We start from the raw sequence: 70571 nt of genomic DNA on the forward strand, positions 1-70571 counted from the left end.
CATGGCACAAGTGTTTTGGGAAAACCGGTACAGCCTTGGAAGAAGGAAAGCTGAAGTAGAGTTGTGTTGTGAAATAAAGCTGATGTGTTTTTTTGGAGGGGCTTCTTACACAATCCTTCACACACTTCCATCCTACCTCAATTTCCTTGGTTTGGATACCACCATGGGCACCTTAGCACGCGTTTTAAAAAGACGCTCACCAGGAGAGTGCCTCCATCTTCCTCTCTGTGCTCCACTTGTGCAGCCACAAACAAACGAAATGTCAAAGAGGCAAGACGAGGGGGGGGTGGAGGGGGGGTAGGCGGGGCGCGGCGGTGGCTCTGTAACCCGATGCCTGCGTCTGGGGCAGTTGCAGACATGGGGCTGGAGCAGGGAGACGGCATGGAGGCGGTGTGCCCCTCCTCGCTGGAGGACGAGCCCAGCTGCGGCGCGTGCGGGGAGGTCTTCGCCGAGCCCGTGGTGCTCTCCTGCGTGTGCTGCGGCCGCAGCTTCTGCGGCGCCTGCCTGCTGCGGCGCTGGGAGCGCAGCGGCTCGCAGGACTGCCCGCTCTGCGACGGGGAGCCCGGCAGCACCGCCTGCGCCGAGCACGGCCGCCGCCTGGCGCTCTTCTGCCTGGAGGACCTGCGGCCCGTCTGCGCCGCCTGCCCCGGCGCCGCCCGCCACAGCGGGCACAGGGTGTACCCGCTGAAGGAGGCCGCGCACGACTGCAAGGTAAGCGGAGGTTTGCGGTCGGTCAGTCGGTCGGGGCGCTCGCTCACCGCTGCGTTTCTAGCAGTGGCCCTTTTTGGGAACGTCGCCAACACGAGAGTCCCTCCGTTCGACAGGCCAGGGACGCAGTGGAAGTCAATAAATCTGTGACGACATCATCTAGCTCCTCCCAGGTCTGTCGTTAGGGGCAACCGGCTGTGCTGCATTTTTAGCACTCTGGCTCCCCCTTGTGGGACAACACCCCTCTCGTCCACACTGGAATGGCAGCCAACTAAATGCGGTGGGGGGGGGGTGGGGGGCTTACGCTCAACGACTTTGTAAATAAACCGTCAATGTAAATGGCACACATGAAGAAAAAAAGAAAAGCAAAGTAAAGAAGATCAGTAAATCAACAATACATTCATTGTAGTATTTCTTAACATTACTTCAAACCTGCCCCCACACCCCACCCCCCCCCAAGTCGGTGTTAAATATTGTTATTTTTGCAGTGCAGATGTGGCTGTAAGCTCTGTAAGCGGACTGCATTATTGTCTCAGTCTAAAGGTAAAAACCCGTGGCTCAGTCTAAAGGTAAAAACCTGTGCCGTGCTCCTTGAGTCACCCTCTGGTGGAGTTCTGGGTGAGTTGAAACCTTTCGCTGTTTTCCATGGAGGCGCTCCCTCTGTTGACCCTGGCAATCCTGCATTCTTGATACCTTTTTTTTTTTCTCCAAAATATCCATTCCGGGCGGCGGTCTGTTAACGGGCGAAATACGCAGCAGGATACATAACGATGCCCCCCCCCCCTCCAAGAATCGGCTTCTTCGCGAGAATCGGTTTTCAACGCCGTTCCGCGGAATCTTCAGGAAACGTCTCTGGGAATTCGGACCATTCCGATTTTTTTTTTTTCCCAGGAACACGGAGCCAGGTCTCCCGGCCAGGGCGCAGCTGTGAGGGTCTCAAGTTCCCCGTGTGGACTGGTGTCACTCACTCCCCCCCCCCTGCTCCCCCCAGAGGACCTGGCACCGTTATGAGCCACTGGGTGGGGGGGGGGGTCCAGCTTCTCCCTCTGAGAATGCTGACGTCAAACAGCTGGGGGGGTGGGGGCTGGGGACCTGGCACACCACCTTGAGGGAGGGGGGGGGGAGATATATTGCACACACATACCATACATATATAAAAATATATGCATGTTTATATGTGTGTGTGTGTATATGTGTATATATATATATATATTTATATACGTATATACACATTTATATCAGCAATATAAGTTTATTACTTATTGAATCACTTCCCATGTGCTGAAGTGTTTTGACGTGGGTTCGTGGAACGGGGTGGAGACTGGGTAACCCTATCTGACCCTGCGAGGAGCAAAACCCAGAGAAGCGGCATTCGCTCGGAGAGATAGAGAGGTTACAACGAAAAAAGAAGAAGAAGGGAGGAATGGCGTCCAGACTACGCGCCCTGGAGGACGAGCTGAGCTGCCCCGTGTGCGGCCACATCCTGCGGGAGCCCGTGCTGCTCTCCTGCAGGCACCGCTTCTGCAAGGTCTGCCTGGAGGGCAGCTGGGGTCCCAACGGCGAGCCCCGGGACTGCCCCCTGTGCTGCCGGCGCTCCTCCCTGGAGCAGCTCCTGGTCAGCCCCGTCCTGGAGAGGGCGTGCGAGTCGCTCCGCTCGGAGAAGAGGCGGCGGGACCCCCTGGCCTGCGGGGAGCACGGCGAACGCCTCGCCCTGTTCTGCCTGGAGGACCTGCTCCCCGTCTGCGACCTGTGCCGCACCTCCCCGAACCACAGCACCCACAACCTCTACTCCCTGGAGGACGCTGCGCAGGACTGTAAGGTAAGTTGGAGGCGTTGGAGGCAAAGGAGGACCCCCCCCCCCCCCATCGCGCTCTCTCGCAAGCGTGAAATCGTCACCCTCCGCTTACGGGCCGTCCTTTCCACCGACATCCCTTTTGATCTTGCCCAGGGACGATCCCAATCGTTTCACCCAACCTGACCCCCCTGCGTGGCGCAGTGTCCGTTTTCCAACGGGAGCGAAGGTAAGTGGTGTGTTGGGTGTCAGGCTCTCTCTCTCTCTCTCCTCCGCATCAAGTTCAAATTCAGCTGTTGTCACGGAGCACCCGTCCAACCCCTGCGGGGGGGAAAACGCGAAACGCGAGTGCCGAATCACAGCGGCCCTGTTCTCTGGCTCCTGGGCCGTGGCAGTTATTTATGGGTTTCTTGGCTGGGTTTATCACGGCTCTAATAATAGGTTTATACGCATGGGAGGATGGGGCGGTGGATCGGCTGAAACCTGAGCCCCCGGGATTTTGTTCTCGCTTAACCCCCCCCCCCCACCCCGAGCCCGTCCCCCCAGTGACCTGCAGGTCAGGGCAGGACCGCGCCCTACATCCATCGACGCACACACATCTACCACTCGTCGGTAAAAACAAAAAACCGTTTCCTTATTTCCAGAGCAGTGAGCGGGTGGGGGGGGGGGGGTAAGCCCGTTGGCTTTGGGACAGGATAGGAGGAACCCTCTCCTCCACGTGAAATGTGTCGAATGGGGAGTACTAACAGATGGCTCTGCAATAAGACTCGTGTGCTTTTTTTTTTTTCCACGGTGCTGCAATAAGACTTTTCTGCTTTTTTTTTCCCCCCAGGAGGAACTCAAGAACGCTCTGATACCCCTGCAGGAGAACCTGAACCTGTTTGAGAAAGCCAAGCTCAACTGCGATCAGATGGCAGAGCACATTAAGGTATCACCATGCGGCGCGTGGTTTTAAATTGAGTCCGACGGTCAAGCAGAAAGGTTCGTTTCTCCCATAAAGTCCCTCTGTGTCTCTCCCCCCCCTGGGTAGAGCCAGGCCGTGCACACGGAGAGACAGATACAGGAAGAGTTCGAGAAGCTCCACCAGTTCCTTCGAGAGGAAGAGGAGGCCCGGATCGCCAGCCTGAAGGACGAAGAGGAGCAGAAGAGCGAGCTGATCAAGGACAAGATCGAGGGAATGGACGGAGAGATCTCTTACATAGCCGACTCAATCAGAGCCATAAAGCAGGAGATGAGATCTGAAGACATTGCATTCCTGCAGGTAATTCAGTGATCCCATGCTTCCCATGAAGTTGGCAAGAGCGGAGAGGAGTGTGGTGGGGGGAGTGCACTACAGGCCTGGTCATGATCCCCAACAATGACCGCAATTATATACAAAATAAATTACACTTAAGTGATACAAGGCCACACCAGAGAACACAGCATTGTTCAACACACCTGTCAATCACCTTTTTTTTTTTTAAGCATAGACAGACGTACAAAGATGTACTCGTACTCTACCTGCTAGATCTCATCGTTAGCTAGGTAGCGGCCACTCCAGGCTATAGTCGGCAGTCTAGCCAACCTGGTCCAATAGGAGCCGATGAAACCATTTTCACCTAACCTTTATACCAATACACACAGGTTGTGTCTGTTTTGGTTAGGGTTACACTTATACGATTCATTAGCGATGTTTATACATGACATCATTTGAACCTCTTTTAAACATCCTTATGAAAGCTAGACGGCTTTTATGGTTCAGAGTTGCGGCTCAACTCCACGGGGGGGGGGGGGGCTCCGACCCCAGGTTTTCGCTCCACCCCTAACAAAACACACCTGATTCTGCTAATTAGCAGCTCAACAAGATCTCCAGCGGTTGAATGAGGTGTGCTTTGATATGGCTGGAGTGAAAACCTGCAGGACAGTCGATTGTGTGCTTTGATATGGCTGGAGTGAAAACCTGCAGGACAGTCGATTTCCACGAAGGGGTCAGACAGCACACTGCCATAGGGCAGTAATAAATTAAGGCAGGAGGCTGAAATGTTTGCGCTCATTCACATAAGGTGTCTTTCCTTTGCCTTCCAGAACTACAGGGCCACTATAAAGAGGTATGTCACTTCCTCCTGCTCTTCTCTGAAAGAACTCCTTTATATAAAGATGGGCTCCTGAATCAAATCCCATATGGCAGTCCATTCCTGACTCTAACCTGTACATCGCCACTGACTCCTGAATGTTCATGCAGAACCTGGAGCACAATGAAGGATCCAGAGATGGTTTCAGGAGCGCTGATCGATGTGGCCAAACACCTGGGCAACCTGAGGTTCAACATCTGGGAGAAGATGCGAGAAGTTGTCTATTACAGTGAGTGCAGTGTGGCAGAGACGACAAAGTCATGAGATTCAGCAGGCTTACAACCCAACAACCATGTGTTGAACGTGTATGTACAAGTAAGGCTTGCAGTGGTCGCTTCCCTTTGGGGACCAGTTTCTGTAAACCAACCCAAAATTATTTTTGGATGCACCATCCACAGCTTGGGGTGCATTTGGGGCGCATTCAAGCCCTAGTCTTGGGGCTTGAATATCCACCAGGACGGCATTTCTATTTCCAGCTTGAGCAGTTCCTGCTCATGTGACCTACTGGCGGTATTCTACGGACAACACCCAACTGGAAGCTGCAGAAATACAACAGATTAAGAATTCACATTCCACATTCACTGAAAATGTATGTTATTATACATTGGCTGTTGCTATAGTCCTGAAAGGTGGTAAGGCAGCAAAGAGATCTGGTAGGTCGACAAAGTCTGTAGTAATGCTATTCAGATTTTTGGATGTTGCCTATAGCAATACTGCTATAATGTTTTTTTTTTTTAATGAACCCCTCTTAACCAGCTAACAGTTAGCTGGCCATGGTAGGGCTATATAGCGGCTTATCCAGCTGGCCAAGCAGTCTGGCTAGCTAACTAACAGTTGTCCAGGCTAGCAAGAAATCTCAGGTTAACAGGGAGATCCACAATCCTATTCGTAAGCAATCTTATGCAAGTAAACTGGTTCACATAAACAAACGAATGGTTAATAGACAATAGTTCTACAATATCATCAAAGGTAAACAGGATAGCTGTAAACTTGTAATCGTACTATATTCTGAACATGAGAAAAGGCAGCAGATATGGTCTATGGCAGGGGTGTCCAATCTTATCCAAAAAGGGCCAGTGTGAATGCAGGTTTTTATTTTAGCCCAGCACTACCACACCCAATTCAACAAATTAATCAGGGTCTTCAACCAAAACCCTGATAAGCAGAATCAGGCATCTTGGTGCTTAAACAAACAACCTACACCCAACACCACCCTGTTTTTGGTCAGATTGGACACAACTGCTCTGGGGGGTGCTGCTATGGCTACCCTGATCCATCTTCCTCCTCTTCCTCCTCTCCCCCCCCCCCCCCCCCCCCCCCCCCCCGCCGCCCTCCGTAGCTCCAGTGACTGTGGACCCCAACACTGCCGCAAGCTGCTTCCTGGTGTCGGAGGACCTGACGACGGTGCAGTGCTACAAGGAGAGGTTCGATCTGCCCGACAACCCGGAGCGCTTCGACATCAGCGCGGAGATGCTGGGCGCCGAGGGCTTCTGCTCCGGGCGGCACAGCTGGGAGGTGGACGTGCGGGACAACACCTACTGGGTGATCGGCGTGGCCCGGGACTCCATCGACAGGAAGGGGAAGCACATCCTGACGCCGGCCGAGGGCTTCTGGACCATCCGGCTGCGCAACGGCGAGTACAAGGCCTGCTCGGCGCCCTGGACCCCGCTGAACATGAGCCGCGAGCCGGACGCGATCCGGGTCACGCTGGACATGGACAGGGGGAAGGTGACCTTCCACGACCCCCGGGTGAGGACGGCCCTCTACACCTTCACGGACATCCTGAGCCCCCGGGTGCTCCCGTACTTCTGCACCGCCTGCAAGCTCTACCCGCTCAGGATCCTGCCCAGGCGGCTGTCCGTCACGCCCGAATACTACCACGGGTGAAACGGGCCTTTGCCCCCTAACACGAACAGTGCAGGAACTCTCCCCCACCGCCGCACGCCGCCCCCCCCCCCCCTCCCCACCCCACCGTGTGACCAGCCAATCCCGCAGCCATGCGTTTTCAGTCCAGCCGTGAGCAGGACGGTAGACAAAACCAAAGTCTAATGCTGCTTCTGTGTCAACAAGACTGTGTAAATCTAGCATGGACTTCTAGCATTGAAACAGACCTCTGTAAACAGGTCGGATTGCTTACTGAGCCCAGCCTGTAGGCCCAACGCTTTGATTTTAATGTCTCTCAAAATACAGAGAGGCTCGCAAAAAACCCTAGTAGTATGTAGGAACCTTTTTAAAATAAAACCGTAAAAAACTGGCAAATCCACATAATGTAAATTGTATTTTTGAAAGCAGGAAAAACCAAGCAATGGTGCCGATTACGAAACACACCAGAAGAGAATCAAACCTCAGAATCTAGAAACAGAATCCAGTCTTCAGCAAGGGTTACCAGGAGCTGTCCCTCAGGAATTGTTTCACTCGTTTTTCGTTCAGGTCCACAGAAAAGCGCCACAGCAGACATAGTAGTACACTCCAGCCTGTTGGCTTGATTTAACATAAACCATTTCAAAGAAACTCCCATGCCTTCCACCCCCCCACACCCCACCATTTTCTCGCCAATTGTGCTTCTCAGCTGTACATTGTACATAACATATTAAACGCAATATATCCTCCACTGCCTATGTACAATTCACTATGTACAATGTACAAGCACCAAACCCTAAGTGGACAAATATACTCTATTTGGGAGGGCGAGACAGTACTCCACTCACAACATTAATAACAAATAAAAAAAAAAAAGCTTTATTTTTTCAATTGCATATTTTATCTGCCTCTCAATCAGCAGAAATATTATCTTAAATATTGCACCACTTTAAAACTTTACCTTGACATTGTGGTTGGCAGTTCATCCTAACACTGATGTAACATTTACAGATCTGACAACAGTGGGGCTCTATTGACCTTGGCAGTCAAGGCTGTACATACACACTACAGAAATAGTTGTTCTGTTGGATGAACCAAATATATGATTTTATGTGCTATAAAAAAAACCCAAAATCTCTACTCTGGAGCTGCTGCTCACAGGAAGTTTTATAATGCCGTTTCATAACTGCAGCCCACTAAGGTTAGCCCTGAAAATGCACCCACAGAGTTTACACTAACAGGGCTACAAGGCACATTGTGTGTGACACTTTGTCTGCTTGTCTGTGTGTGTGTGTGAGTGAGTGTGTGTGTGTGTGTGTGTGCGTGAGTGTGAGTGTGCGTGTGTGTCTGTGTGTGTGCGTGTCTGTGTGTGTGAGTGTGTGCGCGTGTGCGTGTGCGAGTGTGTCTGTGTGTGTGCATGACTGTGAGTGTGTGTGTGTGTGTGTGTGCGCGCGTGTGAGTGAGTGTGTGTGTGTGCGTCTGTGCGTGTGCGTATGTGTTGAGCGCGGGTGTTCAAGAGCACGTGTGCACGTGCGTGAAGCAGCATGTGTGTATTTTTCTGAGCACATGATGGCCATGTTGTGCTGGTAACATTCCAATGCGCTCATCATCGTTAAAACCCACAAATAAAAACAGCTTTTCGGTTCCTTCAAATCCAGGTTCAGAAGTCTGACATTTTTAAGCAAGTGCTTCCCACAACCCCACCCCCCCACCCCCCCACTTACGTCCGACTACCTCCCTCCCACCCAGCCGCCCACTTTTTTTTTTTTTAAGTCGGACTTTTCTCAGCAGCCAGGTTTGAGGTCATCAGCGTGCACCTCACAAACTCAACCCTGATTCTGATTTTGATTCTCAAAATTCAGCCGCAGCACAGGGATATCACTCCCAATGAAAGGGCAACAGTAAGAGCGCTAACCTACACTACCGACCGGTCGCCTTTCACACACGCCCTTAAGAGGCCTCGTCGTCCCTATGGAAACTCTGGAGAGAGAGAGAGAGAGAGAGAGAGAGGGGAGTGTTGACGGGGTGTGTCAGTCTGTCCACCCTCCCCCCGTCAGTCGGTCTGTCTGTCTCATAGAGACATCCTGCCCTCCACTATAGTGGTATACAACTCCTCATTCACCCTTTCGTAATGCCCAGCACGGGAGTTCAGGAAGTAGATCCGGTCACTTGTGAGACGTGGATTGTATCCCTCCCTCTGTAGCCTGGTCTTCAAAATTTTGAAGGTGCCTGAGACAAGGGGGGGGGGGGGGAGAAGGAGATTCCGACAAACTGATAATATGTTTGTAGCTACACACAGAACAATAGAAGGCACAACACAAAATGTAATTATCATAAACTTATATAGTGTTATTACCGCATAGCACGTCGATTGCATTGATTGGCTGGGCAGCCTTACCTGTGGTGTCCATCTGTGGGGAGATGCGGAGGAAGACGGGACGGGCGTAAGGGGGCAGGACCTTCTGAGCCTCCCGGAGGAAGGTGGCACAGTCGAACTGCCCCGTCCTGTCTGTAATGGACGCCATCCCCGCCTTGCCCTCCACGCCTGCCAGCCAAACAGGGAGTCAGAGACCAGAGAGATCAGCGCCTTACTGGCACAGCAAACACATAAGGGTTTTATATTGTACCATGCAATTATATTACCCCCTCACCTGGTACAGGTACTCTCTCTCTCACCTGGTACATGTTCTCTCATCTGGTACAGGTACTCTCTCTTTCCCTCTCTAATTTTCCATAGGTACACTGTCTTCGTATTTCAACTGGTATAGGTACACTCTCTCTCTCTCTCACCTGGCACAGGTACAGTACTCTCATTCAGCTGGCACAGGTACAGTACTCTCTCTCTCACCTGGTGTAGGTACACTCTCTGTCTCACCTGGTGTAGGTACACAGTCTCTCTCGCACCTGGTACAGGTACACTCTCTCTCTCTCTCTCTCTCTCTCTCTCTCTCACACCTGGCACAGGTACACTCTCTCTCACCTGGTACAGGTACAGCACTCTCTCTCACCTGGTACAGGTACAGCACTCTCTCTCACCTGGTACAGGTACAGTACTCTCCTCTCACCTGGTACAGCCACTCCATACACGGCCACGTCAGCCTGCCCCAGCAGTGTGCTGAGGGTCCCCTCTACCTCCGTGGTGGAGACGTTCTCCCCCCTCCAGCGAAACGTGTCCCCACTGCGATCCCGGAAGTACATGTACCCCAACTCGTCCATCACCAGAACGTCGCCTGAGAGAGGGAAAGGAGATCAGAGAGGGTGGGAGGAGCCAGGGAATCACCTTCACTCTGTGGATGCGTCACCACTGCAAAAGACCAGCCGCTGCAGCGGACAGGGGGGGAGTTTGGGGAGGAGGGGGGCGTACCTGACAGGTAGGCGGAGTCTCCCTTCTTGAAGACGTCGTGGGCGATCTTTTTGTTGGTGGCATCCTGATTGGCGTAGCCGTCGAAACGCCGCAGGGGGTCCTGCTGGTTAATCCGGCCCACCAGCAGCCCCGGCTCCCCTGGGGGGGGGTACATGAACCGCAGTGGAGTGGGTTTGGGTGCCCCTGGTTCAGTGGGGTGGGTGTGGTTGTGCCTGTCAGTGGGTGGGTGTGGTTTGGTGCCTGGTTCAGTGGAGGTGTGGTTTGTGCCTCTGGTCAGTGGGTGGGTGGTTTGGTGCCTCTGGTGTGGTGTGGTGGTGCTTGGTTCAGTGGGGTGTGGTTTTGGTGCCTCTGGTTCAGTGGGGTGGGTGTGGTTTTGGTGCCTCTGGTTCAGTGGGGTGGGTGTGGTTTTGGTGCCTTTGGTTCAGTGGGGTGGGTGTGGTTTGTGCTTTGGGTTAGGGTGGTGGATTGGTGCCGGTCAGGGTGGTGGGTTTGGTACCTGTTCAGTGGGGGGTGTTTGGTGCTTGGTCAGTGGGTGGGGTACATGGTTAAATTCGGGCTGCAGGTTACTCACCAGGCCGACAGGGGACACACAGCCCCCCCCCGTCCCGTACCAGTGCCATGGTCTCCTCGTCCACCTTCACCAGACGGATGGGGTACACGTTGGGCAGGATCCGGCTGTTGAACCCACACGCCCCCACCTAGAAAGAGCGGGTGGAGACACTCACAAACACACTCCTACCTGAGAATGGGGCGGGTACCACTGCAAAAAACACACCCCTACCTGAGAATGGGGAGGGTACCACTGCAAAAAACACACCCCCACCTGAGAATGGGGAGGGTACCACTGCAAAAAACACACCCCTACCTGAGAATGGGGAGGGTACCACTGCAAAACACACACCCCCATCTGAGAATGGGGACCCTCAAAAAACACCCCTACCTGAGAATGGGGAGGGTACCACTGCAAAAAACACACACCCCTATCTGAGAATGGGGAGGGTACTACTGCAAAAAACACACCCCCATCTCAGAAAGGGGGTGGGGAAAACTACACCCACATCCCTACCACATACAGCACTGGAACTACAAAGCAAACCCTCACATTTTATCTCACAGGCTCAGGGCTTGAACAGTGTTTTATTACAGTGGCTTCTAGCATCGAGGAGTGTAACCTCCGCCATTTTGCGAGGGGAAGCTGAGCCACGCCCCCGCGCCCTGCCCACAACCCGCCCCCCCCCAAAGAGTCTCCACCTTCAGCGGCGGCTCCGCCTACGTCCCGGGTGCAGACCCCGCCCACCTTGCCGTCCATGTTGGCGATGCTGCAGTTGCACTCGGTGGCCCCGTAGAACTCCCCGACCCGCGCGACCCGGAAGCGCTCGGTGAAGGCCTCCCACACGCTGGGGCGGAGCCCGTTCCCCACCGCCAGCCGCACCCGGTGGCCCTGCTCCGCGGGACGCACCGGCTGGGACAGCAGGTACCGGCAGATCTCCCCAATGTACTGCACCACCTGCGCAAGCGTGGAGCGGGTTTGGGGAGAGAGGGGGGCAAGGGGGGACAAGGGGGGGGGGGCGAAGGGGGGAACAAGGGGGGGGCGCAAGGGGGGGGCACAAGGGGGGGGCGAGGGGGGACGAGGGGGGGGCGAGGGGGGACGAGGGAGGGGGGGGATGGGGTAGAGAAATGGGAGGAGAATAGAAATGGGTGAATTAGGATAAGGACCTGTTTAGACTGCAAACCTTTCAGCACATGCAAAACTAATGACACAACCAATGACTGACGCAAAACAAATACCATGACCAATCGGTCATTGGTCATGTTTATTCGTTTTGCTCGTGCTAAGACAGGCTGTCCCCTCATTAAGCTGTATGCCATTGGCTCTTTGACCCATCACTCACTGTGCAGTTGTGCTTTATGCAGTCTTCCCAGAAGCGACTGGCTGAGAACTTCTTTTTCACCACAACTGTTAGACCATTAATCAGGCACTGACCCACCCCCATGATATTACCTGGGGGGGGGGGGGGCAAAGAGAGAGAGCAAAAGGCAGGGTGAGAACAAGAATGCAGGCACAGATTTTCACATGAAAATAAACTGAAAGTCAAATTTGCATAAACTAAATAATATGGAAAGAAGCATAAAGAAGCGTTTGCATAGGAGCAGGAATCACACAGACGAACAGGCACAAGGGCACAGATTACAGCACACACACACGCGCACACACACACACACACACACACACACACACACACACACACACACACACACACAGACACAAACACACACCGACACACACACACACAGACAGACACACACACCTGCAGAGTGGTAAAGGGGCAGGCAGTCGTAGATGATGTCATCGGGACGCATGCCGAAGGCGTGGTAGCCGAAAGCAGCGATGCGGTAGTACCTGGAGACAGAGCATTACAAGGAGGTCAGAGGTCGCCACGGAGATTAGAGAATTTGAGACCCTTCTAGAGCTATACTAACTGTACAGCAAAACATGTCCATACCCATAGGCTGGACCCAGGACAGCGAAGGAAGGGTGTTGGTGAAATACTCAGGTAAGTCACTGGTCTTGTGTCCTTGAGCTAAGCCCATGACCATAAGCACATAATGCTAGCCTATACATACATATATATATATATATACAGTGAGCTCCATAATGTTTGGGACAATTAAATTTCTTTCTTGGCTTGGCTCTGTACTCCACAATTTTACAATTCGAAATCACACTATTCACATGTGGTAAAAGTGCAGATTCTCAGCTTCTATGAAAGGGTATTTTTTGAAATACATTTTGGTTTCACCATATAGAAAATACAGCACTTTTTATAATCTAGCCTCTCCCATTTCAGAAATCTGCAATATCAATGACTATATTGTGACATCAGCTGATGTTCCAGTTGTAAACATGTTGCTAATTATAAGCTGCTGCCAGTTTAAAGGGACAGGATTCCTTCTGGTGTTTTTTTTAATAAGAGCTTTAAACCAAACACCAGGAAATGCCCCTAAACCAGCCGTTGTGAAAAACCGGCATATCAGAAACTTCTGCATGTAAAATATCCTTCATCACACACAAAAAAACAGACTGGGGCCCATTGAAACATTGAGCGAAAAAAAATGAAACGATATCTTGAAAAACAAACCATGAAAGTGAACCACCCTTTTATCAACAACTATACTGAGGGACTGCGAGGGACTGCACCACTATGGCTCACGTTGGGACACACTCACCGGCTGTGGACCACAATGGCAGCTTTCGGAAGTCCCGTGGTGCCAGAGGTGTAAATATAGAACAGGCGATCTGTAGAGATGGAGGGGGGAGAGAGAGAGAGAGAGGTGGAGCTGAAGAAAGAAGAGAGAGACGCCCTCACCCGCTCATCCAACAGAGCGAACAGGCGGTGTCACAAAGGGGAACTAGTCACCCATATACACACTACCCACATGCACAAAACAACCGCACTGCCAGAAAGGGGGAGAGAGAGGCAGACAGAGAGAGGGAGAGGGAGGGAGGGAGAGGTTGAATGAGAGAGAGAGAGAGAGATAAACATGTAGGGGAAAGGTTACATACCATTCGAGTCTGGCCACTGGTGAACAAGTGATTGAGTGAAATAGAGAAAGGAAGAGGGATGAACCATGTTTGCTCTTTAAACAGATCTGTTCACTCACATCTGTGAACACCATGAGCCTTCTGTTTTTCACAGTGAGGTTTTTCATATTAAAATGCAGCCTATGAAATGAAGACTAAATGGAAAGAGGGATGAAGGAGGGAGAGATGAGACTATCAGAGAGAGAGAGACAGCCGCTCCAGTTCTGAGATTCCAGTGTCATGGGGCCCTCCAGCTTAGTGTCAGTCGTTACACATGCCACCTTAATCACCCAAACACACTAAGCTTGTGAACGCTGGGACACCGTGACCCAGAGAGATGTGTTTGTTTGTGTGTGTGTGTGTGTGTGTGTGTGTGTGTGCGTGTGCATGATTCAGCAGCTCTGTTTGGGCCTTGCTAAGTCAAAGTGACCTCAGAGACCCAGAGACAGTGTGAAGAAGGTCGCCTGTCAGTCCTGTTACTGCGTGAAACAATAACTAACCACCCTTTTTCCTGATAGAGCTACAGAGGCAGCCAGTGATAACATAGACATCAACAGAGAAAAAGAGAGATGCCAAACAGCACTGGTCAATACTACAGGAGTGCGTGAAAGTGTGAAACAGTTATGCATCATGGGTTTGGGGGGGGGGGGGGGCGGTGGTGGCACAGGTAGCAGTACTCTTACCGTTGAAGCCCTTTCGGAGGGTACAGGGAGGGGGCAGCCGGGGGGACGAGGCCAGGAGGGGGTCCAGGGGGAGGGCGGACAGGGAGGCGAGGCGATCTGGGCTCAGCTCCCCCGAGCAGAAGCGCACCATGGACTGACTGAGAGACGCACTCACCTCCAGCACGGCTGGGGAGAGAGGGAGCGGAGGGCGGAGAGAGAGAGAAAATGAAGAAACAAAAGAAACGGGGGAAGAAGGGGATGGGTGAAAAGAGAGGTGGGAACACACCGTGAGAGAGACAGGTGGTCCAGCTTCGTTCTTTTGCGCTCACGCCTGTGTTCGTACAGCATTTTGCGCCATTGGCAGGCACAGACGAAACACTGACATAGTCAGAGCACTGACACACATAGAGAACCGACGTACACTGATGTACTGATGAACACACCGCACGCTTACATTAATGAGCGACAAAACTAGCACACACTTGCCACACTTTGTATTACACATAGTTGAGTGCGTTATGTGCAAGATAACATCACTGCCTCGTGCCTACCCCAACATCCACTCACCATCCGCAAGCTCCGCCCCAAACACCAGCCCCCGTGAGCCCGACACGCCCACGCAGTGCATGAGCGAATCGCGGCGCAGGTTGAAGTTGATGAGCGCCGCCTCCACGCCCACCTTGGCCAGGCCCAGCCAGAGGGCCACCACCTGGGGGCGGCTCTCCATGAAGACGGCCACCACGTCGCCCGCGGCCCAGCCCTGGCCCAGCGCCCAGTGGGCCACCGCGTTGGACAGCTGGTCCAGCTGGGAGAAGCTCCAGGTCTCCCCCGTGGCCTCGTACACCAGTGCCGGCTTGTCGGGGTGCAGCGCCACCGTCTGGGCAAAGATGGAAGGGATGGTGCTGCTTTTACGCATGTGGCGATGCAGGGCCAGCTTCACGCGCAGTAGCACGTACAGACCACTAGGGGAGTACGAGAGAGAGGGGAAGACCGTTCCATTCCAAATCTTTTGATGAAAGTAAAAGAGTAATTCATATTATTGCAATGCTTAACTGAGCATATTTGTATGTCACGTAATAAAGAATGTGTAAAAACAGCCCAGTATTGTCGTTATTGAATGGAATCAATATAGCTACATGAAATGCCACAGGGAGTTTGTCCTTGCCACTGTCGCTTTAGAAAAGCAAAATCTGACCAAACCTCACCACACACATATCTTGAAACTATGGACTATATCATGACTATGTAGTGCTGGGGAAACTACACTGAAAGCGTAGTATTACAAACTACCAATTACTCCACACAAATTAGTTGAACTACAGCCAAGCCGCCCTAAAGAGAAATGTAGCTTGCAAAGCTACAATTACTCAAAAAAAAGTAGTTCAAACAACTTTGTCAAACAATTACCAAAAAAAATGATCATTATCATGTTCCCCAGACATGACGCATGTGTCAGCAATTCTTTTAGCACACAGGGAGAACCACTATACAGCTCAGTGTGTGCCCAGCAGTGTGGCAATCGGCAGTGGGCTGCAACTATAGTGGAGTGGAGTACTTCTCACCAATCAAGATTAGAGGGAAAAGTTAGAGGACCAAAGGGGATGGCAAGTGTTTACAAGTGTTATTTGGCCAAAGGGGCTGGAAAAAATATTTTAGGGCCAAGGGTAGTTGGCAGTTCCTACAGTTAGCCACACCTCAAAATGAACTACTACACCTGCTACTAACGTGCGAATGCAGTTGAACTATCAGAAAACTGATGCTAAACGTAATTCAGTTACTAGTTCCCAACACTGGTAATGAAGCAGCAACAGGGGGTTTTCCTCACTCACTTAAGGTCTCTCTTGGCAGTGCGGACCACAACATACAAGAACCTCCAGCCCCCTGTCCCCAGGTAGACCCCCAGACAAGCCGCCAGGCTCCAGGACCAGGGTAACCCAAAAAGCCGGAGCAGACTCAGGGATCCAAAAGATGCAGAGACACTGGCTGCACCCCGCATGCTAGGATAGAGAGGAGAGGACAGTACACATTGGGTACAGGAGGACAAGTGAGCAAAATAATCCTTCTGTTAACTACAAATCTATGGAGTAAACCATTTATGATTTCAGAACTGTATTTGGCCAGCTATGCAAGTGCTATCTTTTCCCGCTAGCAAGCACGCACGGGAGAGAAAGCTAACGTTAGCTGGCTAAGCATTTTCAATTACGGCAACCAGCTAGCTACTACACTAGCTACTTAAATCATTTAGGCAGTTGCCTAGTTGGCAAGCTACAAACAAAGCATTCAAGACCGCGTGCCTACTTGAAGAGCTGAGATACATCGTTACGTCTGACAGTAACACAATATTTGCTACATATCACAGAGGCGCACTTACATTTGTAGCTAGCCAGATAGTTCTTCCACGGCTAAAACGGTACCAGCAAGTTTTGCTTTATCTAGTTCCGTTGTTACGCCCGCTTTCAAATCTGCTGTCGTCGGCAATTCCCAAACGTAGCTACCGGTGAATGGAGTAGGATACACTTAAAAAGTGCGTTAGGCCGGGTTCAGTGACTTATCTTGTTAACTTGTAGCCAACTTGAACAGGAGCAGTAGCGAACTAGCATAGCTAGCTCGCGGTAATAATCAACACCATAATAAAATCACAAGCTAGTATATTGTAGTGTGTAGCGAAACCACATTCGGCTTCATACATGCGGATTAAAAACACAATAAAAACGTAATAAATATCCTAAAGCCATTCAAATCTGTTTCCCTGTACTTTCTGAGTGCTAGGCCGACAGAGACAAGTCCGTAACTTCCAGGTCCCCATTTGACTATGGCCAGTTAATGGACCGGGTATCCTCGCTCCCGAGCTGCTCATTCCAACCGTAGACCGTATAATTCCAACCCAACAATAATACCCGGACCTATCAGGCCCCACCTCTCCTACCACAGAACTGCCATGTTCTTTTCAGCTATTAGAAGCAATAGATGCCCGTCGAACGATTCCTATGCTCCATTGGTCAGAGGCTCATGACGTCAGAGGTGGGATGCGCCTTATTCGCGGCTGTTTGTAGAGTATTGTTGAATCACACCCACACAGTTTGTTATGGTCATTTCGTGGTTGAGAACGATAGCTGGTTGTTATTTACCATAATATCTGGTCACTTCCTCAAAAACCACTGTAGTATTTGAGGAACTGACCAAATTTAATTATTATTATTTTATTAATGTGATGTAAATGTTTCTATTGATGTAATTAGTCAATTCCAGAACTATTGCTTTAAAACAAATTTCTTATGAATAATATGACTGGTATACTGGTCTGTTCATATTCATTAAATCATTCATTTTTAATAGAATAACGAGTGGGGAAAATAAAAAAAGGTGATTGATGGAGGGGTGGTTATATGGGGTGAGTGAGGTAAGGGTGCGTTGGGACTCTTGGGAAAGTAACTGAAAGTCAGAACAGGATTCAAACACACTGAGACACAAAAGTTCTTAAGGTACACAAAGAAAAAAAACAACCATTAAATTATTCTTAATTTATTGAAAATTTCTCAAAAAGCATTAAAAAGACAATATGCAAAAAATAAAAACAACCTCAAGTCTTTATAAGATGAAAGATAAACAAATGGGAGGACATTTTGTCTTACTTTTAGAGACTAAATCTAAGTGTATGCTGTCCATTGGCACATGGATTTACAAAAAAAAAATTATTATTCATTAAAACAACAACAATAACAATAATAATAACAGTCCTACTACTACTGCCACGACTACTACTACAAATAATAATAATCATAATCATCATCATTATGGTCATCATCACAACCATAGTAATAACAACAGCAACAACAATAATAATAATTTATTTCAAACTGCAAATTAGGAAGAAAAAAGTGCAATATTGACATCCATTGCATTGTCTGTGTTTGTGTGGCCTGACCATTATATACTGGCAACAAAGCTAGCTGCTGGTTTCAATATTGATCCTACAAACCATTAAACTATTTCATATGTACATCTACAGCATATGTGCACACATTTTAAAAAATGGCAAAAAGATATAGAATAGCACTGTGACTCCCTGCTTTAAAAATGTTCAACTGTATGGAATAAAGTGAGATGAAGACAACACTGTTCCTCCTCCGTGTATCGTTATTTTGGTTGTGTTTTGCTCAGGTTCTTGTACCTTTCTCATACAGCTGACCTTCTCACATCAGAGAATAGAGATGCCCTTCACAAACCTCCCTTGTACAGGACAGTCTCTTTAGCTGGGGCCAGAGGTGGGTAACCCGGCTTCAAAGGGTAAAAAGACTGACCGTGTATTTGCTCCACCACCATGCACTAAACCAGCTGATCATAATAATTAGTTCTCCTATCATGCTGAAGAGCTATGCTAATTAGAGTCAGCTGGTTTAGTACATGGTGGTGGAGAAAATACATGGTCAGTCTTTTTACTCTTTGAAGCCGGGTTACCCACCTCTGGCTGGGGCTACGGTTACTGGCACGTTCCGCGCAGCGGGACCTGCGTTGCAGATGCGCCTGAGCAGATTCACGGATCGTGAAATCACCTGGGCTGCTCACCTGACCTGACCTACACAGGTGTAGCTCAGGATGACACAATCAGCGTGGCGGTAGGATGACACTACTGAGCAGCTGGGCTACGCCCGTCACAGAACTTCATCTCTGTGCAGCTAGGTGGCAACAGTGTGCAGATGAGTGTGGCAGAGGCTTAGCCTCCAACCCTGGACCTGGAGAACATACAGGGTCTGCTGGTTTTCATAGTGACTCTGCACTTCATGAATCAATTAGAGCAGTCGATTACACAGTTAACTCTACTCACCTGGTGTCTTGGGTCTCAATTGGGTGCCGATTTTAAGGTGAAAACAAAAACCAGCAGCCCCTGTAGCTCTCCAGTACCAGGGTTGGAGACCACTGGTGTAGATGGAAGCTCAATGGTGGACTCAGGGAGCTTCCATCTACACCAGTGGTGTCAAACTCGTGCCATGGAGGGCCGTGTGTATGCAGGTTTTCATTCCAGCCTCAGATCTTGATTATATAATTAGTTAAATTATTTGCTGAATTAGGGATGCAGGTGTGCACAATGTGGACCCGGCTATGGTGACCCGCATTGTCTAAATAAAACAATTGGCTTCAATGCGTTTAAACGCATATGGCTTGAATGATACATTGGACTCACTAAGGCGTCTTAATTGGTTGGAATGAAAACCTGCATACACACGGCCCTCCATGGCCGGAGTTTGACACCACTGATCTACACCCAGCAATTGTTCTATAATGCAACACTTTTTGATAGAAAGATATAGAGTGATTTCTCTACCCCAAAGAATCCACCAATAATATTACCTCCCTGACTCAAATTACCAAATAGTTTTTCTTTATGGAGTCTAGCAATAGCCTGGCTCTCTCTTGACTAGTTAGCCAATAGATTTGCGCTACCTTGCTGATTGCATTAATTCAGCTCAGATTCTTATCTTATGCAGTAACGATCACTAGGGGGAGCAGAGGAGGTCAAAGAGGGGGCCATGGTGGAAAAGACAGTGTCCAGCACTTGAAAGCATCATGGGTCTTGGTGTAGCCATCAGATTCGTGACTCTCCTGTGTGCTGAGCACTCTTGGAAGCCTATGAGAAACAAAGACCATCAACACTGTTACTATCAACTCTGCTATAACAGCATACTACCAACACGGTTAGTATCAGCACTGGACAGTGGGGACGCTACTGTGATATGTAGACAGGGGAGAACATGTGCTCTTCTCCTTAAAGTGCATGAGGGTGAGTGTGTGTGGGGGGGGGGGGGGGGGGGAGGGGGAGAGAGAGGCTGTGAGCGTACCCGGGAGCTGCCAGATTGGTTGGTGCTGAATTCAGAATATTTCTTCTGAGACGTACAGAGGTGGGACAGGAACTTGCCATACTCTTCTCTCACCTGAGGGGGGCAGCAGAAGGCAGGCAGGATTGTGATTAAAACATGGTATTTAAGTGATCATTTTTCTTGACTGCAAACACACCTTTCTGGATACTATGGTCAAATAAATGAAAAGCACAACAACAAATGTGCTTTGATTCAAAAACACATGAACTATTGAACTATTTTCATCTTTGCACATTCAAGGCAAATCTAAAGCACTGTTTTGTGAATCTCTCTGAACACAATGCCGTCAGTCAATACAAGATTCACTCCAGTGTGTTTTATTTATTTATTTATTTTTGCAAATGGTCCAAATTTTCTGTAGTTGAATATAATCTATTGCAGTCATGTTAATCATGTCTATGAGCATGTAATCATGTCTATGAGCATATACCAAAATCTAATGTATGGGGAGTCATAGTGGCAGTGGCTGGAAAAAGAATGAAAACTGTGAGAGAATGAGTATACACAGACTAGGAGGGGGAAAAGGCCATCAGAGGTGTGTATGTGTATGTGTGGGTGTGTGTGTATGTGTATGTGTGGGCGTGTGTGTGTGTGCGCGTGCGTGTGGGTGAGTGAACAGCACACCTGTTTGGAGAGCAGGCAGTGCATCAGGAACAGCAGCGCCCCCTGTAGGCTGTTGAGGACAGTGAAAATGCACTCCAAGGGGCGATTGCCTTTTTCAAACAGGAAATAGCCGAAGATCCACATGTTGCCCAACACGCACAGCTGAACGACTGCAGTTACTGTGAATGTCCTGCAGGGGGGGACATCAGGCATTGATGATTGTAATATATGTGTATATAACAGTATTAGATACTTGTGGTGACAGTATGTGGGGCTATATGTGTATTCTTATAATGTGTAGTATATGCATGTATTGTGCACATACTTGATCTTCCTCAGGTTGGAGAAGTCTGGGTTGAGGCTAGAGAACTTTTCTGCCAACTTCCACACTGTTATTAGGAAGAAGAAGACGTTCACCTGGGAGAGAATGGTGATTGTGAAAAATATTCCAAAATAGTGTAATTGTGTTCCTAAACCTGTCTTAGCACAGAAAACTCTTCAGGAGACCACAGACAAGTATTTTCTCACCACCTAAAACTAGAGGAGGTCACTGGTGAGCAATGGTATGAGGATAAACCCACTGACTAAAGCCCTCTATCTGTGCAGAATGCTATGGCCAACAGTGTGCTACCATGTGGCCTGCTATTCACAGACTGTACTGACATGGTCTGGATTAGATACCGGACCACAGCAAACATCCACAGACAGGAACCCAGCGTTTTAACAGGACAAGCCTCCCAGTAGCCCCCAAAAAGAAACACTTAGTCTTAGGGTACATGAAGGACCGGACTGCGGTGGGGCTGCAATGGGGGGGGGGGGGTCAGATTCGGTGCAGGGTGGTGGGGTGGGTTCTTATATCTCAATGTGTGAGACTCACCGTGATGATTATGCAGACAGGACCAAAGAAACTCCAAATTAATCCCTGCTTTGAAGTCAGCCAGCAGCTGTGGAAAGACACAGCACTGTTACAAAGCAGAGAGACAGACAGACATACAGGCAGGCAGAGAGACAGACAGACAGACAGATAGGCAGGCAGAGACAGACAGACAGGCAGACAGACAGGTAGGCAGAGAGACAGACAGGCAGGCAGACAGACAATCAGAGAGACAGACAGGCAGAGAGAAAGACAGACAGGCAGAGAGACAGGCTCAGAGAGACAGACAGGCAGACAGACAGACAGACAGACAGACAATCAGACAGACAGACAGGCAGAGAGACAGACAGACAGACAATCAGACAGAGAGACAGACAGACAGACAGACAGACAGTCAGACAGAGAGACAGACAGACAGACAGACAGCCAATCAGAGGGTTCCTCACACTCGCTCGGTGCCGTATCCCTCGGAGCGGACGCCGGCGGAAATGGCGACGATGATGGCGGGAATGCCGTAACCGGCCGCCGTCATGCAGCGGGGGTGCAGCGTGGTGTTGAAGACCAGCACCACCATGCGGTACAGCTGCACCCCCTCCAGACACATCCAGCAGAACGCCGCCAGGAAGAAGAAGTGAAGGAGACCGGCCACAAGCGCACAGCCAACCTGAGAGAGAGAGGGAGAGAGAGAGGGGGGGGGGGGAGACATGATTGCAAAACAGATAGACTATCTCTCTTTGTAGCACGCACACACACACACAAACCATACACACACACAAACAGACACACACAGACACCCACACACACACACGCACACGCACACACACACAGACACAAACCCACACACCTTGTTCTGTGTGCTGGAGATGCCTGCGAGGAAGACGAGGTTGGCGATGAAGAGGCAGACGCAGAGGTGGAGGTGGATGGTGTTGCGTGTTCCCTGGATGGAGCGGCAGCAGAAGAAGGTGACGATGCAGAGCAGAAGGCACACCTGAGACACGGAAAGCCCCACCCAGGTGATCACCTCCAAATGGAATGCATCCTGCCAACAAACAAACAAGGTACATGCTTGAGGTGTCCCTCTGTATTCGCTACACACTCAAGAGCTGTCTTCCATTCCTTTGCCCTCTCCACAACAACAAGAAAATATCTTACATGCACACACTATTCAGGGAGAGGTGGGCAAAAATCCCCTCCCCCCATGGGCTCCTCCCTCCGTCAGCCCCTCCCCCCCCCCGTCGGCCTCACCTCCACCTTGTACAGCGCCATCAGCACAGCGAAGCTGCCCAGGTGAGAGCAGGAGCACACCGTGTGCGTGGAGTTGGAGCGCACCACCTCACAGCCCCGCTCAGACCAGCCCCCGCCGGTGCTCGCCCCGTCCCAGTAAACGCAGGAGTGGGAGCGGTTCTCCTCCGTTCCCTGGGAGAAGAACAGGAAGTGAGGTGGAAAGCAGAACAGGAAGTGACCCAGGGAACATTTTTGTGGTGAAATGGCATTTAGGGCGTTCAGACAGGGGTGCTGGGCGTAATTCCCAAGCCCAGGATACAGATGTATTTTTATATTATCTCTAACCCTAACCCTAACCCCCCCCAACCCCACCCCGCCAACGGCAGCCCAGAGTTCTGGTGAAAACCTGGCTAAATTCAATTGAAAAGCCAGAGATTTTCAGGCAACTAGGATGTCGCCAGGCTATATCCAAGTAAAACTTGAGCTACTGTATATTGGGGTGAATTTAGTTTACATCAATAACGTCTCTCAATCTAGATCTCCACCCTCCTACACATGTAGAGGGCGTGGGGGTGGGGGGGTACGGGACAGGGGGGGTGGTGGTAAGAATTCAGAACAGCTACAAGCGAGAGAAACACAGTGTGAGACGGTTTCTCGTGATTCGGGATTCAGTGCTGGCTGTGCTCACCTGAAGGTGTGAGAAGGTGAGGGTGACGGGTTTCTGCAGGTGTCCCGTGTTTGCATTGCTGACGCTGACTGTCACCACTTTGGAGTTCATTGAGAATTTGGTGCCTTTGTGCTCCGCGCTCAGGCCCTGGAATGAGTCATTGGTGGATGACTCCAGGCCTTTATAAGTCATGAGAGCGACAGCTGCAAACCCTGGGTCAAAGGTCAGGGGTCAGGAGGTCAAGGTCACTTTTTTTTAGTGTTCGCATTGTCATCAGAAATGTTCAAAAATCATTTGAAAAATTAACAATTTAACCAGGGTACAATAACACATTGCCATATAAAAATATGTTTTGTATTTGTAATGTAATGGTAAACAGAGAAATATAGATGATGATGATGATGATGCATTTGGAGAAAGATGAAGAATACCAGGGTAGGTGGTATCTCCGGCAGCAGTCTCCCAGTGTGTATCCAGATGTACGTGTTCAGTCGACAGGCTGATCTTCCCCTTGGGGGACATCTGACCTCTCTCCACTAAAAAAAACATGTCTGGCGAGAGACAAAGGGAATAAGCAACCTGAAGCATGGGTCCCCAATCCTGTTCACCCCAAGCTCCCTCCTGGCAGTGATATAACATCCTCATTAACACTTTTTTTTTCACCACCCACTACAGTCTGTGATCCAGTGGTTAATATACTAGCACACGGAAGCAAATCAAAAATTGGACATCATTTACTATGTACTGTATATTATTTTGATAGAATATGATTAGATATGTTCTTAGTACAATATAAATCTGTAAGAAATTACAATGATCACAAAATTAACAAGCGCATGTTATTAGAAAATATTTACTCGTAGTAAGTTGTCGTGCAAACATCCTTCCAGCTGAATTATCACCGGTTTCACTATGAACTCTTCACAAACATCAAGGCAGGTTGAATTTAGGCTTTTTAACTTGTAGGCTTAAAATAGCATGCAGATGAATAAGAAGATAGGCTTGTTCCTGGGTAAAATTTTTCACATTTGTCTTCCCTTACAGATTACAGTCTGCTGTAAGATGCCGCATTGCAGTTTTTTTTTGCATTGTCTCACTGTACATCGACTCATATCCAGCCCAACTTACACAGCATATATTCTTTTTTCATACAACACACACAGCTCAGTATTTTACTGTGACAGTGTACAATGACAGTATCCCATCTGGCAAGCAGACCTATGCTGGTTTGGGATTTGGTTTCACTGTTTCAAAGAATACTTCTAAGACCTTCACTTCATCTGACAGTTGCCAGGGAAGATAGTCTCTGTCTGTCACTGTCTAAAAGCACTTCCCCTATACAGATAAGCCAAAGAACCCTTTTTTTGCTGAGAGCGTATGACCAGCCCAAAAAAACAGCCCACAGACTGGACTGTGCAAAGTCACGGTGATCAGCAGCAGGTAAAACAGCTGTCAGCGGACGGGAGCGTGCAGCAGCGTGCAGCCGTTGAATGGAGCTCCTACCTGTGTGGTCAGTGGATTTCCTGGTCCTGTTATTGGGCAATAGATGCGCTATCCGCCACAGGGCATCCTCTACCACCTTCAGGAAGTGGGTTACCATGCGGTTATCTTTCAGCGGCCCAGCCGACAGCAGCTTGTCGATTTTGGTTAACAGGCTCTGGAGGAAGCCATGAAGAAAGAAAAAAAAATGAGGGGTGGGAGAGAGGGAGAGAATATATTCAGTGGACGTGATGTACTGCCGCTGTGATGGGCAGCAGTGTAGTGTAATGGGTAAGGAACCGGTCTTGTAACCTAAAGGTCACAGGTTCAATTCCCGGGATAGGACACTGCCGTCGTACCCTTGAGCGGGGTACTTCACCTGCATTGCTTCAGTATATATCCAGCTGTAGAACGACTTACACAAATTTTTTTTAAGAAATTTGTGTAAGTCGTTCTGGATAAGAGTGTCTGCTAAATGCCTACAATGCAATGTAATGTGCTTCTGTAAAGACACCTGAGTTGACTGTTTATGTAGTTTGAGTTTTGGGATGGTGGTTTGCGTTAGTTGTTGGTTAGGGTGCTGTGAAGCTGTGGGTTGGTTGGGGGTTGTTGGGAGTCGTGGTGAACAAATCAGGTTTGGTTTCACCTCCAACAGCGTCTCTCCACAGAGTTGTCCTCCTGCTGGTCTAGGAGAACCATTCAGGGCATTGCATCCGTCTCTCGTCAGCGATAAAACTTTTTCAAGCCCTGCTGGTATCTGAGAGGGAATCGAGGAGAGGGGGGAAAGGATTCAGAGAAAGGGATGGAGGAAAGTTGAGTCCGTAAAAGGTGACACGTTCACCATTGTATCTGTTCAGTCTGAATCTCCATTAGAGGTCAGTAATGACCCAATTTTTCAAAGTGAAGAGTACCTGGTCATGTGAACCCACTGGTGCAAAATGTTTGTAGGGCAGCTCTAAGGGAGAATGAGAGATTTGTTAGAGACCACCATGGAGATCCATCTGTCCATTATCTTTACCCGCTTATCCAGGGCAGGGTCACTGGGGGTGCTGGAGCCTATCCCAGCGTGCAATGGGTGAGAGGCAGGAATACACCCTGGACAGGCCACCTGTCACCTAGTCATACACACCATTCCCTCACACACTCATAGCTATGGGCAATTTAGAGTCTCCAATTCACCTACCTGCAAACCAAAGTACCTGGAGGAAACCCACACGGACACAGAAAGGCCCAGGCCGGATTCGAACCCAAGACCTTATTGCTGTGAGGCGACAGAGCTACCCACTGCACCATCCATCATGGAGATCCAACACAGAATGCGTGCACTTTCAGGAAGTCTCAAAACTTGTTGGATGTGGATATCGCAAGACAGAATCAGAATGGTGTTGGTGGGGTCTGGTGGCATCCCCAGGTCTCGTAACAAAAGCATTATGTTGGAAACGCTGGACTGAACTATGCAGCGTTGCCCCTAGTGGTGATTAGCCTCTGCTTCTGCCCCCTCCGCCCATTACCTACTCACTCACCAATACACTTTGCCAGGTCAATGCCATAGTTAATAAATCCACTCTTGCAGATGCACTTGTAGCTGCCCTTTGTGTTGGTGCAGTTTCCACCCTCTCCGCAGATCAACATATCAGACGAGCACTCATCTACATCTGGGGGGGGGGGGTAAAGACGGAGAAGGAGGGAGGGTATAAGAGAGGGATGGATGACAATCAGCCATCAACAACAACAATAGGACATCCTAAGGTAATTTTGCTTCTGTGCATAGCTATCTAATACAGTGATATATAATGTCCCTGGATGTCAGCGAGGCCAGCTGAGGGTGGGGCCGAGGGCAGGCTGAGGGCGGGGCCTATATTGAAGGGGGTGGAGCCACAGCAAAGATGCTGCCAGTGGAAAGAACAGAACATTATATTACAGGCATTTTGCAGACACTCTCATCTATTTAAACTGCTGGATACACACCGAAGCAATGCAGGTTAAGTACCTTGCTCAAGGGTACAACGGCAGTGTCCTTCCTGAGAATCGACCCCGTGACCTTTAGGTTACAAGACCAGTTCCTTACCCATTATACTGCACTGCTGTCGCGAGGAGGACACAACACTCACATAAAAGGCAAGAGGCAGAGAAGGGCATGAGATCACATAGACAGATCTACATGCTCCCCCATCCTCTTGCTGAATAGCCTGCAGGTCGAGAGGGGAGAGAGAGGGACGAGAGAAGGTGGGAGGGAGGGGTTGATTGAGGGGAAGGGAGAAAAAGCAAGGTAGGAGGATTGGAGGCAGAGGGAAGGAGGGAGGAGGGGAAAGAACAGAGATGTTGGGAGAGGGGAGAAGAGGAGAGGAGAGGAAAGAGAGAGAGAAGAAGAAAAGAGCAGCGTAAAACCCAGATCACTCATCCCAGAATAGTTCTTAATGACTGCAGAGCAGGGGTTTGACCTGGGCCACTGATCCCAGAGCTTTGAATGAGCAAAACAAAATGTACAAATAACCAAATAAAATCCATTGAGCAGAGATACGTGTATCGGTGTCATGGAAACACAAATCAGGGTGTGGTCTGTCACAGGAATACCTCTCTAATTTAAACCTTTCAAATTCCAGATGCTTTCAGGGAAAAAAAAATATTTGGAAATATTTCCAAGGTGCCGGTTAATGATTTAAGCATATAGACGAATGAACGGTGAACTCTATGTAAATAGGAGACGGAAGCCTTCTGAGTCAGTGAAAATAGTTTATTAAGAGAAAGAGAGGGAGAGGGAGAATGAGAGAGAAGGGGAGAGAGAAAAAGAGGGAGACAGAGAAAGAGAGGGAGGGACAGAGATGTTGTCTGTAGATCAGTGGAAAGACGCTAGCACAGAGAGAGAGGAAGTGGAAGCACAGCTGTGGTTGGGACAGTAATGAACTTTTTCCTACATCTATGGAAAAAAAAAAAACTTGAAGCAAAATCTAAAATATTTCATTAAGACTGAAACACCCTTCCCCCAAATTCCATAAAAGTAATGAGGGACAATCTGACCTTTACATGTGATCCCATCGGTGGCCAAAAAAGCTTCTGTCCCGTTGCTGGAGACGAATCCCTGTTTGCAGCTGCAGGAATACGATCCTATTGTGTTCTGACATGTTGTGTTGGGACCACAATAATCCCTGGTTTCATTACACTCGTTTATGTCTGCAGAACAACAAGAAAATGTTTTCACATATTGAATAGTTAATATTTCACGTGCACAAAAGAAAAAAGACTCCAGACATGACACAGTCTAATTCATTTCTCACGCAAAAAAAGAAATGGTTTAAGATATGATAAATGATAACACACGCAATTTGATGGCTGCATAAGAGAACGCATTGCTTCATCCGATATTTTGTATTGATACTGCATTGGAGGAAGACCGCGTTCAAATACAAATGGCCATCCATCCTCTCAGACTCTTGCTGAATATCCTGCAAGCTGGAGCCTATCCCAGCGTACAATGGGTGAGAGGCAGGAATACAACCTGGACAGGCCACCTGTCACCTAGTCATACACACCATTCCCTCACACACTCATAGCTATGGGCAATTTAGAGTCTCCAATTCACCTACCTGCAAACCAAAAGTACCTGGAGGAAACCCACACGGACACAGAAAGGCCCAGGCCGGATTTGAACCCAAGACCTTATTGCTGTGAGGCGACAGAGCTACCCACTGCACCATCCATCATGGAGATCCAACACAGAATGTGTGCACTTTCAGGAAGTCTCAAAACTGCAGATTGTCGGATGTGGATATCGCAAGACAGAATCAGAATGGTGTTGGTGGGGTCTGGTGGCATCCCCAGGTCTCGTAACAAAAGCATTATGTTGGAAACGCTGGACTGAACTACGCAGCGTTGCCCCCTAGTGGTGATTACGCCCTCTGCTTCTGCCCCCTCCGCCCATTACCTACTCACTCACCAACACACTTTGCCAGGTCAATGCCATAGTTAATAAATCCACTCTTGCAGATGCACTTGTAGCTGCCCTCTGTGTTGGTGCAGTCTCCACCCTTTCCGCAGATCGACCTAACAGCTGAGCACTCATCTACATCTGGGGGGGTAAAGACAGAGAAGGAGGGAGGGTATAAGAGAGGGATGGATGACAATCAGCCATCAACAACAACAATAGGACATCCTAATGTAATTTTGCTTCTGTGCATAGCTATCTAATACAGTGATATATAATGTTCCTGGATGTCAGCGAGACCAGCTGGGGGTGGGGCCAAGGGCAGGCTGAGGGCGGGGCCTATATTGAAGGGGGTGGAGCCACAGCAAAGATGCTGCCAGTGGAAAGAACAGAACATTATATTAGAGACATTTTGCAGACACTCTCATCCATTTAAACTGCTGGATACACACTGAAGCAATGCAGGTTAAGTATCTTGCTCAAGGGTACAACGGCAATGTCCTTCCTGAGAATCGACCCCGTGACCTTTAGGTTACAAGACCAGCTCCTTACCCATTATACTGCACTGCTGTCCCGAGGAGGACACAACACTCACATGAAAGGCAAGAGGCAGAGAAGGGCATGAGATCACATAGACAGATCTACATGCTCCCCCCATCCTCTTGCTGAATAGCCTGCAGGTCGAGGGGGGAGAGAGAGGGATGAGAGAAGGTGGGAGGGAGGGGTTGATTGAGGGGAAGGGAGAAAAAGCAAGGTAGGAGGGTGGGAGGCAGAGGGAAGGGGGGAGGAGGGGAAAGAACAGAGATGTTGGGAGAGGGGAGAAGAGGAGAGGAGAGGAGAGGAGAGGAAAGGGAGAGAGAAGAAGAAAAGAGCAGAGTAAAACCCAGATCACTCATCCCAGAATAGTTCTTAATGACTGCAGAGCAGGGGTTTGACCTGGGCCACTGATCCCAGAGCTTTGAATGAGCAAAAAAAATGTACAAATAACCGAATAAAATCCATTGAGCAGAGATACGTGTATCCGTGTCATGGAAACACAAATCAGGGTGTGGTCTGTCACCGGATTTGAACCCAAGACCTTATTGCTGTGAGGCGACAGAGCTACCCACTGCACCATCCATCATGGAGATCCAACACAGAATGCGTGCACTTTCAGGAAGTCTCAAAACTGCAGATTGTCGGATGTGGATATCGCAAGACAGAATCAGAATGGTGTTGGTGGGGTCTGGTGGCATCCCCAGGTCTCGTAACAAAAGCATTATGTTGGAAACGCTGGACTGAACTACGCAGCGTTGCCCCCTAGTGGTGATTACGCCCTCTGCCCATTACCTACTCACTCACCAACACACTTTGCCAGGTCAATGCCATAGTTAATAAATCCACTCTTGCAGATGCACTTGTAGCTGCCCTCTGTGTTGGTGCAGTCTCCACCCTTTCCGCAGATCAACATATCAGACGAGCACTCATCTACATCTGGGGACGGGGGGGGGGGGGTAAAGACGGAGAAGGAGGGAGGGTATAAGAGAGGGATGGATGACAATCAGCCATCAACAACAACAATAGGACATCCTAAGGTAATTTTGCTTCTGTGCATAGCTATCTAATACAGTGATATATATTGTTCCTGGATGTCAGCGAGGCCAGCTGAGAGTGGGGCCAAGGGCAGGCTGAGGGCGGGGCCTATATTTAAGGGGGTGGAGCCACAGCAAAGATGCTGCCAGTGGAAAGAACAGAACATTATATTAGAGACATTTTGCAGACACTCTCATCCATTTAAACTGCTGGATACACACTGAAGCAATGCAGGTTAAGTATCTTGCTCAAGGGTACAACGGCAATGTCCTTCCTGAGAATCGACCCCGTGACCTTTAGGTTACAAGACCAGTTCCTTACCCATTATACTGCACTGCTGTCCCGAGGAGGACACAACACTCACATGAAAGGCAAGAGGCAGAGAAGGGCATGAGATCACATAGACAGATCTACATGCTCCCCCCATCCTCTTGCTGAATAGCCTGCAGGTCGAGGGGAGAGAGAGGGACGAGAGAAGGTGGGAGGGAGGGGTTGATTGAGGGGAAGGGAGAAAAAGCAAGGTAGGAGGGTGGGAGGCAGAGGGAAGGGGGGAGGAGGGGAAAGAACAGAGATGTTGGGAGAGGGGAGAAGAGGAGAGGAGAGGAGAGGAAAGGGAGAGAGAAGAAGAAAAGAGCAGAGTAAAACCCAGATCACTCATCCCAGAATAGTTCTTAATGACTGCAGAGCAGGGGTTTGACCTGGGCCACTGATCCCAGAGCTTTGAATGAGCAAAAAAAATGTACACATAACCGAATAAAATCCATTGAGCAGAGATACGTGTATCGGTGTCATGGAAACACAAATCAGGGTGTGGTCTGTCACAGGAATACCTCTCAAATTTAAACCTTTCAAATTCCAGATGCTTTCAGGGAAAAAAAATATTTGGAAATATTGGTTAATGATTTAAGCATATGGACAAATGAACGGTGAACTCTATATGAGTAGAAGACAGAAGCCTTCTGAGTAAGTGAAAATAGTTTATTAAGAGAAAGAGAGGGAGAAAGAGAGAGAGAGAGAAAGAGAGAGGGGGAGAAAGAGGGAGATAGAGAAAGAGAGGGAGGGACAGAGATGTTGTCTGTAGATCAGTGGAAGGATGCTAGCACAGAGAGAGAGGAAGTGGAAGCACAGCTGTGGTTGGGACAGTAATTAACTTTTTCCTACATCTATGGAAAAAAAAAAACTTGAAGCAAAATCTAAAATATTTCATTAAGACTGAAACACCCTTCCCCCAAATTCCATAAAAGTAATGAGGGACAATCTGACCTTTACATGTGATCCCATCGGTGGCCAAAAAAGCTTCTGTCCCGTTGCTGGAGACGAATCCCTGTTTGCAGCTGCAGGAATACGATCCCACTGTGTTCTTACATTTTGTGTTGGGACCACAATAATTCTTCATTTCAGTACAGTCATTGATGTCTGCAGAACAACAAAAAAATGTTTTCACGTACTGAATAATTAATATTTCACGTGCACAAAAGAAAAAAGACTCCAGGCATGACATGGTCGAATTCATTTCTCACGCAAAAAAAGAAATGGTTTAAGATATGATAAATGATGATAACACACGCAATGTGATGGCTGCATAAGAGAACACACTGCTTCGTCTGATATTTTTTTATTGATACTGCATTGGAGGAAGACCCCATTCAAATACAAATGGTCATCCATCCATCCATCCATCCATTATCTATGCCCGCTCATCCTGAGCAAGGTCGCGGGGGTTGCCAGAGCCTATCCCAGCGTGCATTGGGCAAGAAGCAGGAACAGACCCTGGACAAATGCTCATTTTTCTCTATAAAAAATATACAACTACACCCCCTTGGCAAGGCTTCCCTCTTCTAACGAAGTCTACGTTCATAATTTGTTTTTTTTTAAACTGCCACTTCTTCCCACTCTGACAGGTGAGGGTTTGAGCAGTATTACCTCCACATGAATCACGTGTGAAATTGACAGCACGTGATCTCGTTCTGTACCCAGAGTCACACTGGCAGTAGTAGCTGCCATTGCTGTTGAAGCACACCGCATTCGATCCACAGACTGGCCTCTCCTTATCGGCGCATTCATCCACATCTGTAAGGGGAAATAACATCAGAGCTGAAGATCGGAAAAACACTGGCCTGTATTCAAGCCGCATATGTCTTTGGCATACAAGTAAATGACAGCGGTGCGGTTTTAGTGATTGCTGAACTTGCCAACAACTAACGTGCCAAAAAGTCTGTGAATCAAGGTGTAGTTGTGAATTTTTAAATGCTGATTTTTAACTGTCAGTTAAATTTAAGGACTGAAGGTGATTCCACCGGTCATCATTTACAAATTAAAAGTCCACATAAAGGAGGTGTGTCACGGAGTTATGGGATCATGGTCAGGCACCAGAAGGTTGTGGGTTCAAAATCGGGAAGACCCATGAGGCCCGTACCAAATGCAGATGGTCTTAGCAAATATATCCAGCTACTGGTCGCATATTATAATTATTGCGGGAAACTTACCTAAACAACCATCAGGTCGTGTTTCAAACCCTATTGAGCAGGCTGAGAGTGCCAAATCTGCCATCAGGGAGAAAGAGAGACCTGCAGGAGGAAGTCGAAGCTGCCGTCATCATCATCTTCATCATCCAACGCGTTTCTGGGTACATTCAAAAGCCGTGCACTTTTAAAAGACCACTGACCACCAGAAACTACAGAAGGGAGCTACAATGCAGGTGCCATCATTACCCATAATTCCAAACCAATGGCAGGAAATGGGTTAAAAAAAAAAAAAAACATTTTATGTTATTCCATGACCTTGTGAGAAACTCCTAACATAATGGAATCACACTTAACAGAACCACAAACACCAGCACCATATCCACCGATACCGCTCACTCTCCACTACAACAAAACCACAAACACCATCACCATATCCACCAATACCACACACTCTCCACTACAACAGAACCACAAACACCAGCACCATATCCACCAATACCACACACTCTCCACTACAACAGAACCACAAACACCAGCACCATATCCACCAATACCACACACTCTCCACTACAACAGAACCACAAACACCAGCACCATATCCACCAATACCACACACTCTCCCCTCCAGCATAACCACTAATGCCAAGACCATATCCACCAATACCACACACTTTCCACTACAACAGAACCACAAACACCAGCACCATATCCACCAATACCACACACTCTCTTCCCTTGGTGTACATCACTAACACCGACACCATGGCAACCCAATCAGCACTGCTATTACACACATCATAGTTACGCAACACAAAACTAACAGCACAATACCACACTCTACCTAAACCACAACGAAGCCAATAGTTTTTCAATCCACAGAATCAAAGTGATGACAATAATGTCCACTTCATCAAAAAGTGCAACATTTTCAAATCAATTTGAAAAACTTATATTTTATCAAAGTTTCTATATTTGAGAACATTTAACTTATAAGCAAACAAATAAATAAAAATAAACACACAAAGAACTTTTTGATAGATAAAAAAATGTAAATGTAAAAAATGATATTAAATTAAATATATATTATATATATATATATATATATATATATTATATATATATATTAACACCATCTTCAAGTGGTGTGAATTCAAAATAACTCGACACGTTTCTTTTACTCCTTTCTTTTCCAGCCATCTATAAAAAAATTAATTTAAAAAAAATCAGTTTTCCAGTTTCAAACATGCATTTTATGAATATTTTTATGATTGTTGTTGTTATTAATTTTTTATTATTATTTCTTAGTATCTATTCTCAGTAAATGAATTATATTTTCTTATTTTATTCCTACTACATTATCTCAAAGAGTAAGACTTTATCTAGCGGAGCTAATGAGTGAATCAAGTGTAACGTTAGATGAAACTAAATTGACTGGATGAAATACGTAACGTGAGGCTTGTCCATAAGAATTCGGTGGTGAAAGAAACTACAATGCGCTTTCGTGCAGGTTACCCGCGCTAACTGTTGGTTGATTCACTTCTCCAACAGCAATCCTTCTGTCATGTTATCATGACAAAGCTAGATAACATGGCTTAAAATGATCCACGTTAGAAGTGTTGTATCGGCGTTTTTACTGTCTGGTTAGCTTGCTACGATGACGCGTAACTAGATGACACACTCGCTTGCAATAACGCGTTGGTAATTGACACAGCATCTTAGTAGCTAATATCATTATCTCAGATAAAAAAACAAATGTGTGATGCATCCAATCACCATTTTATTTTGGCTGGTTATTTATTTGAGAATACAGCGATGTCCTCTGGAAATGTAGATCCTACGCTGCTTATGTGCTCACTGCCACTTCATAAAGGCTTACTAGCCAGCTAGTTTGCTAAAGTGAACCAAATATGTTAGCTAGCTCGCTCGCTTTATAATGAGTATTGATAAACACAGTGGTCGTATAAACGCATTTAATTAAAAACTTTCACTAAATATACATATCTTTATTGCGGCAATCGAATCTGTGCAGACAAGTCTTGCAGTGGAGAATATAAAATGAGGCACGAGTAACAAACGTCTTATTACAGAAGTAGCGCGTCAGCTGCTGCAGTTCACACTTCTATTAGAGCTCCCTCTACTGGATAATTCTTACAACGTTCGAACAGGCAAGTACAGATAAATAATCAATGTTTTTTTTTGTTTATTATACTTATTTAAAAATCGGAACACATCGGCTGCATAACTGCCGATCCCGATGTCGTCAAAAAAGTCAAATAATGGCCGATATATCGGCCAAACCGATATATCGGTCGGGGTCTATTGATTATCTTAAAAAGTGACACAAGATTAAGTGATCGCCTTAAGGAAAGTGACTTACCCAGAATCAGCAAAAACACTGCCCTCATGATGGAAAAAGAAGATGACCAAACCACTCAAATAGAAAAAGGAAGACACAGACCTTAAAAAAAAAATTATTAAATAAAAAACAGCCTTTAACCAAAATGTAAATTTAAAACAGACAAGCCGACAAGCAGCAAAGTCAAGCTTAGACCAAATGATTCAAGTTTAAACAGCTGTGCTGCCGATCAGCTAAATGACAAAACCTCTCTGTATGCTCATTGAAATGGTTCTCTCTCTCTCTCTCTCTCTCTCTCTCTCTTTTCCTCTCCTTCTCGTGAGTTCAGCCTCTCTGGGCAGGGCTTTTTCATTGCACAGAGCTGTACTCAACACTTGAACAAGAGGAACCTCCTGTGTCATAGGCGGCGAGAGGAGAGGGGGGGGGGAGGTAGAGAGAGGGAAAGGAAGAGGGGGAAGAGAGAGAGAGGAGGAGAGGATAGCTTCCAGAAATTAAATGCACGTCATTGATCCCTGTTCTGTGATTCCAGGGGGTGGCAGCTGTGCGTAAGCCATTTCCTCTACATTCTGACTATGAGAAAACAAATAGGAAACACGCCCGTAGACTTCAGTCATTTTCTCCTGGAGCCTGTACATTACATTACATTACAGCACATTTATTTGGCAGATGCTTTTATCCGAAGGTCATTGGAACAACAGACAGACACAGGTCTGATAAGGTACAATACTCATTTTGTAACAGTATTCATAGCTATGAATACATTAAAGTCCAGCTCACACAGTGAACATTACACCGACCTAACCTACGCTAAGTCAAACTAGGAGGAGCTGTAGTTACGCTTTAGCTGGACGTTTGGCTACAGTCGCCAGTGGTTACCGCTTAGTAGCGCTTTTGCTATGGCTGTAGGTTGTATTTTCACTGATGTGTGGTGATACATGCCGAGGCCAGGAGGACCCGCTACACTGTTTGCGGGATACAGCATGTCCTGAAGTAACAGGAAATTCAGGCGCTCACAATGGCTGTGTTGTAATGTGCAAAGTTCTCCATTTCAGGTATCCCAGGCCACCTCAATGATGACCACAGTGCATATTAAATACTTGTAGAAGACTTGTAGAAAAAGGCAGAAAAGTACAGCATTGTGAATAATATCGCCTTATTTTAATTCGTTTAACATACAGATCTCGGCATTGCTCGTCATAAGACTCACTAATTAACTAATATCTAAAACTGATCAATCTCAGATCAGCATAGCTTAACAATCAGATTTAAAAAAAAAAGATAATTAACAAAAGATACCTATCTGGAACACAATGCAATAATGAATACATAACAGAAAACAAACTTAATTGCTATTTGGCCCTAAATCGAGATTAGAATTTGGCAGAGTATCTCTTCACTGTCAGAGATACAAAGCAGAGAAAAAAAATCCTAACCGGGTACAGGCTCAGTAGCCACACCTTAACAACAGAACAAGGAAGGCACAAAAAAACCATAGTTACCCAAAAAGGAATCCATATGTGGTCACCGCAAGACAAGAGAGATAGAGACACAGACGCACTTCCTTCTGTATTGAGAAGCATATTCACACCTAAGAAAAGCATATTTTGATAAGATATCAGAATTCCAAAACAAATTTCGCTCCATGACAACCTAATGGGGCGATATAGCTCAGGAGGTAAGAGCGGTTGTGTGGCAGTCGGAGGGTTGCCGGTTCGATCCCCCACCCTGGGTGTGTCGAAGTGTCCCTGAGCAAGACACCTCACCCCCTAATTGCTCCCAACAAGCTGATTGGTACCTTGCATGGTAGCCTTTCACCGTTGGTGTGTGTGTCTGTGTGTATGTATGAGAAGCATCAATTGTAAAGCGCTTTGGATAAAAGCGATATATACAAAAATGCAGTAACAAAAGCTGCAAGTCCTTTTAGGGGAAGGACCAGCAGCCTCACTTGCAGCTCAATATGTTTTGGCCAGTCACAGCCTGAGGGACAGTGAGTAAACATCTAACAGCAAAGAATCCCTATATAACGGATACACAAAAATAAACTGCTATTTAAAAGTTAATAAATGTGATGTGATTACTGTCATGTATGCTATTATTGTTGTTTCTGTGGTTTTTTTGTTTTGTTTTGTTGTATTTTTATTATGATTGATTGTTGTTATCTATGCCGTTGTTTTTATGTAAAGAATGATTTAATAAATTATAATGATTGAAACCTACCTTGCGTATTTGTCGATGAGCATTAATGAACCTTTTTTGGGCATAGCCTACAAATCAGAGAGTCAGGAACTCTCAAGGCTGGGGTTTAAGAACGACATCACTCTTTGACGCGTTCTACAGGTGACTGTGTATATGCAACAGAGAACAGAGATTACTGAGGTAAAATATGTCAATCAAAGCAGCATGTCCAAGATTACTGCAACTGAGGTACCATGGGCTGGACTGCCAATTCAGTTAAATTTGTTGTTCAGTTTTACCCTCTCAACATCTGGCAGCCCTAACAACAGTGCTTGGAGGCTCCTATGCTTGCAGGCTCATTTAAGGAGCTAGCAACCTTAACAGCAGTGAAGTACGAACATGTTCGGAGGGAGGAGAAAGGAAGTTAAACGTCAGGCAGGCCTTTCTGCGACACGACAGCGCTGACATCGAGACAACTTCGAGTTCTGCTCTATTGCCCGCTGGTTTCACACTCTACTTAGATGAGTGAGCAGATAAGAGTCACCTCACATTGCTCCCGTGGCTCATAGTGCATTTGAGTGGTTCACACTCTGCTCAGTGTCAACACCTAGAAACAACAGTGTTCACCCAAAATGCTTAGTTTGTTGGGGGTGAGGGCAGGGTTTTTTTTTCTTCTAAGCCACGGTTCTGACTTGTGCATTCACAATGTGTGTGTTTTTTGTGCAAGCCTTTTTTTTTATTGGATCATTGTAAACCATACTGGCAGAACTGTGTGACTTTACACTGTGTTCTCTCACAGACACACACACACACAAATGCACATACACACTCACACACATACACGTACACACCCACACACACACTCAGCAGCAGCAGCAGCAACTCTGGAAAGTTCAGGTTCTTCATTAGTCTGGTCTATATTTTGATCACGCTCTCCTCTGGCACTCATTTCTCATTCACACACACACACACACACACACACACACACACACACACACACACACACTCAGCAGCAGCACTGGAAAGTTCAGGTTGTTCCTTAGTTTGGTTTTTATTTTGGTCACTGTCCTCTACCACACATTTCTCGCACACCCACGCGTGCACACACACACACACATCCACACAGCAGTAGCAGCAGCACTGGAAATTTCAGGTTCTTCTTAGTTTGGTTTGTATATCGATCACATATCTCCTCCATCTCTCATTTCTCTCTCACTCTCTCTCTTTCTCTCTCTCTCTCTCACACACACACACACACAGATATATGCACACAGGGTGATCTCTAACGGGTTATAAATATGTTTGGGCCACATTATGCCAGAAATAGTTGTTTGTCCCATGCTCTCTTCGTATAATAGGACCAAAATTCCAATTTTAATTTAATTATAGCTTGGCAGGGGGCGGCACGGTGGTGCAGTGGGCAGCACTGTCACCTCACAGTGACCTCACAGCAAGGTTTGAATCTGGGCCTTTCTGTGTGGAGTCTCCCTGTGTCCGAGTGGGTTTACTCTGGGAACTCCGGGTTCCTCTCGCAGTCCAATGACATGCAGGTAGACAGATTGGAGACTCTAAATTGCCCATAGTGTGTGAGTGTGTAAGTGAATGGTGTGTGTGTGCACTATCCAGGATAAGCGGGTATAGATAATGGATGGATGGATAGCTTGGCAGATGAAATCAGCAGGGTCCATTCATGAAAAAAGTGACACCCGACAACTGAAATTTGCGGAAATTCAAAGACACAAAAACTGGGATGACACAACACTGGGAGAAGAGTCTGGCTAAGCACTGCCTTCCCATGCCTCAGGTAATTTGCATTTGCGCCAGTGAGTCTGGACGAACGGCTGTTCCCACACACTCAGCGTTCACGAAAGGTGTTGGCCTTGTGGCTCGTGCTGCTAAAACGAAGGATCGTGGTGAGGAGGCAGACCCCAGGATCAGCCCCACAGAGCGCCGTAGGACCCCGGGACGGAGCTGGGGAAGCCAACCCCGGGTTAGCGGACCGCCGACCTGATTCTGCGCAGACCCCCGCTGTTTATAAATAACGTCGTGTTTCTGTTCCGTTCATGTTCGTCCGTATTTATTTTAGGCAATAGCAATGGGGCCCTCCTGCATGAACCAGTTGGTTTCCTGTCACGGTTCTGAGTTTCCATCTCGGTCTTTCCTTGTTGGGGCACTTGTTTTGTGTCCTGCTCGTTCCCCTGTTAATTGTATTATTGCTTTTAATTATTTTATTGTTTCTGATTGTGTCTCATTGTTCCCACCTGTGTCTTGTTACCCTTGTCTATTTAAGTTCTTTGTCCCCTTGACTCGGGTGCTGGTTCCTTATGTTTGTTTCCGACTTGTTTGTTTCAGACCGTATGTATCTGCCCGTGTTTGACCCGTTTGCGTTTCTGCCGTTTGTTTTCTGTTCTGGTTCTAGTTCTGTTTTTGTTAGTAAAGTCTTTATCTGTACCTACATTTTTGAGTTTCCTGCTTTTTTCCCCGCTCTGAACCTGGGTCCTAAACCCCGTACCGTGACATTAACCATAGAAAATGGGGAAGCTAGTCTGAATGGTTTCCTGTCAGATCTCAAAATGGGCCGACCCAACTTGTCTTTGGTGGTGTTTTGTGCACTGGTGCAGCTCCAAGGTAAGCTTGTGACATCGCATTCAAGCCCACTGTGAAAGAGTCAATTTTGAGCCGCTATCTTCTGTAATACATCTGAGTGTTACGATCAGCCCCTGGCCAGTCGCAACATAAACGAGATCACACAAAAGTCGCAATTCAAATTTTTAATTAAAGAACGCTACAAAACATAATGAATGCGCAGTGTAGCCAGACTGCAGGTTGTCCTCTGAATGGAGAGAGAGAGAGCATCAGCCAGAGGGCCCCTTAAGTAGGACCCCTTCCAGGTGACACCCATTTCCTATTAGGAAGACAATCAGAAAGAATATTGCAACACCACTAGCAGCCATTAGGGCACAAGGGCAGGGAACCATAACACCCCCACCACCAAATGGTGACACCAGTCGCCACCAAAACAGTCACAAATCACAGGCAAAATATATAATACACCATTACACAATAACTAAACATACATATATACAGGGACTCAGACCCTACCACTACCCACCAACCAGTGCCCACTCACCAACCCGTATCTCCATCCCAACACGTCCAACGACCCCGGCGCCTGGGAAAGTTGAAACAGAAGGGAGAAGCAAGGCATAGAGAGCGACCAGGAGATGGAGAGAGGACAAGAGACCCAAAGAGAGCGTCGCCCTACACCCTCGACAACGCATCAGCTAGAACATTGTCTTTACCACGGATATGAACGATCTCAAGGTTGAATGCTTGGAGTATAAGGCTCCAGCGCATCACCCTCTGATTTGAATTCTGCATGCGGTTCAAGAAGACGGACGGATTATGGTCTGTGTATACTAGAACAGGGCATGAAGAGGAGCCAACATAAACCTCAAAGTGTTGGACAGGGAGAACCAGGGCGAGTGCCTCCTTCTCCACAGTTGAGTATGCACGCTGCTGCGGACTAAACTTCTTAGAGAAGTAGCAGACAGGATTGTCAACGCCATTAGAAGCAACCTGGAGAAGAACAGCACCTGCCCCAAAATCACTTGCATCCACAGCAAGACGGAAAGGCTTCGAGAAGTCTGGAGCCGCTAATACTGGGGCACTAACTAGCAGAGCTTTGGCATTCTCAAATGCACGCTGGCTGGAGTCAGACCAGTGGAAATCAACCTTGGGGCTAATAATGAGATCGGTCAAAGGAGCGATGACAGAAGAGAAGTTTTTACAGAAATTCCTGTAATATCCAGCCATACCTAAGAATCGCCGTACCTCTCGGCGGTTGGTTGGTACAGGAAACTGACAAATAGCCTCAAGCCTCAATCAAAAAGAATATTGCAACACCACAAGCAGCCACTAGGGCACAAGGGCAGGGAACCATAACACTGAGGTTTCTACATTTTTTAGGAGTGTGAAATGTTTGTTTTACAGATATCCGTTGAGACAGCAGGAGGGGTACTGAAGGCACAGCAAAGATGTGCTCTTTATGAAGAGTATTTAAAAATAAACAGTAAAATTAGCTAAGTAACCCACAGGAACAAACCACATCTTCACGCGCCACTTGCATCTCAGCCACCAAGCCTCTATGTGGCTGAGGTTCTTGCTGGTTGCTGTTAGCAACTGCAGAACGAAAGTAAACAGTGGTTTGGCTGCAGTCAACCTTAAACCTCTTAAGGTGCAGGCTGAGGGTTGGGGGGTGAATGGCACTATAATATTAATTATCAGCCTTCTGATACTGATAACATCTGTGTCTCATTGCATCTCTTTCTCTCTCTCTCTCTCTCTCTCTCTCTGTCTGTCTGCTCTCAAATTTAATATAACACTGAATCTGGCTTTACTCACTTTATATAGAGCAAGGGTTTTTGATGACTGGCCGACCATATCAAACCTGCATTGCGTTAGAGTAATTGAAAGGACAAGATTATGTCAGAACTCAAATAAGTGTTTTTCACAATCTTACTGTGAAAATCTTACAAAAGAGATTTGCTGCAGCATAAACCTGCAACTATGATGTTATGGCAAGTCACAGCGTGGAAACTGCAGGTGAAGAGTATGTCTAAACAGAACAGGAAGAACATGTCACTTCCTCCTCAGAGGGGAAAACTCAGAAACACCAAACTTCAAAAACTCCCTCAGTGTTTCTGTGCTTCTATCAAACAAACAGTGCTATGCTTCTCTGCATATGTGGATATTTAGAGCCAACGTTTTAATGTAATTATTTTAACGGCTTATGTTCAAACGCTTTGTAAGTGAGTGAAGAGCAATCACATAAAGCCTTCAGAGCCTTCCTCTTCCAGCCTGGTTTTTCTGTCCAATGAACGCAGCCGATCTGGAGAAGAGCCAGAGGCAGCTTATGAAGGAACAGCGTAGGGCTGGGACTGTGGTGAGATATTGTATTGAGGCTGTATAGAGATTTTTTACAGAGATAGCGGATGATGTACTTATTATTAGGATCTCTCTCTCTCTCTCTCTCTCTCCTCTCACACGCACACACACACGCACACCACCCTCACCCTGCCAGCTGAAGTTAAGGTCTATTCTGAGGGTTTGTCATCACAGAGTTAACCCTGCTTTCAGCACCTCGCTTCCTGTTCGCAGAAAGCTTTGGACACTGGGCCCTGATCACAGAATGCTTTACATTTATTTACAGTAACACATAAACTTAAGAACATAGGCACATACCACATACACCAGCACATATGCCTGCAGTGCCACGCCTTCGCAAAATGAGTCCACACGACCGCAGTGCCTTAACAGGATGAACCTTCCGGCAGCCCTTTCCAAATGAGTTTAACCCAGCAACATGCCACATATACCACACTGTGCCAAACCAAAGGCCACTTGATATTTAGAAACTTGCACTGTGTGTGCTGTGTGTGTGTGCACGTGTGTGAGTGTGAATGTGTGTGTGTGGGAAAGTGTTTGAGTGCAAGAGCTTGTGTGTATTTGCATTTGTGTGTACGCGCACGTGCGCGTTTTACATTACATTACAGGCATTTAGCAGACGCTCTTATCCAGTGCGACTTACACAACTTTTACATAGCATCCATTTATACAGCTGGATGTATACTGAAGCAATTCCGGTTAAGTACCTTGCTCAAGGGTACAACGGCAGTGTCCTTACCCGGGAATCGAACCTCCGACCTTTCGGTTACAAGCCCAGTTCCTTACCCACTGTGCTACACTCCGTCCGTGCCGACAGATGACAAATTAAAGGAAATACCGACGTAAAGTGGCCGTGGGAAGGTGTCGGGGTGCTACGAGCCGCCAGAGCAGCTTCAGTGCGCCCCTGGCATCGATTCTACAAGTATCTGGAACTCCACTGGAGGGATGGAACGCCATTCTTCCTAAAGATATTCCCTCACTTGGTGTTTTGATGGTGGTGGTAGAGAGCGCTATCTAACACGTCGGTCCAAAATCTCCCGTAGGTATTCAGTTGGGTTGAGCTATTTACTGATGTCTTTCCCATAGATCTAAATGCAGACTTCACTTTAGTCACTGTTCCTATGAAAACACTAGCCAGCTGGTCAGTCTTTGTGACTAAAGCTCCTGCCATCCATGCCCCAATAATGAACCCTCTTTCAGAATTACTTAGATCTTTTCCTCTTTGCCATCTTGATCCAAATTCGAGGCCAACTGGGCCGGCTCAGTATTTTTCATACATGCCACAGAGCATGACAGGATTTTAATTGCTTAATTGTATCATGTTTTTAATTGTATCATTTGTTATGTCTCTCCACTCATTTATCCAGGTTTCTCCTTTAATGTACCCCATCAGTATGTACATATATATATATATAGAGAGAGAGAGAGAGAGAGAGGGATGGAGGAGAGAATGTGTGTTTTGTGCCTGCAAAACTACAGGAAAATGGTGAGTAAATAAACAGAATAGCTTGAACTCTGGTCCTTTCCAGAAAAATGTGGAAATCTGTGAGTAAGACCAGTGTGATACAAATAATACAACTGACATTGTGAATGCCAGTGTGTATTGAGTGCTCTCTGCAAGAATCCTCATTCCGTTGCTGGGATACTCAGATCTGGCCCTCAAGGTCAGTGTAGTACTGCTGGGTTACTCTTTCCTTCTATAGTCCAATAATGTTACTGATTTTCCAGAGATTGCACTCAACTGGTGTGCCAGGTTTAAATCATTCCCTGATTAGAGAGGAGGAATGAAAACCTAGTAGTAGTCCTACTGACCCTGAAGGTCATATTTGAGTATCCCTGTGCTGTTGCACTGAACTGGACACGTAACTGCATACATGAAAGTGTATGTGAAACTGTCTATGCTAAAATAAAACTATTTTACAAGTAGTCTCAGACACATTTATCTAAATTTCAGTTTTACCTATCCACCCGCTCTACAGGCAGACACAAGTTCATGTGTATGGAGAAAAAAAAAATTTAATTGAAGGCATGGTTTAAGTTAAACTTCAATAAGCATTTGTGTGTACAACATCAGGAATTATGAACAAGCAATGGTGATACTAAACATTTGTGGTTATAGAAATATAGAAAATATAGAAATAACTGCATCAAGTTGATTTCTATTATTATTATTTTCATGTAAACAAAATCTGTCTGAGGAGATATATTTCTTTGTAAACATCTGTTAAAATATTGTCAATACACTAACAGAATGGCTGCAGCTTTATGAAAACACCTAATTTGGTGTATATAGCTGTTCTGTGTGTTGTTGATATGAGTTGTTTCAGCCAACATAAATTCAGAATTCCTTAAATGTGCATATTACAACTCGGATCGCTTCAATCTCAGGGTTCAATTTGGTTTATGGATTTATGTTTTATTGTATGCCTTTCGAGAATATTCTTTTCCGGTCTTGTCCTTTTACAGTATGGTGTACGCCGCTGATTCATGAAAGCCACAAGATGGCGCTAATTGCTAATTAACCATGCCTTCACTGTAACTGATGACTCGTTATCAGTAGATGGCGCCATGGAGCAACATCCCCGGACAGCCAGTTTTGTCCAATGAACTGGGTTTGTTCTTTTGTATGCTATATGGTTTTGTCACTTACTTTTGTTTTCATTACTTTCATGGACATGCATATTTAACTAGACAGGCAAACACGGCTTCAGCTAACCTAAGCTTGTGAAGTCCCAGAAGTAAGCCAGTTCTGCGCATGTTGAGGAAAAATCATTGGAGCACCCATTAAAGTGAATGGGGAATATCAAACTTTTGACAGATAAAGATAGATGAAGATAAAATAAAGCACGTTTGACAAAGTGAAAATGCCTTCACACTGTTATGGCCAACGCTGGGAGATTAATTGCTCTTTGTTACTTATTTCCGCGAGGCGGCATTATGCACAGGTCTTGTATAGCGCACAGGTGTGTGCATTTAGATGCGTTAACGACATTGAGGACTGAACGTATTACGTCAGCATGATGGTGAGTTTCCGCGCGTCTACAGTGGTTAATTCGGCAGCATGAGGAGGAACTATTGTTTCAACGCACGAGGGCAGCACCGCTCTGTTCACAGAAAATGAAACGGAAATAAAACGGTAAGCATTTACCGGTAGTTCACTGCATATGTACAGTAGATTTCCCCAAAGATGTTTGTTTATTTAAAATTTAAAAAAAAAAAAAAAAAAATCGACATTCATAAAACTAACATAATTCAGAGCATTGGAGCTTTTTTCCGACTAGGCCAGCATATATTGTTTTAAAAGGATAAGCTTTTGTTGCTGTATGGTTATGACAAAGTAACACTTAAGTACTTTGTAAACATATGAGCACATAAACATATGTATTGTGAGTGTGATAGCGTGTTTGTGCATCTTGCCATGTTGACATTCTGGCAATTGGCAGATTCTCTCATCCTTATGTATGATTGTGTGTTTTTTATTTTATATCATGTCATGCTACATCATTTGCTGAGAAATTCAATTAACATAATAAGATTAAAATATCAAATAAGCCATCACATTATGGGTCCGATGTTGATTTAAGGTCTAGAGTAGGGGCATTCAATCTTATCCGAAATGTGGGTGCAGGTCTGATCCTATTTATCAAGTTCTTGATTGAAGACCATGATTGGTTAATTAGTTGAATCAGGTGTCTCGGGGCAAGGCTAAAAAGAAAAACCTGCACCCACGTCAGCCCTCGGCTTTACCAAAATTGTCGCATACGTGTCCACGCTCCCGTCTTAAAACACAGGAAGGCGCTGAACTGAACAGAACGTCTGCGGGCATGTACTCGCCTCAGAACTTTCGCTCGAGACACGCTACGGCACGAGGATCAAGCAGCTGCAAGACGGCAGGAGGCAAAGAGTCGACACAAGCGCCGGATTTGCTTTCAGCCGTGGAGTTAAACCCAGAATTACTCTGTCAGTTGAACCCCTTTCCATGATATCCTAATCATAAAATAGCCAGAGGCAGTGAAATTACCCCTCTGGTGTGAAAACAAGACTGCTGGGCAAATCAGTGGTGAAAGTATGTGGGTAATCCAGCTGTTTTAGTTTGGTGCTATGTTCCTCAGTAAGCACGAACAACAGCTAATCTAAACACTTAAAAAGTAAATCAACAACGCAAAGAAACGGCTGAGTAAATATCTAACCTTATTTTCTGATAACCTTTTCAACTGCCCACACCTCCCAGGGAATAAAATTTTTAATCAAATGGCAGCATATTATACGGGAACATTATCAATCAGCCAAAATCAGGAAAACCGTTCAAATGCGTTGATTTTTGCAACCTTTTATATGCTAGTCGTCTTCAGTTCAGTGAAGTTATTTCCGTTTGAGATGTTAGAGGAGTGCATGTTACAGTTATAAACCTGTCATTCAGTATTATGACATCACGCTTGTCTCCCTCCCTACACGTTTCTGAGCCCTGCTACTATTTTCCACGATAACAATGGTACTGTAGGAACCCAATAACTTTACTTTTAATATTAAAATGGCCCAGTTCTGGACACACGCGCACAAGCTCTGCTCCTATGTTCAAGAAGGCGATTAAATTGTCCACTTCTCCCGCACCTTGCTTAAAATATGCAGGTAGGCCTATTATTTCTGTAATAACCACTGATACATCACAGGGTGAATAAAATACTTGGCGTAATAACCATGTTTTATATAAAAAAGGACACATTACACATATTGAACCATTTTTACTGTGATTCTTTTTTAATGTCATATTGTGTGTAGTATGCCTTGCACTTCAAAATATTTTCCTGTTCAGATTAGGAAATTAGGCCTGATATAACTTTAAATTCATAGTAGTCATTTTAAACGCATTATTTTATTATTGCGTGCATGTATGTAAAAAGTGAACCCTTTGGTCGTTGAATCATTTTTTAAATATTCTACATGACATTTTGATTCATTTAAGCAATTGTTTATTAAATCAATTAATTGTAGTGTATCCTAAAAATTGTAGCGCTGCGTATCCTATATAGAGAGATACAATATGCAACTCGATACAAGCGCGCTAATAGCTAATGCAGCAGATGTATCTATATCCATACACATTTGCCTAGGCTTTGCGAAGTTTGTCAATATGATCTACTTATAAACCGGCTCAAAATGCACAGAAGCTATTGGGCCTAATGTGGGTAGCGCGCGCTTGGGCTACTTTTAGCCAGGTTGGACCGTACGTTACATTTGTGTACAGCTGTGTTTAATTTAGTGATTGGTTATGTCATCCCAGATATGCGCCCATGCGAAGGTGGGGCAGGATAGACTGTGAAATGTAGAAGTAGGTAACCTGATGTGTGATTTTATCAAACTCCGAGCGCCTGTCACTCTTGATTTTAAATATTTAAGAAAGCATCACATTTATGTTAATTAATGCGCCTATAGTATGCCCCTTTATTTAAAACGCATATATATTCGCTGCTAAAAGTTAGGGACGTCGCCGTAAGTCGTATTCAATGTCAGTGCAGGCCTACCTTTCTTTCTCCCAACGGGCCCTAAGGTTCGCTTTTGTCAGTTAGCACGTCTTGAGCCGGCTACGTAGTGGCGTTGCAACAGTGTGTTGCGATTTCATTTAGCTGTTGTAAAATGAAAGTTATCGTTAAAAGTCGTTAACGTGCGGTAAACCTGACAGGTGTGTGTCACCCGAATTCGAGTCCCCTGTATCGTAATAATAAACTAAGAAAGGCAATGTTGATTGCTCAGCCTAAATCAGATTTGTGAAAGATTTTAGATGGATATGAGCTATTTAAATTTTGTAGTCTGATAATATTTTTCTTTACTTCCTAGCATGCGCACGTGTCTTTGAAGCACAGCACCAAATATGATCTGTTTCGAAGACAATAATCAACAGCTAGCTTGCAATGAATCCGTAGCCTATTTAACCGGGATAATTATTCAGCGTAATGTTATTAGAAAGATCGACAATCAAAATACCACAAGCCCTGCAAGTCAACATTATTTTGCAATAACAGCCTGTAGCCTTCTATGTGATTTTTTAAAATGTGATTAATTTTTTCATCGGCACAATTTTGTGACATAATTAAACAGTAATAAGGAATGGGCTCTTATCCGTAGACTGAATATCATCAGTGAAGAGGCCAAATATCGCGATAAATTTATTATGCATTAAAAAGCAATGATTTGTAGTACAGACATTTGTCGGCAGTACCAGTCGCTGGCCTTCCAATTGCGAGATTTATTTTATTCAATAAAAAAGTTAAACGTTTTCTAATTCGTAATTTCCAACTTTTTTAGTGTTTCAATCCCAATAGTACATTAAAAACCTGTAATGTAATTCTATTGTACGATATAAAATCAAATCTCGCTGAAATTTGATTGTGGCCATAAAATATTTTGTGATTTCGTTTGTTTGCGCATGTGTGGGCATTTACAGTATATGACGATTTCTTCCTATGTTTCTGATGCACACTGCTGACATTATTACCGTATAAATATTGTCTATTGTCTTTGTGCCTTGGGTTGGTTCGGTTCACTTTAAAAGCCTCTTTTAAGTGTATTGTTACACCGATATTTTCATATAGTCCATTCATTTCTTTTGGTAGTCCTGCTTATTTTTCGTTCATGTGAATTATTTTTGACTTACGATTGAGCCTACATCACTCTTGCTTTTTTTTGCCTAAGTATATTATGAGGTAATTCGTCTGATATGTATTAGAAGCGCCATATTAATGATATATAGCCGACGTTTATAATTTTTCTATTCTTGTTATTGAGCAATTACGCAAGCGCTCCTCTTAATAGTCAGGGGTCTTTTAAACAGTTTTTTGTAGCGCTTGCGTTGCCTAGTAAACGATAACGGGGCCGGGCAGAAAAACTTCAGCAAAAGACACAATTTGTGTTAAAATGTTTAGATGATCAAATACATATCTGTTACCCGATACCTATTTTTTTAAAAATTGAATTACATTTTTTTCAGATCATTTGTTGAAACAAATTTGGAAAGTCCCTCGCTCTCATTTACCCATTTACCTCCTCGCTCTTTTTACGCCGCGTGACAAGTTTTATGAAAAAAAAAAAAAACATGTCAAATAATTCCCACCTCTTTCTCACACACGCGCACATACCCACCCTCCTTTCCTTCCTTATCTCCATCTCTTCCCTGTTCTTGTGAGTGCATGGGCCCTCCTTCTCCAGTCACTCACCTCCTCCGCCAGTCTCTCACTCTCTCGCTTTGTCTGTCTACACTGAGCAGCACGCGCACTCCGTCTCCCGTTTCCAACGGCGAGAAAAGAAGGTGAAAAGGACAGGATTTGCTGATGCTAGAGCCTGGAATGCGGTCGGAAGAGTGAAAAATGCCGCCGCTCGTTGGCGCGGTTGCCAGTTTCTGAACATATTTCCACCGCTAATTTTAATGTTGCCGACGGAAATCACGGGAGAAGTATCCTTCACAACAAGGTAGGTCTGTCGACAGGTAGTGTGCGTATTGCTGCACGAGCGCGTATGTTTCACCAGTTTTGTGGAAGTGTTGACAGCGTTTCGTGTTTTCCCTCATCCCTGTCATTTCCCATTGTATTCATTCCTTTTATTGGCAAGGTATTCAGAATGACGGTTGTAGTTTTTATATATTATATGGCTGCTGTCTAAAAATATATCCTAATATCGATGGGTCGTTTCAATCGGCGAACACGTAAAAAAAAAAAAAAAAAAACAGAGAGAGAACGCTCACTTAGCCGCTTTTCTGCTAAGCTGTTTCTCTACACGTGCCAAGCAAGAAGGATAAGGCGCGCGACTTCTGCCTGTCCTTGCCATAGTAAGAGATGATTCAGTGTGCGCCTGTACGTCTAAATATATTTTTAGAGTGCGTACTTGCATAATTTACTTGCATAATGACTAAAATCTTCATTATAAACTTACATGGCCTAATAAACCTAGGTTTCCTGTCTGCCTTTAACTTTTATTCGCTTTTGCGTTCGAAACGCATAACTGTGCTCTGTTTTGGCACACTAACGAACTATGTATTTAACCGTAAATTAATATAGCCTATAGAAGCTGCTGTAGTTTGAATCCTGATTCGATGCTCCTTTGTAAACGGATTATGCCAACTTAAACGGACGCTCTTTTGCATCGTCCTGAAAATGCTATCCCTGTAGCCTACATTAAATATATAGGCACATGTTAGCATGAATTGCTATATTTTAATGAAGTTCGAAAACACATTCATCATTACATCCTTGGAAAAACGTTGAACGCGCCATGATAGTAATGATGCTGATGCTGCTGATGATGATAATGATGAGAATGATAGTACCCCAAACACATACAAATTTTAGTAAGTTATTCTACTGCGTGTGCGCGCGCGCGCATGACATCCATGCGCATTTTTATTATATAGGCGGCTACAAATGTATCTGATGGGATATGCTGCCATGGTTACACCACATATGATGTTATAATAAAGACAATTATTTATAATAATTAATTTGAAACTAAATATGTATTTACAGCAACCATATTCGCTCACATTCCTTAAAATTGGGCGTTATTTTTGTTGGCGCAGAAGAGGTATTTTCGACGCTGTACAATCCAAGAGTGGAACAAACTTGGTATTAATGACGAATGCAAAATAAAAGAAAAACTAGAAGCTATATAATTTGATACATGCAAAATGGAACAGTTTATTGTATTGTTGCACTACTTGTCGGAGTGGTTTAAAGCTGCTCCTGTAACTAGGTATGTCTATGTGGGGATATCACGCGGGCTGTTTACGGTGGTCATCGCATCTGTTGAATAGTCCGATAGCCACTTCGAGACAAAAAAATTAATGAAAGGTTTTCCCTGCTTTTTATTTGCTTTAAGTGTAGGGGGGGGGGGGGGGGGGAAGCTCATCTGATGCAAAAACTATGGCCAACAAACACCTGCCTTCAGGGGTCCACATCAAATATCCATGCGCTCGGGATCGCATGTAGCATTTGCATTGACCATATATGATCGAATTTAATGTGGGAAATGTGTGTGTTTTTGTTTATTGCATATACCGGATGCGTGCCGTCCTTTATCGGGCAGTGGGAAACGGCGTCGCGTGGAATGGCGAGGGACGAGGTGGTGAATAGAGAGCAAGATACGGACTGTGAGGAATACTGAAGTATTTTTATTCTGCAAAACATCCGCTCGTCAGAGATCCTCGAAAGTAGTTCATAAACTGTTCTCTCTGCGGTTAATTTTTTTATTTATTATTTAATCTCAATTCTCTTATATAAAAGCCTAGTAATTGTAAATAAAATATTGTGAAGGTGTCAAATATTGATTTTAGGCTATTATTTAACTTCATGCGGCAAAATATTTCAGTTTGCTACTGGTGCTATAGTCTATACTTTATTTTCAATTTTTTAGGCTTAAAATGTAATATAGAGTTCAATTTTCATAGTTGAAACTTTGTCATAATCGACGGCATGAATACCGTGAGTGCTTCCGTAAAAACCGTGTCCCCATCCCATAGATGCATTTCTTGTCACCATTGCTAATTTTTGCAGCGGTTAGGCTACGGTAAATTTTGGGGCAACATATTTGCTAGTGCCAAGAAAATATTAGGCCTATATCATTATACACTACGAGATACACTAACATAATAAAACGTGTGCCCCTTTTCATTCAACTGAGGTGCAATCAACAGCACAGCGCGTCCGTCTTATTTGAATCATATTACTCGTTAGAGCTCTTCAATTGGAGGTGGGTCGAGGACAATTTTCAGGTGCTACAAATTTAATTTTTAAATTTAATATATGAAGCACCTTATGCCCGTATACTGTTTCTCTGTTATGAGGATTGGAGGTCACGTAAGGAAATTTTTTTATCGTTTAAGCCCACCCCAGCCCATTCCCTTGTAACTCAGTCAGTGTTAGTTGAACAAAGTAGGGTACGTAAAAGCCCGTTTCGCTGGGGACAGTTGCTCACTGAGGGATCTGAACCAATGCATTCAAAATATTAGCCCTATTTTTTGTGCATAAGTACAATAATGTAAAATGCTGCGTTGTTTATTTTTAATGATTTATTTATTTATTATTATTTTTATTTATTTATTATTTTGTCTATTTCCAAGGAAAGTAATGTCTCTTACCTTGACGCCTTGTGTGACAGCCCTGCGCGCGGTCTGTTGCATCCGTTTTGGTTCCTGCCTTGGATTTTAGATGCACAGCATACAAGACGCTGCAAAAAAGAATATAAATAGTGTCCCTACCTATTAATTTGCATAGAACGACTGAGAATTTTGAAAAATCTGCCTTCAAAATATTGTTGGTATCTATCTTACATATGATCCTCTTTACTTGCTATAATAGATGGTCTTAATTGATTCATTCATTCAATTAGGCCATCCAATACAGTAAGATACACACAGTAAAATGCCCAGTGTGTCCAGCGTTAATTAAACTGTAACAATAATCATATGCTTAACCGTGTATACATTCATTATTGATCTCGGGACAATTGACTGTAATAAAGTTGAAGGCGTAACCGCACTATAATAAAGCTTTTTTTTTTTACAGTGTACACACAAGCCGTGGAAATCTTGCAGGTAGCAGTCCCGATTGTGGCTATCAAAGGCATGATCAGAAAAAAAAAACGAATCACGGCTTTCTGCTCATACAGTAAAGGGCTAATTTATTTAGTTTTAATGTCGAAAACTTATTTGAAATGAATTAAATGTTAGTGATTTTACGTAACGATTTTTGGGGGCAACATTAAAACTTTCAACATTAGGCTGCCCTACATTTATTTTAGAAATATATTTATGGCGTTTATACAATGCAGTAGCTTATTTATATTACCAATTCATATTTTTGTTGAAAAATAAGAGACATGAATCACCTTTTATTCCCGATACGCGTTTAACCTTTATTGATATTCAGCATCATGTTATGTTTTAATACCCAGAGTTTCCCGTAAATCACGCGTCAGTGACCTAACAGCACATTTTCCTAACTTCCTATCGGCTGATGAGCTTCTGGCTTGTTTTTTTTTCAAATACATTTTTATGTGTTTTTATTTTTACGACGAAATGTTAAATTTTGAAATTGAACATTTAAATTAACAGAATCGATTTAGGTGGCAAAAAGACTGCATTTTTCGGTCATCCACATACTATTAGGCTACATAACTTTGTTTATCTCGTTTGAAATTGAAAACATTGTCCAGACTATCAGGTACTCAGTGACATTAATTATGCGCCGTATTATTTTTTTTTGTTGGTTCATATAATGGGGCCTGAAAGGAACAGTTAAAGACACTTTGTGCTGTTTGTATAGCAATTCTTTTATTGTCCATTGATCCAGTAAATCTAGATATGGAGTTTATAATATAATCGAACAGCATAATTATATTAGCTCATTAATTAATATGAGAATTAATCAATATGTGTAGGGCGCATGGTGTTCTTGCCCTGCCAGTAGCCCACATCACAGAATGCATCGAATCAGCATAAGTAGCTTATTCGGTCAAACAGTCAATCAACTTCATAATCAAAATTCAGTCAACTTTATGCAAAAAAAAGTAGGCTTTGAGCTGGTTCTTTCTTTCCGCGGCACTAATTTACAAAATCTTGACCGCACTTGTACTACTGCTACTGCGGTCCCGATTCGGGTTTTCTGTGAAGGTTGCGGCGTTGTCCTTCATAGCTGAATGTTCTGGTGAATATTTTCAGCACTGCAGTGTTACACCGTGTGTTTTGCCCTATGTTCGCTCAAAATGTCCTCAGAACGGAAGACCGCGAATTGTAACCAACTGCGCAACACCTCCATTGGGGCTGAATATTATCCAGCACTTACACTAGGCTATAAAATAATATAAAACTACGTGAAAATGGATCATTTTCAGAGTAAGGTGCTTTGTGGTGTTCGTGGTTGGTCCGTTTCATGCAGGAGGCCACGGGTTTATTTCAAATCCCGCCGGTTCTTGGCGAAGATAACTAGGAACAACCCTCCAGCTGTGTCATCGCTCCCTATAGGGCTTTAAGAAAAGCTAATAAATAACATGCCCAATATGGTAATAACCCCTTAATAAGGGAGAGTCGGACAACCCCCCCCCCCCCCCCCGCCATCACCACCAACCGCCAAAAAAAAAATCCCGGTCGCTCAGCGGTAGTGTCATATGCCACCATATGACTTTTATCTTATGCGGTTCGGTTTTGGCCTCGCCAAAGTAGGCCTCATTGTGTTATCTTATTTTCATGGTACATACAAAGCATGTATTCGATCTCGTTTTAAGCGTTGAATTCGAATGCTAGGCGTTCAATTAAACCGATTCTTAATGGTATATGGGTTTACACGTGTTGAGATTTTCGGTGTATGATAGTATCCCTGTTGGCCACAGCTTCAGTTTGGGTATTCGGATAGCACGTGAATCTCAACTGATTTTTTTTTTGTTGATTTGTTGGTTTTGTATATTTTCCACTTGATGTGGCTTTCATCTCAGCTAGCTTGCTGTCCTTCCCAGATTTGGCTTTCTCCCTCCTCCACTCCTCCTCCGTCCCTCTCCATCGCTCTCCATTCCTTTTCTGTGTTGTGCTGTCGCTCTGTCTCTCGCTGGCTTTGATGTTGCCGGATTCGGGAGTTTGATGTTTACCCTCCCTCCCCCCAAACCCCCCCTCACTCCTTCATCTATTTCTCCTTCCCTCCCTTACCCCCTCCTCCACTCTCCCTCCTTCTATTTCATGCGTTCTATCTCTCTCCTTCTTAACTCTCTCACTGTCCCTGTTGCCTTCTCCCTTGCGCTCCCACCATTCTTCTCTCACCATCCCCTCTCTTTCTCCTCTTCCCCCTCCCCCTCCTGCTTTCTGACTCCGTCTGTCTTTGTCTGTCTCTGTTTCTCTCTCTGAGTATCTCTCTCCCTTTCTCCCTCTGACTGTCTGTCTGTCTGTCTGTTTCTCTCTGTGACTGTGTGTTTCTCTCTCTCCTTCTGCCTGTCTGTCTGTCTGTTTAACTCTCTGACTCTCTCTCTCTCTCCCTCTCTCTCTCTCTCTCTCTCTCTCAGCGAGCACCCAGGTGGGAGGAGGGACAGGATGAAAACAGAGGAGACCCAGTCCTGTCTTCAGCAGGGGCCTTCAGCCACACCTTTTGGTGAGACTGACTGACTCACTGACTGGCGCTCATGGACAGACAACACTGACTGACTGACCTACGGACCGGTACTCAAGGACAGACACACTGACTGACCTACCGACCAGTACTCATGGACAGACACACTGACTAACTGATTCACTGACTGGCGCTCATGGGCAGACACACTGACTGACCGACTCACTGACTGGCGCTCATGGACAGATACACTGACTGACTGACCTACGGACCGGTACTCAAGGACAGACACACTGACTGACCTACCGACCGGTACTCACGGACAGACACACTGACTGACAGATATTAACACACAGTTTGACCAGTGCTCTGAAAAAATCAGAGCCACTAACTGGCCAGTAAACTGACTGACACACCGGAAAGTACACCAACAGACTGACTAACCGCCATAGATACAGAAGTGGTAGACTGGGTCTGTCCATTAAACATGATTCCAAGAGCACCCCAAGTGTGCTGTAATGTCATATCACCATATGACTTATGTTACGGTTGCTCTCAAGCCCCCGCAAACATAACGAAGCCAAAACCAAGGCTTCCCAAAAACAACCAATAACTTTATTCAACTACCCATAAGAGATACTAAAATAGCTGCAAAACACAAGATAAAATCAAGACCCGGCCGTGGTCGAGAGGTGAGGAGAAAAAGCCCCCATCTCTTGAGAAGCCGACTCCAGGCTTCTTAAAAGGGCACCGCCACAGGTGCTCTCAATTACCTGTAACAAGACACACGCATGTGTCCAAACGGCCAGCGCCCCCACCTGAGGCGGAGGGACGTAACAACTTATATCTTATGGGATTGGGTGCAGTGCAGGGATTGGGTGGCCCAGAGTGGTGGTGCCCAACCTAAGAGATCTTTTCACTGGGGCCCAAAATCCCCTGGCTGTGGCCCCTGTCGACTGAGGAAACTGAAGTGCATTCTTTTTAACGCACATATCCTAAACTGGTACATTTTACTCAGAGATGTGCTGTCAGAGATGTGTGGGAATCTGAAACGGGAGAATGACGACAACCAAGCCTGTTATTGTGTATGTCCCCTCCCCCCCCCCCTTACTGAAACGGCGGTTCCAGGCTCGGAGCACGGGGGCGCCGGGGGCGAGGTGTGCGCCGGGTGCGAGTCGCCCATCGCCGACCGCTTCCTGCTGCGCGTGAACGAGCGCTCGTGGCACGAGGCCTGCGTGAAGTGCGCCGTGTGCCTGAGCACGCTCAGCGGGACCTGCTACTGCCGCGACCGTCTGCTGTACTGCAAGCACGACTACGAGAAGTAAGAACCCGCCCCGACCCTACTTCACACTGACCCCCCTCCACCCTCACCCTGACCCCACCCCTACTTCACACTGACCCTACCTCCATCCTCACCCTGACCCCGACCCTACTTCCCACTGACCCCACCTCCACCCTCACCCTGACCCCGACCCTACTTCACACTGACCCCACCTCCACCCCACTCTGACCCCACCCCTACTTCCCACTGACCCCACCTCCACCCCACTCTGACCCCACCCCTACTTCACACTGACCCCAACTCCACCCCACTCTGACCCCACCCCTACTTCCCACTAACCCCACCTCCACCCCACACTGACCCCACCCCTACTTCCCACTGACCCTGCCTCCAGGCCACCCTGACTTCACACTGTGATGGTGCTGAGTCGGTCAGTGCCGGTCACTGTGATGGTGCTGAGTCGGTCAGTGCCAGTCAGTGTGATGGTGCTGAGTCGGTCAGTGCCAGTCAGTGTGATGGTGCTGAGTCGGTCAGTGCCAGTCACTGTGATGGTGCTGAGTCGGTCAGTGCCAGTCAGTGTGATGGTGCTGAGTCGGTCAGTGCCAGTCACTGTGATGGTGCTGAGTCGGTCAGTGCCAGTCAGTGTGATGGTGCTGAGTCGGTCAGTGCCAGTCAGTGTGATGGTGCTGAGTCGGTCAGTGCCAGTCAGTGTGATGGTGCTGAGTCGGTCAGTGCCAGTCAGTGTGATGGTGCTGAGTCGGTCAGTGCCAGTCAGTGTGATGGTGCTGAGTCGGTCAGTGCCAGTCAGTGTGATGGTGCTGAGTCGGTCAGTGCCAGTCACTGTGATGGTGCTGAGTCGGTCAGTGCCAGTCAGTGTGATGGTGCTGAGTCGGTCAGTGCCAGTCACTGTGATGGTGCTGAGTCGGTCAGTGCCAGTGATAGAGATAGCCCTGAGCCAGTCGGTCGGCGTGGGGGATGCGGAGCTGGCTGGCCGAAGGCCTCTGATTCTTTATCATTATCTTTGTTTTGAAAGTGCGAGACGGCATCCAGCAGCACACGCACCCCTGCTGCCAAACACCCCATCTGGAGCGGAGAGAGGGGGGGGGGGGGGAGGGAGGCAGGGAGAGAAAGAAAAGGAGGGAGTGAAGGTGAAGGAGGGAGGAAGGGATGATATGGTCGCAGTGATATGGTTGTTCCTTGTGTATGCACACGGCTGTCTGTGTGTGTGTGTGTTTCCATGTGAACGTGTGCATTTGCTTGCGAAGGGTAGACACGTGGAGTAAAGAATAAAACAGTTAGTGACCCTTTCGGAATATACTGCAGTGTGTATTGTTTTGAAATTATAATGATAAACATATATATATATATCTATATATATATATATATATATATATTATTCATTTTTTTATTTTTATTTTTTTGACAATATATAGACGGTTTCATCAGTGGCACGCGCGTTGCCAAGGTTATGCGCTTGGCCCTAAGTTAACTTCCGGTCTGTGTTTGTTTATTATTGGGTTTGTGTTTACTGGCTAATATGGCACCGATTACAAATGGAGTGAAAGTTAAACTGATGAACAGACTGATGTTGGGCTCAGGTTGTTGTGCTGTGGGGTGCAACCTGACCTCAGGAACAAACTATATTTCGAAAATTAGTAAAAATACATAATTTAACTTTGTAACCTCACTAGGAAATTGTGAAACGAATTGATGAATCCCTGCGATTATCATAGCTGGTGCTTGCCCGTTGTTACTTCGTATTTTTGAGAAATAACTAGACATCGTTACCTATTAAAATGTAAGTCCTGTAAAAATACACATAATAAACTGTATTTTTTAAAAAAAAATCAACTTCATACATACACATTTAGTAATACTAATACAGCCTTATTTACTATATCAACTTAAGACAATGAATTATGTCATCGCGACCCATTAAAGTCAATGGCGCAGACGTTGCTTCATAATTTCAAACTGCTTTCCTAACGGCTATTTTGCGTCCTGCGACTTAATTACAACAGTGAATATGTACGGATTCCTAGACGTGCTGATGAGAGACCACTCTTTCTCATATTAACCTCCAATATGCAAGACAGGATACTAGCAAATTTATGTCAAGTTCCATTCATGTATATGGGGTGGTCGATACACGTCCCCTTAGCAACCAAATGCTAGCGCTGGACCACGTCTGACTTATTTGCTGGCACACAAAAAAAAAAACGTGAAAGTACTGAAAAAATAACAACAGGGGGATAACAAGGATATTTTTCCTACATAACTAGGTACAGGTTGTTACCGATATTTCGCCTATTTCATATATAGTTGCGAATCAGTTTACGCTTTCCTGTCTGTCGAACGAAGGTGGTCGAATAGGTACTCTCACTCTAGCACTTTGTTTCAGGTAACAAACTCATGATAAGCGATAACTAAGCTGACCAGTAACAAGCCTGAAATAGTTATGAATTAGCTAACTAAATTGATTGTAGCTTAATTAATTCATTCTAGTTAGCTAGCCAACTAGCTAGCTAGCTAAACGTAGCTAACATTGTATAAATTATGCACAGTAACGTTAGCTCAATGCTATTAGTTCATACGCTTTAGCTACGTTTTTTACTAACGTTATGATACCTGTTTCCAATAACTTGACAGCGTTACATTGCCTGATCATTTTTGTTGTGGTAACCTAGCAAGATGACCCAAACTATAAGAGCCACGATGTTTTCCCATCAATACATGCTATACAAATAAATAACCTACAGTAATTGCATTGGCTACACATGCTGCCCACTAGCCCCAGTTTGTGCTTCTAATCATCGTTTTTAAGCAATATCATAGAAAGAGTGCACTTTTTACTACAGGAATGAATGTGCATGTAACCCAGAACAGTTATGGATTATGTAAGGAATGTATGATGCTCAGCAAGGTGCAATACTGTCAACAGTTATCTGTTTCTGTCACTTGTTTTTCTGGTAATGTAACATTATCGCATTTCAGTTTGGCCAAGTAACGGTTCTTTTCTTCGACTGGTAACCCCAAATAATACGGGCTAGACATAGTTTTAACTAGCTAGCTAACGTAATTTACTTGTTATTTACTTTGCTTGTTATCAGAAATAGTCTAGAGGGACTCTGTTGTTATTGATTGTTTGCGGAAGTCTGCCGGAAGTCAAGTTAGGGCCAGAACAACGCACATGCGCAGTAACGTTTGTTTATGTTGTTACCGTTGAAACCGTCTATATTATTTCAGGGTATTTTCAGCATGTTCCATCTCCATAAAAGGAGTGTGGAGTAGCAGTGCTGAGTGGCAGTGGAGAGCGACAGTGGCTAGTGTGGTAAAGTGGTGCAGAGTGACTGCGTTGTGCAGGACTGGTGGAGCTGATATAGAACAGCAGTCTGTTGCAGATAGGAATCACGACCTGCAGAAGCACTGTATTGGAGTGGATTGTGCGTGTTGTGTATGCGGCGTGTGTTGCAGTTATACGGGGGTGACATAGCTCAGGAGGTAAGACCGATTGTCTGGCAGTCGGAAGGTTGCCAGTTCAAACCCCGCCCTAGGCGTGTCGAAGTGTCCTTGAGCAAGACACCTAATCCCTAACTGCTCTGGCGAATGAGAGGCATCAATGGTAAAGCGCTTTGGATAAAAGCGCTATATAAATGCAGTCCATTTACCATTTGTTGCAGGTGTTTCTGCATGCATTGTGTATTGCTGATGCATGTGTTACAGGTGTGCACTGTGTGTGCTGCAGGTGTGTTACGTGTTACAAGTGTAAATTTGTGATGTGGCTGTAGAGTGTGTGCTGTGCATGTGCAGCGTGGCTGTTGCAGGTACACAGTTTGTTTGCTGCAGGCGTGGAGTTTCTTGCACGTGTGCCGAGCTGGCGTTGGGACTGTGAATCTTGGCCCTCTCTGCTGTGCATGACCTTGAACTGAAACAGAAACAAGGTGTCCTTGTTACCCCTGCAGTCCGTCCGTCAACAACACCACCCTCACCCCCCCCCCCCACCCCCACGCATGCACGCACGCACGCACGCACAAACACACACACGCACATACAGTCATACTGCACTGTAAATGAAGGCCACAACAGGATTTTATAACGTGACGGAAGGAAGGAGCCATTCTTGTAAGATGATTATTGCACGCATGTCGTTATTTGGTGGATTCCGTTGCATTTTATTGAATTATATTTTTCCTACACTGCTGGTAGTCTGCCCTCTCGTGTCCTGACTCTCTCTTACAAGTTTTCTGCTTGCACAATTTCTTGTGAACTCTCTTGTTCTGTCTCCTCCCTTTATTCTTTTCAGTAGATTCCTCCTTTTTTCCCGTCTTCCCCTCCTTTCTGCCTCACCATTCCGCATCCCCCCATCTCTCGCTTCTATTCTCCTTTTCATTGCCTTTGTTATCACGTATTTCTGTCAGTAATATTGTTGGGGACCGATTACAAGACACACCCACGCGCGTTCACAGAAGGAGACACATAAAAACAAGTGTGTTGTGTTTTACACACACACACACACACAGATGCGCGCGCACACACCCTCCCAACAAGAGCAGTTCCCAGACCAATAAATTCTCACTGCCCCAGGGTATAGTGCCTGGAAGCAGAGTAGAAAATTACCCTAGTCTGGGGCTGCAGGGCCTAGCATCATTCCATCCCCCCAATAACCCCTCACTGACTCCGTCACTATACAGAGATGCTGTAACCCTCACTGCATGGAGAGAATTACTGACACTACAAATGCACAGATACTGACACCCTAACTGCCCCGGGAGAATTAATGACACTCACTGCAAACGCAAGGATACTGACCTCCTAACCACACAGAAGTACCGATACTCACCTCAAACACAGAGATACTGACACCCTCACTGCTCAGAATTACTGACACTAACTGTAATGAGAGAGAGAGAGTTACCGACACTCATTGAGATACTGACAAGGTCACTGTACAGAGAGAATTAATGACACTATACAGAGAGAATTACTGACACTCACCACAGATACGGAGATACTGACAGCTTCACTGCAGAGAGAATTACTGACACTCACCGCAATGAGCGAGAGAGGTACCGACACTTGCCGCGAAATGAGAGGCACTGACGCAGTACAGACAGCACAGCCTCACAACTGGGGCACTGACACTCACTGCAAAGATAGAGATGGGGAAAAACACTGACTGCAGAGACAGATTAAAATATGCAACATGCGGATTTTCTTCGCTTGCTGGTTATGTATTATGGTTCGTTGGATGTAAATATGTTCTGAAGTTCAGGGTTTTGGAAGATTACCTGTTTGGATTTTTCCCAAGGACACAGCACTTTTTAAGGAAGGGTAAAATTCTCTGATTTACATTTCAACAGCATAACGTAGCCAGACATACGTGCATCAGTGATCTCTTTGTTTGTATCTTTAGTTCTCAATCTCTACTGCTCTCTCCCTATCTGTCCTTTTCTCTCTCTCTCTCTCTTTATCCCTCTCTCTCTCTCTCTCTCTGTTGCCTCGTTCATCACTGTCTGGTTTGTAATAATATTTCTCTGTTCCAAACCTCATTTCCCGCTTGTTGAGATTGATAGCCTCGATGACACCAATCAGTTTATCTCTCAGTTTATCCCTCATTTTCCTCTTAATCGTCTCCCCACTCTCCACCCCTTTGTGGCCCTGTTTTGTGGGGGGGGGGGGGGGATCACTAATTACCCTCCTTGTCATTGGGGGGGGGGGCACTTAACCAAGGCGATGAGAGCTTAACACTGTCTGCTCCACTACAGCGGTTTCCCTGTGTACTGTAACTGCCATTAGAATGAACACTGCAGCCCTGTGGTGCAGTAGCAGTTACAGTGTCGTAGTACAGCGTGCCCTGGTATATGCAGCCCTGTGGCGCAGTAGCAGTTACAGTGTCGTAGTACAGCGTGCCCTGGTATATGCAGCACTGTGGCGCATCGTAGCTTAGCGGTACGCTGGGGAAGTGTAGCGTAGCAGCGCTCCTGAAGAACCATTTCCCAGCAGACTGGTTAGATTATTACTTTCATATTTTAGTACTTATTAAGTAAAAATGACCAGGTTTTTTTTTTTGTGTTTTCTGTTTTTCCTGTGTTCTTTCTTTCCCTGTTCGGGTGTTTGTGTTGTTCACAGGGTGGCAGTGTAACATGGTGTTTAGAGAACTGGTTGAGACACCGTGCTTGTACTGTAGGTTTCATTCCGAGGTCGGGGGGGGGGGGGGGGGGGGGGGGGATTTGGGGGGAGGGGCGGGGGCGCTGCTGCTGTACCCGTGAATATGGTGCTGTAACTGAAATGCTGCTGTTACTATCCAGCTGTATACATGGATCGTACGTAACGAGAATGTAAGTTGCGAAAGTTGCTGTGGACAATAGCATCTGCTAAATGCGTGAAGTGCCAAATGTAAACGTTTGTGAGTGTGTTCAAACAGTGCAGCAGGTCTAATGTCTCTGTCCACTACAGTCTGAATAAGTATAGTTAGAATAAGTATTGACTGTGTTTAGCATGGAATAGGAGAGGTTATTTAACCAGAGCAGTCTAACAGTTTAGTTAGAATAAGTATTGACTGTGTTTAGTATGGAAGAGGAGAGGTTATTTAACCAGAACAGTCTAACAGTTTAGTTAGAATAAGTATTGACTGTGTTTAGCATGGAATAGGAGAGGTTATTTAACCAGAGCAGTCTAACAGTTTAGTTAGAACAAGTATTGACTGTGTTTAGTATGGAAGAGGAGAGGTTATTTAACCAGAGCAGTCTAACAGTTTAGTTAGAATAAGTATTGACTGTGTTTAGTATGGAAGAGGAGAGGTTATTTAACCAGAACAGTCTAACAGTTTAGTTAGAATAAGTACTGACTGTGTTTAGTATGGAAGAGGAGAGGGTAGGTAGAGGTATGCTGGGTGTTCTCTGGGTCGGCTGGTGAAACATTAAGGCATTGGGAATTTTGTCTGTATAACAGCCAGCTTGCCGAACTTTGCCCTGTTCGGGCCAGGGATAGCACTGCACACCGTCTCGGTCTTCAAACCTGAGGGGCACGTCTTGCGTGGAGACAGAGAGAAGATTCTGGAAACAAACCAACAGGGAGAGGAGAGGAGAGGAGATGAGAGAGGGAGGAAGGGAGGGAGAGAGGGGCGAGGAGATGAGAGAGGGAGGAAGGGAAGGAGTGGAGGAGAGATGGAGAGAGGGGAGAGGAGCAGAGATCAGTAGGGAGAACAGGAAGAGAAGTAGAGTAGAGAACAGCTGGAGAAAGGCAGAGAGAACGAGAGAGAGAGAGAGAGAGAGAGAGAAGGTGGGGAGATGGAAAAAAGAGGGAGGCAAGGTAAGCGAGGGAGAAGGGAAGAGAGGAAAGGAATGATAAAATATGGTGGATAGATGAATGCTGTGAAGAGTGGGTGAGCATGCTGTGTCTCCCCTGTCCCCCTGTGATATTGCTGCTGTTTTGCATAATGTGTGATAAGCCTCCATCAGTTTGCCTCCCCCACAACAATTTCATTACAGGCGGCTAATAAATGTTTCATGACGGAGCGAGCTGCTCGTCCCAGTTTTATTAAATCTCAGATAATAAAAGAAGAGCAACAAAAAAGAGAGAGAGAGAGAGGGAGAGATAGAGGGAGAGAAGGAGAGGGGGAGGAACGGAGAGATAGCGAGAAAGCCTGAGACATTCTCGAACGGGTACTGCCGTACCTTCCGTTTCTGGGGTAACGGCCCCCCCCCACCCCCACCCCGCCTCGGCCCCCCTCCCCTCTCCTTCTCGCTCTGTCTGAGAAACAGGAAATGAGAAACGGGCAGACAGGATATTGCGTCCTGGTGGCTCGGGGATTAGTTGTTTTATCTAAACTAACAGTGCTAGTAGGGTCTCTCTCTCACTCTCTCTCTCCATTTATTTCTCTCTCCCTCTCTCTTTATCTCTCACTCTTTCTCTCTCCCCCCATTGTCTGCCTCTCTCTTTCACTCTCTCTCTCTCTCTATCTATCTCTCTCTCACACACACACACACGCACACGCACACGCACACCAACACAAACACACGTGCACACACATGCACATACATGTTATGTATATGTCTGGAAGAATATTGCGTAGATATTTGTGATATGTTGTGTAAAATAGTTACTTCAGTATTTATCTTTGAAGAGCTATGTTTATCATTTGTATCCGGGCAGAAATACATAATGTAGGAAACCTGTGGGAAGCCTGTGCACATTTCCTCACATTTGAATACTTTTCCGTGGTTGTGTGATGACTTCAGACTTTGAATAGTTAGCAGTTAGCAGGCACGTGCCGCGCAGATGAAGAGATTTTATTTTCTCTATTAAAGAACAGCAAACGGTAGCGTTACACAAAAAGATACAGTAGACTCTCCAAGCCATTGTTCGTGTTTCTCCACATTTGACTCTCTCTCTTGCTCTCTCTCTCTCTATCTCTCTCTCTCTCGGGTCTGTTAGGAGAGAAGAATAACTAATTTGTTCTGACTGCACCTCCTAGTACACATGCCCCAATCTAATCAAATATGCAGGATTAGGCTTTCAAATTAAAAATTATGTATCTGTTCTTTTTTCTTTATTTTTTATTTGTTGGAGGCAAGTACTGTCTATGGAGGCATTGACTATTCCAAGGCTAATTCATAGTGCTTGTCTCCAGATAGGATTGGATAGCCATGTCGTAAAAAATAACACAGAATAAATGCTGTATGCTCAATATGAAGTCTATTACAACTAAACTAAAATAAAAATCTGTATTTTTTTCAAATTGCTATTTATTTAAAATACAGTGACATCTGATTTAATGACTGTCTTTCCGCTTTATGTCTGATGTTGTGCTGATAATTATGAACTTAATTATTTATGTGTTTTCTTATTCATATTTTTATGCAATTTAATAGTGGCCTAGGATTTGAAATTTTAATTTGGGAGCATGTTTGGGGAAAGAGATGCTCCAGGGCAGGCTGAGGTTTGGTGAGGTAGACAATGGTAGAGGGCAGGTTTCTTCAGAGTACAAGAGGGAAGAGATATATACCGATAAAGTCAAAGGTGTGTGTGTGTGTATGTGTGTGTGTGTGTATGTGTGCATGTGTGCATGTGTATGTGCGCGTCTGTGTGCACGTGTGTGTGTGTGCGTGTGTGTGTGCGCATGTGTGTGTGTGTGTGTGTGTGTGTGTGTGTCTGTGTGGTGAGGAATGCTGGGAGATTTTAATAACAGAAGCAGTGCAGGGAGATTTAATAAAAGGAGATGATGTGATTACTGAACACTGGCTCTGAGCCACCATCCTCACAGAGCAATATCCTCTCTCTCTCTCTCTCTCTCTCTCTCTCTCTCTCTCCCTCTCCCTCACATACACACACACACACACACACATGCACACACACAAACATGCACACAAACACATGTGCGGACACACACATACGCACACACATGCACACGCACAAACACGCACACACACACACGCACACGCACAAACATTCACATACATATACATGCACACAAACACATGTGCGCTTGTACACATACACATGCACACGCACAGACACGCACACACACACGTACATGTACACACACACGTGCACGCAGGCACACATGCGCATATATGCACACACATGCACATACATGCACACACACGCATGCTCACACACACATGCATGCACGTGTACCTACACACGCACACACACAGACATGCAAGCACATGTGCACACACACATGTCTTAATGTTACAAGCTTGTTTAGACTGTGCTTTGATTCCGTTGACAAAGCTCATTCTGTTTGCTTCAACAAATAGTTGTCTCTTTGTGAATATGCTGCCCGTGTGGTTTTGTCAAGACATAATTGTCGGACTCATTACAGAAAACAATTTTTACACTTTAACTGGAGGGCCTGGTTGATTTTATGATTTGGCACATAGCAACCTGCTGGCAAACTACCTTCCTGTTGCTCGTAAAGGTATCAAGGGCATGTAGCAGATAACTTCATATGTAATGTTCTTTTGTAATAGTAGGGAATTATCAAGGAGGTAAATGCTAACTTGCTGCACATGGGAATTTTTTCCTGCTCTCTTAATGTGCCATGTAGCGATGCTAAATCCTCCCTTGACCCTGTACGGTGCCAGATCACACATATATGATTAGATTGTTCTTAACAGAACATTCTAATGATGATCTAACAGTCACTGCTGGTAATTGAAAGCAATGGAGTCCTAGAACACCAGCTTGGAATTATTTTAAAATTATTCCAAAAACCTGCCCTTCATAAGACTAAAGAGCAGGCTTCTTGATGAAATGAACACAGAGCTGCAATGCTCTTCCTACTGATGTGATGCTGCCCAACAGGAAGGTTCACCACAATATTTATCCAGCTGCAAGTGTGGAACCATTAACTAACTTGCATGGCCCAGCATCTATACGTGTTTTCATGTACCAAAGCAAATGTATGAATAAAAAGCATAATTGTAATCACAATCCAAAAGGACTTGTGAGTAGTACTACAGAGTCAGTGCATACAGAAATGCAGCAGTCGATACTAGGCTGCGGTGCTGCATAATGGAATCATTTTAACATAAGTTATTTTGCATGACTGTTCAGAGCCAGAATATGATTGAAGCTATGATGCTGTGAGTGTCACTGTGACGTACTGTATCAGAAACATTCTCACATACAATCCAAAATTTGCTGACACATTTGAAACTCCTCTGGTTTCTTATCGTCTTTGAAAAAAAAATATTGTGAAAACACACACACACACACACACACACACAGACACACACACACACACACACAGTTGTACATTGCTGATGGTGCACAGCTTCTACCTGAGGTTAATCTCTCCTCTTTAAAAACTCATTGTGTACTCTCCCAAACTCAGCCTTTAAACTGAGCTTGTTGAACACCCCTACAGTTATATACCTGCCCAAGTGGACTGTATAGGATGTGATTATCGATTTACTGTGTGGTCTGTGGTTTTTGGTGGACGATGTGGGTGCTGATAATGAGCTTGGCAGGTAGTTTGTGATTTTAGGTTGGGGGGATAATGACTTCAATGTGTGGTCTCTGATTTCAGGTGGAGTAAGTGGGTGGCGATTGTCAGTTTGGTGTGCGGTCTGTCCTGTTGGGTGGAGCATGCGGTGGCGAGGCTGGTTGTGTAGATGGTCATTTGGGGGCAGGTGGGGGCGGGGGTGGGGGTGGGGGGGGGGGGGGCGTGATGACGGCGGTTATTGGCCGATCGGCAGATGGATTGAGGCAGATTAGCCGTGGCAGCTGTGTCTCGGACAGGACCGTCTCTTCAGGTCAGATTTGGGGGGGTTTAGGGTGGCGAACCTGGCTGCCTGTCACCAGCAGATTTGTGAAATAAGGCTTTCCTGTCTCGGCAATCTGGCCGACGCCCTCTCTGCGTCCTCCTTCCTCACTCTCACTCTTCTTCCCGGTCTCCTTTCACTCTCCCGCTTTCTCTCCCATTCTCCCTGGCTCTCTCCCTCCCTCTCTCTCTCTCTCTCCCTGCCTCTCTCTCTCCCTCTCTCTTTCACTCTATCTCTCATTCACTCACTCTGTTTTATGTAGGTGTCTTGGTTGTTTTCCTTCCATTCCGTATTTAAGAACTTTTGTGTGAGAGAAGTTCCCTCAGACTGCTTAATTTAGCTGGATGATATTTATATTAATGCGTGCGTCTCTGGTCTCTGCTTACATGCCTGTGTATGGGGGGGTGGGGGGGTGGGGGTTGGGGGGTTGAGAGAGAGAGATTAACCCCATGCTATCCCCAATCCTTGGTTATGAGTTTACAGCGTCTGTCTGGACTTCGCACTGTTTAAACAACAATCTAATTAATCCTGTCTTTATTAGTTTCTCTGGGCAAAGGAGGGAGAGAGAGAGAGGGAGAGGGATAGAGAGAGAGAGAGAGAGGGAGATGACAGGATGACAGGAACTCTGGCAGAAGATGCAGAGAAGGGAGGGGGAGAGAGAGAAAAGAACAGCGGATTTGGAGAGAGGGAAAGAGTCTGGTAGGTCTGGACACTAAAAAGGAACTGCAGCATTGATGTGAGGAGAGAGACGGACAGAGAGGAAACTGAGACTGAACATAAGCTATGTACATGTAGCTCCGACTAGGGAAAGAGAGGCGTGGAATGAAAAAGAAAGTATGTGAACTGAAAAGAAAAAGAGACAAATAAATCTGCAATTAACGGTTTTTTTCTCTTTAATAGATTTACTACTACACAGCAATAATAATAATAATCATAATAATACAAATACTAATACTACTGTTACCACTACGACTACTGCTGCTAATAATAATAATAATAATAAGAAGAAGAATAATAAGAATGACTAATCATGTAAACATTGCAATGAAACGCCATATGCAGATTTTAACAGAAATAAGATGGGGTAGAACACAAGAATTGTTTACTCGGTAAACGAGTACTGACCTCCATTGCCTGGTTCTAGGTTGACACTGCCACCTAGTGTTTGTCTCAGCACATTACAAGATGGGTGGTAACTGCTGAAAAGCCCAGCATTGTCTTTGTCTTACGGCAGGTAAAGACGTGATTTTTCACCACGACGCTCTTCTCCCCTTTTTTTAAATAAAAAAATGAATAAATTGTCACTGATTAATTTAACATTAAGACATTTTCATACATTGAACTAAATTGAGCAGAGTTTATTTTAAGGTCGTTCCCTTAAACAAAATCAATTGTTCAAGTTATAACTGTCAGTTAATATTGATTCCTGTTCCCTATCTGGTTTATTGAATTTAAGGATTATTTATATCCATGATGAGTGCTTTTCTTTACTTCTGATGTAATTCACAGGTGTATGCGATATCAGAATCGCAGAAGTGATATATAATAAATCATAGAAAATAAACATGATGGCAACGATCCTCCATGGATGAATGAGCGAAGCTGCATTTCTGTGATCACTCTGTGTTTCCCTCTCTCCTCCTCAGCTAAAGCCCCACATTCTCTTTCTTCCTATTCTCCCTCTCTCTCACTCCCTCTCTCTCTCTCTCTCTCTCTCTCTCAGATCAGTTGTTCTGTAGTGGCAAGGCAAACTATAGTGATGCCGCCAAAGCAGTGCTGTACAATATATGGATTGCTTTGGCAGATGCAGCAGGTCTACGACCTGTCATTGGTCATTTGTCATATTTGTCATTATATTTATTTGTGCCAAGGGTGTCAAATATCTCTTTCTCTCTCTCTGTCTCACATTCTCTCGCTCTTTTTCTCTTTCTCATCCTCTCTCTCTCTCATCTCTCTCTCTCTCTCTCTCTCCTCTCATCTCCTCTCTCCATTCTTCTCTCTCTCTCTCGCTCTCTCTCGCTCACTCTCTCTCTCTCTCTCTCTCTCTCTCTCTCTCTCTCTCTCTCTCTCTCTCTCTCAGGCTGTTTGTGCGGAAGTGCAGCGCCTGCCTGCAGGTGATTGGCCGGTCGGAGCTGATCATGCGGGTGCTGGGGCAGGTGTATCACCTGGACTGCTTCAGCTGCTGCGAGTGCGAGCGTCGCCTGCAGCGCGGCGACCAGTTCGTGCTGAAGGAGGGCCAGCTGCTCTGCCGCGGCGACTACGAGAAGGAGAGGGAGATGCTGTCCGCCATCAGCCCCGCCCCCACCGAGTCAGGTAGCCAATGGCGCGCGCCGCAGGTTCACCAGCTTGCGGTTTACGGGTTGCGGTCAGAGGGACCGGTTTACAGACACATTTGTGTGCATTAAACCCCTCCCCCCACCCCCACCCCCACTCTGTGCGCAGTGAAGAGTGAGGATGAGGAGGGAGGGAGCAACTCCGCAGGGAAGGGCGATGAAGGGAAGGAGCACAAGCGCTCCAAACGGCCGCGCACCATCCTCACCACCCAGCAGCGCCGCGCCTTTAAGGCCTCCTTCGAAGTGTCCTCCAAACCCTGCCGCAAAGTGAGTACACACTCACACACTCACACACTCACACTCACACACTCACACACTCACACACTCACACACTCACACACTCACACACTCACACTCACACACTCAC

General features: G+C 45.8%; 4 protein-coding genes and 2 long non-coding RNA genes across 16 annotated transcripts in view; 2 read left to right on the plus strand and 4 right to left on the minus strand.

Annotated features, from left to right (window-relative positions):
- The first annotated feature begins 342 nt into the window (after positions 1-342).
- On the plus strand, positions 343-6879 carry trim35-13 (tripartite motif containing 35-13). Of its 2 annotated transcripts, none has more exons than XM_064314515.1 (6): positions 343-711; positions 3333-3428; positions 3531-3761; positions 4565-4587; positions 4722-4840; positions 5951-6879. In XM_064314515.1, exons 1-6 carry the CDS (start codon positions 358-360, stop codon positions 6496-6498), a joined length of 1371 nt encoding a protein of 456 aa, XP_064170585.1. In that variant the 5' UTR covers positions 343-357; the 3' UTR covers positions 6499-6879. The 2 variants fall into 2 exon arrangements, with proteins under 2 accessions (XP_064170585.1, XP_064170584.1); XM_064314514.1 differs by lacking the exon at positions 343-711 and adding an exon at positions 2051-2527.
- Positions 6880-7327: 448 nt separating this feature from the next.
- Positions 7328-17009, minus strand: slc27a1a (solute carrier family 27 member 1a). Of its 2 annotated transcripts, XM_064314512.1 has the most exons (13): positions 16452-17009; positions 15910-16077; positions 14648-15042; positions 14102-14266; positions 13064-13133; positions 12145-12236; positions 11728-11837; positions 11133-11342; positions 10407-10533; positions 9836-9973; positions 9537-9701; positions 8870-9016; positions 7328-8700 (listed from the first exon to the last, which is right to left on the minus strand). In XM_064314512.1, exons 2-13 carry the CDS (start codon positions 16074-16076, stop codon positions 8543-8545), a joined length of 1944 nt encoding a protein of 647 aa, XP_064170582.1. In that variant the 5' UTR covers position 16077; positions 16452-17009; the 3' UTR covers positions 7328-8542. The 2 variants fall into 2 exon arrangements, with proteins under 2 accessions (XP_064170582.1, XP_064170583.1); XM_064314513.1 differs by lacking the exon at positions 16452-17009 and having other exon boundaries at positions 14760-14957; positions 15910-16071.
- Positions 9105-9512, minus strand: LOC135243047 (uncharacterized). Its single transcript, XR_010326544.1, has 2 exons — positions 9440-9512; positions 9105-9391 (listed from the first exon to the last, which is right to left on the minus strand). It is a non-coding gene; the product is annotated as an uncharacterized LOC135243047 (long non-coding RNA).
- A 577-nt stretch (positions 17010-17586) lies between the features above and the next one.
- LOC135243651 (uncharacterized) lies at positions 17587-19199 on the minus strand. Its single transcript, XR_010326724.1, has 2 exons — positions 18543-19199; positions 17587-18327 (listed from the first exon to the last, which is right to left on the minus strand). It is a non-coding gene; the product is annotated as an uncharacterized LOC135243651 (long non-coding RNA).
- A 340-nt stretch (positions 19200-19539) lies between these two features.
- On the minus strand, positions 19540-35474 carry LOC135243042 (adhesion G protein-coupled receptor E5-like). Of its 8 annotated transcripts, none has more exons than XM_064314504.1 (21): positions 35140-35472; positions 32784-32864; positions 32221-32367; positions 31561-31713; positions 30067-30198; positions 28738-28869; positions 27822-27974; positions 26327-26458; positions 25715-25758; positions 25450-25560; positions 24828-24981; positions 23756-23875; positions 23346-23536; positions 22679-22849; positions 22278-22472; positions 21880-22097; positions 21437-21503; positions 20885-20976; positions 20581-20749; positions 19918-20010; positions 19540-19706 (listed from the first exon to the last, which is right to left on the minus strand). In XM_064314504.1, the coding sequence occupies exons 1-21, from the start codon at positions 35165-35167 to the stop codon at positions 19665-19667; spliced, it is 2625 nt and encodes an 874-aa protein (XP_064170574.1). In that variant the 5' UTR covers positions 35168-35472; the 3' UTR covers positions 19540-19664. The 8 variants fall into 8 exon arrangements, with proteins under 8 accessions (XP_064170574.1, XP_064170577.1, XP_064170578.1 ...); XM_064314507.1 differs by having other exon boundaries at positions 28738-28844; positions 30174-30198; positions 35140-35471; XM_064314508.1 differs by lacking the exon at positions 27822-27974 and having other exon boundaries at positions 35140-35474.
- A 10480-nt stretch (positions 35475-45954) lies between these two features.
- lmx1al (LIM homeobox transcription factor 1, alpha-like) overlaps positions 45955-70571 on the plus strand; it is a 31721-nt gene continuing 7104 nt past the window's right edge. Inside the window, exons 1-5 of one of the 2 annotated variants that reach the window (XM_064316390.1) lie at positions 45955-46306; positions 55273-55358; positions 56445-56637; positions 69952-70184; positions 70314-70471. In XM_064316390.1, coding sequence (XP_064172460.1) covers positions 55301-55358; positions 56445-56637; positions 69952-70184; positions 70314-70471 — 642 coding nt within the window. In that variant the 5' untranslated portion in view covers positions 45955-46306; positions 55273-55300. Of the gene's footprint in view, positions 46307-49403; positions 49705-55272; positions 55359-56444; positions 56638-69951; positions 70185-70313; positions 70472-70571 lie in introns of those variants that run through there. The other variant, XM_064316389.1, reaches the window with a different exon arrangement.

This window comes from Anguilla rostrata, chromosome 17 (genome assembly GCF_018555375.3).
Source record: "Anguilla rostrata isolate EN2019 chromosome 17, ASM1855537v3, whole genome shotgun sequence".
Classification (NCBI taxonomy): domain Eukaryota; kingdom Metazoa; phylum Chordata; class Actinopteri; order Anguilliformes; family Anguillidae; genus Anguilla; species Anguilla rostrata.

What these genes read in the sequence shown, in the direction of transcription:
- trim35-13 (XM_064314514.1), top strand. Translation starts at nt 2,132, where the DNA reads ATGGCGTCCAGACTACGCGCCCTGGAGGACGAGCTGAGCTGCCCCGTG. An exon ending in TACAGGGCCACTATAAAGAG is followed by an intron (nt 4,588 to 4,721) that starts GTATGTCACTTC and finishes ATGTTCATGCAG; the next exon opens with AACCTGGAGCACAATGAAGG. An exon ending in GCGAGAAGTTGTCTATTACA is followed by an intron (nt 4,841 to 5,950) that starts GTGAGTGCAGTG and finishes CGCCCTCCGTAG; the next exon opens with CTCCAGTGACTGTGGACCCC.
- slc27a1a (XM_064314512.1), bottom strand. Translation starts at nt 16,076, where the DNA reads ATGCGGGGTGCAGCCAGTGTCTCTGCATCTTTTGGATCCCTGAGTCTG. An exon ending in GCCCCTTTACCACTCTGCAG is followed by an intron (nt 11,838 to 12,144) that starts GTGTGTGTGTCT and finishes CCCCCCCCCCAG; the next exon opens with GTAATATCATGGGGGTGGGT. An exon ending in TCGCCAACATGGACGGCAAG is followed by an intron (nt 10,534 to 11,132) that starts GTGGGCGGGGTC and finishes CGCTCTTTCTAG; the next exon opens with GTGGGGGCGTGTGGGTTCAA.
- LOC135243042 (XM_064314504.1), bottom strand. Translation starts at nt 35,167, where the DNA reads ATGAGGGCAGTGTTTTTGCTGATTCTGG. An exon ending in TGACCTGGCAAAGTGTGTTG is followed by an intron (nt 28,870 to 30,066) that starts GTGAGTGAGTAG and finishes TTACCCCCCCAG; the next exon opens with ATGTAGATGAGTGCTCAGCT. An exon ending in CGGAGATACCACCTACCCTG is followed by an intron (nt 23,537 to 23,755) that starts GTATTCTTCATC and finishes CCTTTGACCCAG; the next exon opens with GGTTTGCAGCTGTCGCTCTC.